This window comes from Salvia miltiorrhiza, chromosome 1 (assembly GCF_028751815.1).
Source record: "Salvia miltiorrhiza cultivar Shanhuang (shh) chromosome 1, IMPLAD_Smil_shh, whole genome shotgun sequence".
Lineage (NCBI taxonomy): Eukaryota > Viridiplantae > Streptophyta > Magnoliopsida > Lamiales > Lamiaceae > Salvia > Salvia miltiorrhiza.
In genome coordinates, this window is record NC_080387.1 from 29330435 (window position 1) to 29388226 (window position 57792).

General features: G+C 39.0%; 3 protein-coding genes and 1 long non-coding RNA gene across 4 annotated transcripts; all 4 read right to left on the reverse strand.

Moving 5' to 3' along the window:
- Nucleotides 1-10093: 10093 nt before the first annotated feature.
- On the reverse strand, nucleotides 10094-10518 carry LOC131018714 (uncharacterized). The gene is made up of 2 exons (XR_009100090.1): nucleotides 10358-10518; nucleotides 10094-10286 (listed from the first exon to the last, which is right to left on the reverse strand). It is a non-coding gene; the product is annotated as an uncharacterized LOC131018714 (long non-coding RNA).
- Nucleotides 10519-15038: 4520 nt separating this feature from the next.
- LOC131018719 (partner of Y14 and mago-like) lies at nucleotides 15039-18148 on the reverse strand. Its single transcript, XM_057947428.1, has 4 exons — nucleotides 17845-18148; nucleotides 17611-17730; nucleotides 15540-15749; nucleotides 15039-15448 (listed from the first exon to the last, which is right to left on the reverse strand). Exons 1-4 carry the CDS (start codon nucleotides 18019-18021, stop codon nucleotides 15299-15301), a joined length of 657 nt encoding a protein of 218 aa, XP_057803411.1. The 5' UTR covers nucleotides 18022-18148; the 3' UTR covers nucleotides 15039-15298.
- Nucleotides 18149-39978: 21830 nt separating this feature from the next.
- On the reverse strand, nucleotides 39979-43197 carry LOC131018724 (uncharacterized). The gene is made up of 5 exons (XM_057947435.1): nucleotides 42809-43197; nucleotides 41399-42338; nucleotides 41172-41267; nucleotides 40697-40833; nucleotides 39979-40525 (listed from the first exon to the last, which is right to left on the reverse strand). The coding sequence occupies exons 1-5, from the start codon at nucleotides 43021-43023 to the stop codon at nucleotides 40366-40368; spliced, it is 1548 nt and encodes a 515-aa protein (XP_057803418.1). The 5' UTR covers nucleotides 43024-43197; the 3' UTR covers nucleotides 39979-40365.
- Nucleotides 43198-47575: 4378 nt separating this feature from the next.
- On the reverse strand, nucleotides 47576-48997 carry LOC131005893 (uncharacterized). Its single transcript, XM_057933014.1, has one exon. The coding sequence runs from the start codon at nucleotides 48995-48997 to the stop codon at nucleotides 47576-47578; it is 1422 nt and encodes a 473-aa protein (XP_057788997.1).
- Between the last annotated feature and the right edge of the window lie 8795 nt (nucleotides 48998-57792).

Below are 57792 nucleotides of genomic sequence, written 5' to 3' on the forward strand. Positions count from 1 at the left end.
TATGATTTTAGTCGCACCTCGATTATAGTTTATTCCTTCAAGAATTGGGGTGTGACAGAATGGTATCAGAGCATAAGTTTTCTTTCATGTCTCTGATAACCGTAAGCTTCTAATGTCGAGTCTAGAATAGTACCTCTAGGCTTCTAAGAAAATTTGTTGACCCTCAGCTCGCCGTCACACTGCCGCAACAAAAGGTACGACTTAAAAATTTCAATGATTTTAAATGCTTTCAAAGTTTTTAAGAAGTGCGCGCTTTCAATATATGATGTTATATGAATTGCTTATCGCTTTCATATTGTTATTTTGAGCCTTTGACTCATATAACCAATGTATGTATGTATGTCGTGTTTGGGACTACTCGAGCCCTTAACGAATCAATGAATTTATGGTCGAGTTAGATTTCATTAATCTTTCCGGCTTAAGAAAAATTTTATGAAAGGGGCATTTATTGTCCATATGTTTAAAGGTTTCAAAAGAAACAAATGATTAAATGAATGAAAAGTTTTATGTTATCGTGTTAGGTCCACTGCCTGTACGATATGAATGATGAGTCTCTTACAAACCGTTTGAGTACTACCAAAGGATACTTTAGAAATGTTAGTCGTGAAAGCTCCGCTTGATCGATTTAAGTAAGGAATGATAAGATAGCAACGTTTAACATAGATATGTTACAACGTAGAAGAAATGTCATGAGATTAAGGTTTCACTTAAGTTATTCCACTTAAGTTTAGATTAGTTTCCACGTAGAACTAGTCTTTCACATGGTTACACTATAGAAGCGATATATCTCGTGTATATCTATATATGTATGTATGTATGCCGAATGAGTCTCTTCGTCTGATTCTCGTCCGTCAATCAGAATGGAAGGTGCACCAAGAGGACGCGGTGGAGGTCGCGGACGTGGCCGTGGGCGCGGTAGGGGATTTGTACCCGAAGAGCCTATTCCACAAGTAGCACCAAATCGCACAGCCGAGGAAAAGTTTCGCAAGGAAAAACCTCCAACGTTTGATGGATTGGGCGAACCTGCGGATGCCGAGAAATGGGTTAGGGCAATAGAACGGATCTTCAACTACATACGTTGTGACGATGAGTACAAAGTGGCATGCGCAACTTATCAGACGAAGCTGACTTTTGGTGGGAGTCAGTTAGGCGGACCATGACTGACGAACAGTGGGAGAATTTCACATGGGAAGAGTTCAAGGCTGAATTGTATGAGAAGTATATACCGGGATGTTACCGACAGAAGAAACAGAATGAGTTTTGGAATCTGAGACAGAAAACGGGAACTGTGACTGAGTACGACAGGGCATTCAATCAGCTATCAAGATATGCTCCGACGTTGGTGGACAGCGATGAGAAACGCGCAGAGAATTTCAGAAACGGACTGCGTCACGAGATAGCGATTTCCCTAGCAAGTCAAGGGGGTCTCACCTACGCGCAGACATTGAGCAGAGCCCTCACTATTGAGTCATTGTTGCCAAGGGAGAAAGGAAAATCCCCCGAACAGTTTGGATTCGTACCATCTCAAGATGGTAGTAAGGGAAAGCGGAAATGGAATGAAGGAACTGGTGGAAACATTGGAAATGGGAAGAAACCATGGGTGGCGAATCAAAATCAGAACCAACATCAGAATCCACAACCTCAAGCAATGGTTCAAACTCCTCGCCCAAAATGTCAAAAACTCCATCCGGGAGAATGTCTGAAAGGAATGAACGTCTGCTATAACTGCGGAGAGGCCGGGCATTATGTCTCGACTTGCCCAAAGAAGGGAGGAGGACCACCCCAACAACAAAATCCCGGGAACCAACAGCGACAAAACCAAGGTCCTAGAGGAAATCAGGGGCAACCACAATACGCTAGGGCCTATGCCATTAACCAACACCAAGCGGCAGGAGATCACGGAAACCTGGCAGGTACGATTAATATTTTCGATATGTCGATTATAGCTCTATTCAATACTGGAGTATCCTATTCTTTCATTTCATATGCTGCTCGTAAGATATTAGAATTGACGCCACAATCGTCCGTAACTACGTTAGAAGTTAGTACAACTGACGATGAAAGACTGCTACTAAGGACGTCACCGCGAACTCAGAGCTCGATATAGGCGCCGAAACATTTACACATACTTACATGTTATTCCTATGATAGAATTTGACGCAATCCTCAAATTGGTTGGCTTACTCAAGTCAGCGCCACAATACTTTTTAACAAGAGAAAGATCCCTCTTCAATCTTCAGGAGAGGACGAGACAAGTTTCCATGAGGTACCAGATTTTGAGGAAAATTTTCTAGTTCGAAGAACAATGTCGCACTATTAGAAAAGCTAAGACCGTATATGATTTAGTGCCGCATAAGAGTTGAGTGGAATGAAAGTCTAGTATCCAAACTAGATGACCCAGATATGCAATTTCGAGGACGAAATTTTTATAAGGAGGGAGGGATGTAACACCCCGCCCATTTACATTAAGTTTAGAATTTATTTTAAGCTTAGATTAAATGATTTATGCCGGAAAATAAAAATAAATTTATTTTAATTCCAACAAAAATGATTTACAAAAGCATTTGTAAATTTAGTTATTAAATTTATATACATTGCATATTTATTTAATTTAGCATTCAAGCATTTTTCACGAGCTTTTAATTAGCAAACCCTGAAGCATTAGTACAGTCTCGACGATTTTATCCTGAGTGATTTTGGAGTGTCCAATTATCACTCATAACCTATGCCTTTTACAGCCACCCTACCCGCCACCCTACTCTCTGCGGCAGCCTCCAATCTCAGACCCCAAAGGTCAAATATTTCAGCCATGCTTTTGCAGGCAAATCTCATCCCCAATCCTCTGCCACTTTAATTATACAAAAGTCAAATATTTCAACCATGCCACTACAATTCAGCTGCCCTATTCACCAACCCATGCTGCTACACTACTCATCAATCCATTCAACTGTTAACTCATTTTTCTTTAAATGATCTTTCCTCATTCACAATTCATCTTTACCCAGCTGCAAGAATTCATACGGTAAAGTTCCCTCTTCAACTCATTTTTCCCTCAACTATGTAAACTCAAACTCAAGACTATTTCCTCTGCATTTCATTTCCTTGCAGAACCAGCTTCATCCCAGAACAAATCCTAAAGGTTTTACCTTTTAAACTCCAACTTATTCCCTCTGCATAAATGACAATACAATGCATCCTATCTATGTATGCTGTTTTACTTCTACAACTTATCAAACCAACAAAGCATGAGAATAAACTGCATAACTTGGATACTACTACACATTTGTGCTTTTACAATGTTATACATTCAAAAGATGATAAAACAAGATCGATAAATTGAAAAGAAAAATTCAAACTTGAGTCTTGGTCTTGGCTGTTGAATGTTGAGTGTGTTTTGCTGTGAGAGTCGAGTCTTGAACTGATTCTTGCTTGAGTCGGTGGTTTTGTTGGATGGTTGCCGTCTGTCGAGTCTGAATGGGGGAAGAAGGAGGTGGTGGAGAGAGAATGAAGGGTGAGAGGGAGAACAGAAGGGGGCTGGGACGGCGATGGCGGCTCTTGCTGCTCGCCGGAATCGAAAGGGTGGCGCCTGGATCTGGAGGATTAGGGCTCGGAGGCGACGGCTCGGTCGTCGATCCGTTAGGAGGGAGGAGAGGGGAGGCAGAAATGAGAGAGAGCGGGCGGCGGTCGGCGGTGGTTCGGCGCCACTGTTGTCGTCGGCCGGAGTGAGTAGCGGAGAGAGTGAGACAGAGACGTGGTGAGGGGGGAAGGCGGCGATTTCAGATCTAGGGCTGGAGGCGGTGGTGGCCGGCTCTTTGCTGCTGCTGCCGGAGTCGAGGAAAGGGAATGGGCGACGGCTTCCAGTTCGTGTGGGTGAGTGAGCTGTCGTGAGAGAGGGAGACAGAAGGAGATAGAGGTCAGGGGCGGCGGCGGCAGCGGCCGGAGGCCGGCTGTTGTCGTTCGCCGGATGAGGGAAAGGGGGGGAAGCTGGGAAGTGGTGTGTGTGTGTGCGTGTGTTTCTGTGTGTGGGTGTGTGTGCGTGTAAAAGAAGAGGGAGGAAGAATTTTGGGCCATTGGGCCTCCTTAAATTATTTTACAAATGGGCCGTTTTAATTAAAATCTGGGCTGAAATTTTAGTTTAAATGTGGACTGTTATTTATTTTATTTGAGCTGCGAATTTTTCAAATAAAATATGGCTTTCATTTAATTGTTGGACTTGTTTAATTGATTTATTAATTTGACTCTTTATTTGAGTTTAATTAATTATTTTTGAAAAAAATTTGAATAATAGTTTTTCTTATTATGTGCAGATGTTAAATATAATTATTTAATTATGTGAGTTAAAGCATGAATTAATTTTGCATTATACATTTTGCAAATAAAATCATTTTGATTAAATTGGTTCTTATTTATGAGTTCAATTATTTATGAAAATCGAGTAAGGGTATTGTTGGTGTCCTTAACTCAAGAATTTTTATTTTCAATTATTTAAATATTTATTAAATTTTGAAAACCCGGCTAAATGAATCATAGGATGATAAGCACTACACCATGACTTAAGATTAGATTCAGGAGACCTATTAAGATTATAGATTTCTTGTAGGCTTTGTGGATCGTGAGGATTAGCAATGCTATACCGATTCAGAGTTAAGAATAAACGACAGGCATTGCCTAATCAGGTGGGCTTATTTTCCAAATGTATGGTTTAGCTATTGACCTTAAATGTTTCAATGAAATGAAAACTGTTTATCCGATAAAATATTTTGTGCACTCTGCTCTGTTTAAGGCTCGCATAAGTTAATCGATCGAGGTTCTCTCTTGACCTAACACGTTATTTGAGAATTGTGTACACCTATTAGCTGACCTGGTGGGTTGATCTCCATCGGGCACTAATCATGTATGAGGCGTTATAAGGGTGCTCGACGGGATGTGTTCCGGAGCATTGGGTCCCAAATGGGAACTTGGCTGAGTTACGCCCTCAGTTCAAGTAAGCAGGAGTAATGGATCCGTCGGTGGCTAAAAGGTCCGGGATCACAGCGAGTAACGGAAAGGGAGTGTGACAATTGCGCGCAATATAATAAAATGTTTTAACATGCTTAGAAGTTATTTCAATTTAAAACCTTCTAAGTCATGTCAAGTATAATTGGATAAACTGCTCTTATGATTATGAAATGTTTATAAAAATGCTAGCCCACTAAGTACATTAGTACTTAGCCCAAAATTACTTTCAAATGTTTTCAGGTTGATTGGTCGGTGCTGACAGGGCAGAGCTGAGGCTAGGGTTCAACTCCGTATTTTGTCTTCCGCTGTTGCATTAGCTCTTATTTGTCTTATGTTTCTCTATCTTAAGACCTTTATGTCAAATTCTGAATTATGTTTCTTATCGAGTGTAGACTCTCAACTTCTAGCTCTATGATATTTAATGTTGATTATCAGAAGCATGAAACCAAACTTGTGATCCTGAAGTTTAGAATGTTGTTGATTGATTAGTATCACTTGATTTCTATCCTTCTTCATTCAAAGGGCGTTGCCCAACCTTTTATCCTATTATCTGAATTTCACAAGGTTCTTCCCTTGTTTATTTCTATGATTTTAGTCGCACCTCGATTATAGTTTATTCCTTCAAGAATTGGGGTGTGACAAGAACTGTTCGAACTCAAGTGTTAGAGTTCTTTTTCTAGTTTAGTTGTTGTTCTGAAGACTGAAGACTGAAGAACGAAGGACTGAAGATTGAAGACTGAAGACACCGACTGATGTAACGATTAAGGCAAAGTCAAATACTGATATTTGACTTATCAGTCGAAGGATCAGTTTCGACTGATTACTTAATGCGCGCCACGTGGATTCAGCGGACTGATACTAAAAGTCAAGTATCAGTTAAACATTCTTCCTCGATTTGAATCTCATATGTTCAAAGGAAGCCACACACTCCAGAAGTACAGTCGCATTAAATGCAGAGATATCAGGATCGTCCTTTCTCTGCAGAGGCCATTCTTTTTTGGTGATTACCTTTCCAGAGATGTCACATCTCCTGCTCTTCAAAGTAGCCGTTCTCACCAAACAAGGAACCTCGAAGATTGAAGCCTCAGCCCAAGTTCAAATTACTATCTAACGGAAGAAATCTTGAAGACCATCTCCGCCAACGGATCTATTCAAGACGTCTCCTATAAATTGTGCTCAAGGATCACTTCAATCTTAACTAATTCAATAATATAAGCTGAAACGCTGCCGAATTCGTTACTCAGCAAAACCAAGCCTCCCCAAAGTTTGAATCGAAGAAGAGAATTACAAAGCCAAAAATCAATCACTGCTGATTACATACATTCTCTTAGAACTTAGGCAAATATTGTATATCTAAAGCCTAGGTAAAACTGACTGCAAAGAACTTGTTCTTTGTGGTTTAGTTGGCAAGTTTTCAAACCTCTTTTCAACGAACCGAATTGAGAGTTTGTGTCGAAAAGGAGTTCAGACCAGTGTTCTGTCTCCGTGAGATCTTAGTGCCCAGTGTGCGCTAGGAGTGAGAAATCCAACCCAATGTGTTGGTACTGAAGATAGGCTCTTCAGTTGTCTCGGTTTGTTGTGCACCCGGAAGCACACGTTCAGGTTTGCTGTGCACCCGTAAGCACATGCCCAGTGAAGTTGTTGGTCTGATCAACCGACCATGGATGTAGGAAGTGTTTTCCGAACCACGCAAAAATCTCTGTGTTATTTACAACTTTCAGTAGTTACCTTCTTACTTGTGTTTTTGCTTTCCTAAACTGAAAACTGATTAATTGCAAAGAGAAACTTAACTGCTAACAACGTGATTATAATCACAGGCTATTTCGAAACAAAAGTTTTCCACTGCGTGTGTTATTAGTCTAACTGATCTATCTTCTGATAGTCAGTAAGATTCATAACATCTCTCTGTTTATCAAACCCGATTGAAGCCTTACGTGTATCAGTTAAAGTCTTTGACTTAACTGATAGCTCTTTACTGAAGAGTGTTCAGTATCAGTCGTCAACCTTGTTTTGATAAAACTCTTTTTAATAAAAAGGTTGAGTCTGTTTGTATTTAAAGTTTCATTTTGAAAAATAGCCTATAGGTGTATTCCCCCCCCATAAACCTATTCGAGACCCTCCGGACCTAACAATTGGTATCAGAGCAGGTTGTTCGCAAGAATAATTTTGCTTTGATCAGGTTCTACTGAACTAGATCCTTTTCCTTAAAGGGTCTCGGAAACTTTCATTTTTCAAAAAGTGCTTACTGCTTTTCTTATCTGTTGTTTTCTGTTTTCTTTTTTTTTCTATGGAAACTAACCATAGCAGAGTATCCTCACTACCTATGTTTAGTATTAAAAAATACGACATATGGAAGTTTCGACTTGAAAGCTTTCTCACCGTCCAACATTGCCGAATGTGGGAAGTCATTACCAAAGGACCCATCATCATCACAGAGGTGATAAAAAGGGTTCCTCTAGACACAACCAGAGATCCTTTTGATGAAGTCCAGATTAAATCAAAGGCTGACTTCACCACAGAAGAAAGGAAATAAGATGAGCTCGACAACCTCGCCAAAAGCATCATCTCCGGCACAGTTCTAGACAAGCACGTCACCAAGATCATCAAGTGCAGAACTGCAAAGAAGATATGGGACATTCTAGAAGGAATATGCATCGGATCAGAGGAGATAAAGGAGAACAGGTTATCAATAGCTTGTCAAAAATTTGACTCATTCCTCATGCTAAAAAATGAATCTATCGACGAGATGGAACTCAGATTCAACTAGATCCTGAACGAAGTTCAATCCATCTCGAAGGACAAATACACTCAACGAGAGATCAATCTAAAGATTCTACGAGCACTTCCGCGAGGAGATTGGCAGATCTACGCAGTTGCTCATCAAAACAAGCCAGGATTCAACCAGCTCCCAATGAACAAGCTTTTCTCTGATCTCGTGGCAAATGAGTTCGACATCCAGAGAAATCTTGAAACAAAAAAAGTTGGAGGATCAGACGAAGATGCTCCATCAGCCTCAAAAGGAGCTGTGCTGAAAGTTTCAGCAAAGGAAAACAAGAAGCAGTCAAAGGAACCAACGGAACTCAAACCAGAAGACTTCTTCAGTCAATATGCCCTATTGACTGAAAGATTCAACAAGATGGAATCTAAATTTTGCAAATACAGGAAGTTCTACAAACAGCACTACAAAGGAAAAGAGAAAGAAAGCAAGTCCAGATATTCCACTGATAGAAGCGGAGAAAGGAAGTCAACTGCTATTGATCTAAAAGATGTGGAATGCTATGGATGCAAGAAGAAAGGGCACTATCGATCTGAATGCCCTGAATTGTCGCAGTCTGAGCGCAAAGAGATGAAAGCTAGGAGAGAACGCAAATATGCAAAAAGGAAAGCGATGGTTGCTGACGATGCAGGATCTTCCGAATATGCATCAGAATCATCTGCCTTCAACTCCACCAGCTCAGATGATGAAAGCCAAGCCCTCATGGCCAACGACACCGAAAGCGTGGCCGACAACAACTACGACAACGGAATGAATGGGCCAGAGGTAAACTCTTACTCAAAAACTCTTTATACTGATAACTCCTTGTTGTTTACAGGAGACTAGCTACTTAGAATTTGGAGATAGCTCAGACGACGAAACTGAAGTTTACGATCAGCTCATGACTGATCACTGTCAATTAAGGAAAATGTTCGAAGATCTTCTGATACAGAATCAGAAAATGAAAAAGAAGATCAATGAAGAATGAATCAATAATTAGACGATCATCGATAATGGATGGACATTAATTGCATAGGATAATTCACCAACCTCTTTCATTGTAGCAGATTGTCAACTCAGGATTTCGAACAATAACGCCAATGCTATCCACAATAGCTGGGGCAAGAGTCAAATCAGCTTCAGCTGCAGCCCGGAGGGCATCCCAGATCTCTGATGATTATCGATAAAAGAAAAACAAAAGTGAGAGGAAATGAAGCAGCAACAAATTCAGAAAGTAACAATTTTGAAAGGGAAAAGATTAATGAACCTCAATAGTGTGGTAAATTAGAAGAATTCTAAATATCTTAGAATTTAATCATAGCACCACGCAATAACTCGCATCATAAGATTTTGAAACTCTGATAAAATACTATTCCTAAAAAAATTAGATCTAAATAGCATATTTTTCTCAAGTAATTCCAGATTTATTCAAATACATTTGATCAAAAACCAAAATCCCTCGAAAATTATTACCTCTCCCCCCTCTCTCTCTCTCTCTCTCTCTCTCTCTCTCTCTCTCTCTCTCGTCAAGCAAAATCGTAATGCAGCTAAAAACTCACAAAATACCTACAAAATCAAGAGCACATCGAACCTCAGGCTTGTTAGAGGAGTAAAATGGCTGGTGGCGGACTCAGGTAGCGGAGATGCGCTAGCGTGAATAAGAAAGAAAGAGGATTTAATTTCGTTAGGAATTTCTAACGATGGATTAGTTCCGTAGTTAAATTTAAATTATTTAAGTAATTAATATCCTTTACTTTTAACGACTGAATAATTCTATCGTTAAATTTAAATTATTTAAATAATTAATATTCTTTATTTTTAACGACAGAAGTGTTCCGTAGTTAAATTTGAATTATTTAAATAATTAATATTCTTTATTTTTAACGACGAAATTGTTCTGTAGTTAAATTTAAATTATTTAATTATTTGATATTATTTATTTTTAACGATAGAATAATTTTGTCGTTAAATTTAAAATATTTAAATAATTTATATTCTTATTTTTAACGACGAAAATCTTTTGTCGTTAATTTTTAATTATTTAAATAATTAATTATTCTTGACTTTTAACGGTTTAGGGTTTAGGGTTTTAGGATTTAGGGTTAAGGGTTGAAGGTTGAGGGTTCGGGGTTGATGGTTCAAGGTTCAAGGTGGATCATCGCTGGATTATGGAGGGAGAGAAGCAGCTACATATGATAACAAATCACTAATGAGAGACAAACTTAAATAGTATGAAAAACCAAACCAAAGCATAAAAGCTAGAAAGCTTGTTGAAAGAGGATGGATTAATTCAATGCATTACACATCCAAATACCCAAAATGATAACTAAATCCATATTACTCCTCCATAAATAAATCACCAATTTCCAAAAATATAGATTATCTCTTGACAATAAAATCAAAAGCACTAACTCCATAATTTTCTACAAACTAAGCCAATTTACCAATATATTGCCTCTAATATCTCTTCAACTGTCACGAATCAGATTTGCAGGCTCACTCACAACATATTTGGGCAACTCATATTTGGCACCTGCAAATAACATCTTCCATTAAGGATGAAATATTGGATGGACATTGATTGCAGAGGATAATTTCACCAACCTTTTTCATCGTAGCAGATTGTCGAGTCAGGATTTTGAACAATAATGCCAGCACTATCCACAATAGCTTGGGCTACAGCACGAGAGCATCCCAGATCTCTGATGATTATCGATAAAAGGAAAAAGAAGTGAGAGAAAATGAAGGAGCAGCAAAGCACAAACCAAATGAAGCAGCAGCCGTAGGAAATTGGTTTTAAGTTGACCAGTATTTGACTAATTTTTTAGTATGAAAAATATTTAATTTAATAGAATTAAATGGCACATAATCGATCTACGTTTCGAGTAGATGATCGTAGTATATTTAATTACTCAAAACCGATTTCCGATGAGTGAGAAATAATTAATTAAAGTTTTGTACTTGAAATATGGAGTTGTAGGAAATTGATAAGCATTAAAGAGATATGAATGCTTATCCCACATTGATTTGTGGATAATAATCACTCCCTCCGTCCCATGAAGCATGACACACTTCTTTTCGATACGGGAATTAAGAAATTGATATTTTGTGTGTTAAGTGTGGTAGGTGGAAAAGTGAAAATGTGAATAAAGGGTAAATTTTTTACCATTTTTAGAAACGTGTCATGCTTCGTGGGACAGACTAAAAAAGAAACTGTGTCATGCTTCGTGGGACGGAGGGAGTATTACAGTATATAAGTTATTACATCACTACATGTAATAAAACTGTGTGCACAAGTGTTGGGTTGCAAAGCCCATACGCGCGCGTCGTCGCAGCTCGCCTGGCCCCGGCTCCCAACGTCCGACGTCTGATGCCCGATTTGGACGACCGATTTCTTGGCCCAAAGAACGAGGCCCAATCCGTTTGGGCCCACACGTGCACACGGGGATTACATGGCTGGATTCAAACAGCTTGCTGTTGCACCTGTAACTCCCTAGCAGTGGCGGAGCCACATTGGTGCAAATTTATTATATCTTTTTAATATATATATATATATAAAAGAACAAATATAATATATTCTATATTCATGTTAATTATTTAATATTTTATAGTGATTTGTTATATTAGTTTCTTAAATTTTTGTTATTTTTGACTCATTTTTATTTCTTAGTTAATTTTTAGTGTTGAATTTGAGTCAATGATCGAGTCAAAGTAAAATTATGAATTATTAATAATGAATTAGTTTATACTTTTAGAAGATGAAATAATTTTTCAAAAAAAAAATGCAGAAGTAGGTCTTTATATACTTTCAATGTTGAATAGAACTGCGAACAATTATTTATTATATTAAGTGGTTGATTCTAATTGTAATTTGTATGTTCAGTAAGATTATACATGAATATAAAAGAAAAATTGTACGGAATGTTTAAAAAAATTAGTTCGGGTGCTCCCGCCCTCGAACCCCATGCAAATATTTTCAGACATCATATACATTTAGTACCCCCAAATTACAAATCCTAGAACCGCCACTGCTCCCTAGCACCATTTGAATTCCCTTAATGGGAGTTAAGGCTGCAGGCTCCCCAATGGGTGGACTGTGCCTATAAATAGGACAGTCACTCTATGCATCCATCACACTTAGAATTTCTACATACAAGCTCACTCTGCACTCTCTGCATTCATATAGTCCAGAACTTTGTCTTCGCCTCGTTCCAGTTCGTTGGAGCTCGTTGGTCTGCGGCGTTGCTACCCACGAGACGAAGTCATTTCATCTTTGGAGACAACACGCCAAACCGTGAACACTACCGGGGCGTAGATCCTCCTCGACTCGGCCTTCTGTATTCTGGTTTCTTTCCGTGTAAGTTCAATATAGTTTATTTCCATGTAATTCTAATCTTCTACATTTCTATTTCATTGTAATCGCCCACAAGCTATATTTCCAACAACATCATATTTAGAAAATAACAATTTTGAAGGAGAAAAGATTAATGAACTAGTGTGGAAAATTAGAAGAATTCTAAATCTCTTAGAATTTAATCATAGCACCACGCAATAACTCGCATCATAAGATTTTGAAACTTAGATAAAGTAGTATTCCTAAAAAATTGGATCTAAATAGCATATTTTTGCGCTCTCTCTATCGCTTTCTCGACAAATAAAATCGTAATGCAACTAAAAACTCAGAAAATACCTACAAAATCAAGAGCACATCAAGCACTAGGCTTGTCGGAGGAGTAATGGAGGAGGGACAAATTCGTGTCGATGCATAAATGGCGGCACACCTTGTTCAACAACAATCCGATGAAGAAATTCCATCCACGTACCAAACGCAACATGACGTTGCCGATGCCATTGATTTGGAGGATGAGATGGACGAGTTTGGAGTTGGCCACCGGGCTAAACGATCAATGGCGGGGAAGAAGGAACGAGCTCCGCGTTCCAACATCTTTTTTTTCCAATTACAAGTTGTAAACTAAGTTGCCTTAATTTTATTCTAGAATCCAAAAGTTGTAATTTGTAAATTGTATTTATAAGAGTTGTAAGGTGTAACTTTGAATTATAAGTTCAATTTAAAAAATAAAGTAATTATGAAATTTATATTTTCTTGTGTCTTTTATTTTATTAAAGCAAATTTCATTAAATTTTACACAAAAATACATAAAACAATACAAATCACATAAAATAAAAAAAATAAAAAAAATCGGACGGTTCTAACGGTTCGAGAAGTAGGATCCTCACTTCCAACGTAGGTTGATTCATCGGGATCATCTCAAATAACAACACCACAGAGACGACAAGGGCCTCGTAATATATTTACAATGGTAGCGTCGTAGTCAATAAGATTTTTGCCCTTACCACTACGACCACCGGAATCGGAAGAAGCCATTTATAGTGAGGATGAAAAATAGGAGATGATATTAGAAGAAGAAGAAGAAGAAGAAGAAGAAGAAGAAGAAGAAGAAGAAGAATAGTAGAGAGAGCTTTATTGATGTGAGAAAGAGTGTAGAAAGAGCTTTAGTATTATAGAGAGAGCTTTAATATAGAGAGTAATAGAGAGAGAGCTTTAGCATAGAAAAATGCAAAAAAAGAGTAGAGAGATAATAGTTGTTGGTGTGAGAAAATGATGGGGATTGGGGGGTATTTTTAGGTCGAATTTGAGTGAATTTGGGAGGAGTGTTGAAATTCAAATTCAAATTCATTGCAGAGATTGCAATTGAAAGCTCTTATACAGGCATGTGAACTTCTGCAAAAATTTGCACAAAAGTGAAGCATGCATGCCACTCAATCAATTCTTGCAGACATGCCACTCAATGCGGTTCCATGGTTCCCGGTTCTAACCATGGAACCATCGGTTCACGGTTCCAAGGCAGTTTTGGTACGGTTCCAGCCTGGTTTTTGATTCCACGATTTGGTCTCAGTTTCAAACCGGGAACTGGCGGTTTGAGGAAATGGAAATCGTAATCGAACCGGCCGAGCACGATTTTGGTTTCGGTTCCAGAACTGTCCCGAACGGTTCGGTTCGGCAGTTCGGTTCCCGGTTCCAATTTTTTTGGGCAAGTCTACGCATAAACCCGAATCCGGTCCATCCTAATTAAGGGCTAAACAATCCTAAAACGTAAAAAAATTGCCAGATTTTGTGTTTCTCAAATCAATGGCCAAAATTTATGTTTCCTTCTTTAAAATGGTCACGCGGATATATTGCTTTCTAAATAATACTCCCTTCGTCCACGAAATGAGTACTCATATTCCTTTTTAGTCCGTCCACCAAATGAGTACCGATTTCCTTTTTTGATAAGTGTCCCCACACAATCCACGCACAATAAAAAGTGAGCCCCTTATTCCACTCACACACACTTAATCAATTTCTTAAAATCTGTGCCACCTTTAAATAGATACTCATTTCGTGGACGGAGAGAATAATAATAATAGTAATAATTTGTATTTTATAAAATAATACAAATAATATTAAACATATATAAGTAAGAATCCTGAGAATGAGGAAAAAGAATACCTATGAAAAGCCAGGAAATAAGAATCATGGAAAGTTGCACTATTTTCCTTATATTCAAAATTCTTATTACTTTCCCTATCTATTAAAAATTTAATCAATCACAGGAATTTAATATTTTGGAATTAGATTACTTTTCTTGGACATAATCTGTGTCAAACAAACAGGCCCTTAGGGTTTTTTGCACTTCCGTTGTATCCTCCGCTCCGCCACCGCTCATCGATATCTTTTTTTTTTTTGATGAAATTATATTATAAATAATACAAACCACACACACACCACCTAGTAGTTATTGTGGCCGAGAGTACTCGAACCTGTGACCTCTTGGACAACAGGCAACCACCCCAACCACTAGGCCATCCCAATGGGACTCTCATCGATATCTTTGATATGATTATTGCGGCCAACCGGCCTACCTAATTATTGATTACTGGTTTTACTACTCTGCTGTAAATAACACTAACTCAATTTAATTTTATTTCTACTAAACTTTTGATCATTATTTTTGGAAAGAGAACAAAAAAAAGAAAAACCTTTGAAGCTCAAAATGAATTTTAATTTTGAAATGTTAAATAATTAGGGTTTTCTAATATAACTAGCGCAATTTACTAATCGATATTTCTAAATTTTCTATAGATTCATACTATGAGGGTCTTGTTAGATTCATAGCTAATATGTGGAGTTATTTACAAGCAGGGGTGGCGTTCCAATTTTTGACATAATTATAATTTAGTTGAATTTTGACAAAATCAAATTGAATTTATTACAAATCCCCTCTGGAAAAAGAAGTGAACACCACTATTTGTTTTATGAATTGAGCATTACAAAGTCAATAAAACTTAGATTTGAATATGCATGCATACATAAATAAGTTAAAGTTATGACTCTAAACATTCATCATGAAACAAATGACTAAAATGAGAATTCTCAATAAAAAAAGAGAAAGGCAGTTGGGTAATTCAACATAAATGAGGCTCCTTTGAGAAAGCAAATGTTCAGGCTTTTGTGTTGAAGTAGGTAGGTAATGAAGAATCACATCATGAAATGGATGCTCTAAGTTGGGATTTCTTATCTTCTAAGAGCTTCAACTCGCTGCGCCAACCTTCTAACTTTGATAACTTCTCCAGCTGTTCCTGTTTCATGTATGCCTCCTGAGTTTTTTGCTGCTGAGCTTCAGTCAGACGAATCTAAGAACACAGTAAGTAGACAAGCATCACCACTCATTTCAATGTGTTAGAATAGCAGCATACACCTACTTGATTATAAAAAAAAAATTACCTTCTTTTTTAGTGCTCGAATCTTCTTATCAATATCTTGAACTTGATCTTCTGAATTTGAGTCTGTAGGTGGTGCAACCGCCAAGGCACTTTCGGAAACAGAGAGAGAGCTCATCTTTGATGAAGTCGACTCCACATTTTCTGGCAAATCGTTGGAATTAGCAGACAGATCATCATCTTGGTCTGAATCCTTATCCTTGTTAAGAGCAGCCTGTTACCACAAGTAAGAGATATTTATAAGTTCAAGTAGCATTCTCACCAAATCAACATACACTTTTCCACATAGAAGTGCATAAACTGAATAGCTTTAATGCTCATTTTATCAGGTCAATCGATCAAGCCTTATATGAGGTATCCAAGTCCAAAAAATAACAACACGTGATGAAGAAATATCTTGAACAAACTCTTCATAACTTTGGCCCAACATCAAAGAGCATAAAACGTATATCACTGTCACACAAATAAGCAAGAGCTGTCAGCTTAGGAATTAGCTGTAAGAATGACTGACATCCACCCTTGATAACTATCACTCCAAGTAAACACCGACAGTTTAAACAAGCACACTGATACATTTTGGTTTGGTAGAACAATACGTTGAAGAACTGATACCAATGTTCCATGAGACTTTAAGAAAACAAAACTCCACATGTCTTCTTAAATACACCTTTACCCAAATTGATCTATGGTAATGGAGAATGAGCATTCTTTTTAAAGGATGAGGGCATAGGGATATTTTGTTGAGAAATTAGTCCCAAAATGAAACATCAATGAGTCCCACATTACTATCTGCAGTGCATCTTCATATTCAGCAACTTGACTGCAAAGAGTCATCGGATTCAAGCTATGGTTTGGGTAATTCCGATCATAGCAGCTTGCATGCTCCTCATGAGCTTGACAACTAGTAGCACTATCTTTTTTCTCTAAATTAGCAGCTGACAGCATTATGTGATAATTCGAGATTTGGTGAAGTCAAATGCATATTGAAGTTTACATAATTGGTTGGTCATGACATAAATAACTTCAGATTATTAATTTGGTCAAGCAAGTAAAATGTGTTCTTGAATATTGCAAGTGCCATAATCAGAAAATTGCAATAAAAAAGTTCTGGAGGTTGGATGGAATTCAAATGATCTCTCCATAGACTTATTTATTGCCTAACTCTATGTCGTAAGGACTTGAAGTTCAACTGCAGGACAGACTTAAAAAAAACAACTCTCAACTAACAATTAGTTTTAGTTTTATCATTACGAGTTCATAAGGGAAACGTCAAGAAAATAACTCATATGATAGGTGCCTATCTAAATATATCTGACTCATTCATTTACTGAAGACTCCCCAAAATAATTTAGATACCTAGTAATAAGATCAATAAGAAATGCTCAGAACATCTTATTCCTTCCCAGTACGATTCATTGTTTTTTGCAACAAACTTGTTTGCAACTGTTGATTAAAAACAAAAGCATTCAGTCCAAGGAGAAATGGAATGATCTACGACAGATCTCATCCCCGCAATAGCATCAAACAAAAACTTTATTCTGAAATTGGCCGCCCAAAATGCAGACAATTATTGCGTATATTTTTCAGATCCTGATTGATTCGTCGCAAACCACCAGCTCCCCAGATATGAAATCAACAGCAATATGAGGCAAATCATGATGCTGTGATGAATTTCCAAAGGAGTAATATCTAAATACAACAATCATAATTGGCAGCAGAAAAGGGGAAAAGGGATAAATGTCTAACCATTCAAGAACCACCAGAACCAGTGAAAAACCATATATCATTGCCCAGATCACCAGAGAAGCCTAGAATACACTTTACTATAAACTTCGAGTACTTCCAAGTTAACCTCTTTTTAAATAAATCACCAACCTCGTTAACTAACCTACAGTCTTTTTCAACTGATCCCTAAAATTGGCTGAAAACTATTAACTATCAATCAATCCCACATTCAGTCGCCAAACTGTATAACAATTAGTCAATTCATGGAAGACGGGGGCATCTTACTACTTGAAAATCAAACCCTAAAAAAACAAAAAAACAAAAAAAAACATCTTTGTTCGCTTATTTACCTGCTGACGCTTTTCTTTCTTCCTCTCATTCCTCTTAGCTGATTTCGACTTGGGTTTCGGTTCCGCCACCGGATCATATCCCGGCGGCACCTCTTGCATCGTCGACATCTCCTTCTTCCACTGCCACAGCCGCCACCGTGACAGTCCATTTCAACATTCCTTAATATTAACGAAGAAAAAGGGGAAAAAAACACGCACAAACACAGTTCCAAATCCCTAGTGGCGAGCACTTACCATTGAACCTTTGGATTGATATTTAGGAACTTCATCCGGGGGCGTATAACCCGGGCGTATGCGAATAGGCTTGCGTAGGGTTCCGTCGGGGCGGCGCGTGGGCCCCAGAATCCTCTCCCCTTCTTTTAGGGTTTGGTGGTGCAACTCCGCCGCATCCTCAGCTCCTCCACCGTTCATCTCTATCTCAGATGGAAAACGAAAATGGCTTCGCAGTGGCGGCAGTCTCTGCAATTACATTTAACTCGTTTATGAATTTATTTTTTAGAGGGAAAACTTGATTATCATGTTTTTTGTTAACATTTTTTTAAGTATACGTTGTATACATAATTAATGTTATTTTATTTGATAATCCATTAATTTAGAAAGTTTATTAATTCAAAGTAATTAGATAATTTATTGAATATATATATTTATCTATAAGCCTTATCAATAGCTATAAATATATATCACATAGTAATATCTAATGAATTAATATATTTTTATAAATTTATAATATGTAAAATAACCTTAAAATAAAATATGTAATAGGAGTAAAATAAGCAATTCATAAGTTGTGTCTTAGATGTCTTAGGCTCTTTTTTTATTAGTATAGAATAGATTGCTATTTAGGACGTGTTTGATAGGTGTTATTAGGTGAGATAAATTATTTTCCTCCCCATTTCTGCCTGTTTGATAGGCTTCACCAATATTCTTCCAAGCCCGCATTAAATCATAAGCCCGCTCCAAAGTTACTTTTCCAGCTAGAAAACTCATCCACTGCTGACCCCAAGATCAATTATGCCTCCTTCAACAGTGACTTAGATTAATTTTTCCGTTTACGATTTTATCCCTCATTCTACTTCAAAATCGATAGCTTCGTCAATTCCCGCTCGCCATTTCTTTGACACAACGACCATGAGTTCTTCAAATGGCTCGTCGGCAGACACGCATTGAATTCATCGAAAGTGATATTTTGAAGCAGTAGAAGGTGAGATTTCTGGTGGTAGGTGCGATTAGGGTCTGCAAATTTGATTTTTTTTTCTTTGAAATCAGATTTGTGAAATTTCGAAATCCATTTGCGTATTTTTTGATTGATTCATCTGCGAAATCCCTCTAAGGTGCTGCGTGGTGAAATCAAATTCGAAGAGTTTGATTTTAGGGTTTTTTGTTTTCAAGCCCCCTTTTTTTTATCGACATGTTAATTGGATCCACAAATTTGCTTTTGGGGTTGAAAAAAATTGGTCTGGAAGCTTTCTTTTTCGCCTAGATTATTGCTTGCGATAGGAAGTCCAAAATGAGCTGCGTAAATATTGTCAATTATCATGAAATTGTGGTGTAGCTTATCATTTGGTCTAGCGTTTAGATTGAAATGACTTCTCTCTTGTAGTTTTTCTTAATTTTTTTTAAATTTTGACATCGAGAACAAACTGAATTGCCCTGCCTATTTTTACTTCATGGATTTTTAATCACTTCGATATTTTTTGATTACTTGCAGATCTAGTGTAGTGTTGTTCATCTGGTGCAGGCAGCTTTTCGTTGAGGGAGAGTTTCATCTTTATCGAAATCAAAAAAGGTATTTGCTCTAGATTTATATACAACGTTAGGGTAGGCTGCCTTAGTCTTGAAAAATAGCTCATACTATGAGATTAGTTGTGAATTATAATGGAAGATGGGCTTTGAAATATGATTTTGCTTTGGTTAATATCTGGAATGTTAGCTTTGAATGTTTGGCTATGGAATTGGTATTCCATTGTGATTTGCAGAATATCGTTACCAATTACTTGCTGTCACTTCTGTTTGTGTCCTTGTGAATTAACAAATATCATTTCATTTTTTTTGTTGGTTGATAAGCTATGAGTAATTTGAATCCGATATGGAATTTGTCTGCTCTTTTGAGATTTGGGAAATTACCCAATTTGTGAAATTTGATGGTTGTTTTCTGATTTTGGGTGTTCGAGAAGTGCTAAATATCTGAAATGTCTTCTGCCACTTTAATTATGTGTTATTCGTCTGAAGATTCACATATTGCTTTGGGATAATATTTTTAGTCGCTTGCAGACACGTATTTTGCATTTGTTGGTTGAGAATCAAAATGCCAACAGATGACGTTAATGCACTGTGCATATACTTGTTGATGGAAGAACAACTTTTCCATCAACGTTTGATTTTATTACTGGTAGCTTACCATATTATGGTTAGGATGGCATCACGTAAACGAAAAAGGGGTTCCAATAGGGCAGCTTTTGGTATGATTAAACGCATTCCTGATCAAGTTATGCATATGAATAGGCTTGTGGGTGTTAGTGATGTCGCTTGTCTAGCGAACTTACGCATGGACCGCAACACATTCGGTCGACTTTGCATTTTATTACGTGATTTAGGGGGGTTATCAGATGGGAGGTTCATTAAGGTGGAAGAACAAGTGGCAATGTTTTTGTCCATTTTAGCACACCACAAAAAAATAGGGTTGTGAGGTTCGATTTTTGGCGGCCCGGTCAAACTGTGTCAAAATTCGTGCACCTCGTCCTAAAGGCAATTCTAAAATTGCACATTGTTTTACTTGTCAAACCTGTCCCCGTTCCAGATGATTGTACGGACAACAGATGGCGATGGTTCAAGGTAACTCATTATTCATTTTTTGGTGTTTAGGCTGTGAATATTCTGAAAAAGTACTTATATTACATATTCAACTAATTTATTCTGTCCATCTTCATCTAAATTGCTGAAAATTCTGAAATTTCACTATGTAGGGTTGTTTGGGTGCTCTTGATGGCACATATATAAACGTACTGGTGAGCAATGCTGACAAGCCTAGGTACCGAACACGGAAAGGGCAGATATCTACTAACACACTCGCTGTTTGTGATTAAAATATGAAGTTCATCACGCGTTGCCTGGTTGGGAGGGTTCGGCGGCGGATTCAAGAATATTACGTGATGCCCTCATACGGGTGAATGGGTTAAGGGTGCCTAAAGGTACTTCTCTTGATTATCAAATGAAATTTCTGTACTTTAGTAATGAATTTTACTTGAAGCCTGACGGTGTAGAGTTTAATGAAACATGAAACTATTATCTATGCGACAACGGGTATGCCAATAGCGAGGGATTTCTTACTCCGTACAAGGGCATACGCTACCATCTAAAGGAATGGGGAGCGAACACAGCCCGACCGCAAAATGCAATGGAATTATTCAACCTACGCCATTCGAAGGCACGAAACGTTATTGAACGTGTTTTCGGAATTATGAAAATGCGTTGGGGTATCTTGAGAAGCACAACCTTTTATCCCGTGAAGACCCAAAACCGACTAATCATGTCGTGCTTCATTTTGAATAATTTCATTTGAGCGGAAATGGCCGACGATCCTATCGAGCAAGAATTTGATAATGCAACTACGAACGAGCAGGAGGATGCTGAGATTGAGGGTGAATTCATCGATGGAATAGAGTCACCCGTATGGAATGCGGAGCGAGATGCAATTGCCCAAGCCATGTGGCTCAATTATTTAAACAACATTTGAATTGCTTCACATTTGTAGATTTTCTAGTGAAACTTGGCTCGTTTTGTCTGCACACATTTGCTAGGGACTAAAGATTGCCTAACTGACCTTACTTTTAGTTGCAATTTCTTGCTTGGATTATGGTGGTGAATGTTTATAAAGCTTGTTTTATTGCGAGCATGTGGTTAACTTGCTGTTTTATTTTTTATTATGGTATGTCTATGTCGACTGTCTTGGATTAAGGATTTGTCTAGGATGGTGATTGTTCAAATGCTGATATGCTTGGGATATGTTATGTTTGGTTTTTATTATTTATGCTTATTTGTTTGATTTGGTTGCTGATTATGGATTTCTTACTTGTAGAGGGGTATCTAATATGTTGTCTATACTTGATGATAGATTTTACTTGATGATTGGTTTCATCAAGTAAAATCTATTGAAATTTCACGGTAAAATCTGTTGAAATTTTACTTGATGATTGGTTTCATCAAGTAAAATCTGTTGTCTTCCAGAGGGGTATCTAATATGTTGTCTATACTTGATGCTTATTTGTCTAGGATTGGTTTCTTACTTGATGTGGGATTATGCTTTCATTTTGTAATGGTTTAAAATCTGTTGAAATTTCAGATTCATGGAAGGGCAAATAGCACCTTCTTGCAGTTGCCGACGTGGAATGTTGCTAATGTGTGCCGGCCCGAAGGCTCAACACCCGGGGAGATGGTATTATACATGTCCTACAAGGAGAGGTCACGTAGGAGGCTTCATTTGGTACGACGAGTACCATCATTCGTGGCCAGAAATAGCACCCAATATGTGACGCCCGGGGACGAAGTGCAGAGTGATCGCCGGTGCAAAAGAGGCACGGACAAGGAGCGGCTCCGGTTAAGACTTCCAAGCGGAGGGGCACAGGGATGAACCGAAACACACCCGAACGAGAGGGATTCCAAGAATATGCAGGTATGGGACTGCATATTCGAGGAGAGCTTAAGTGATTTGATAGGTGCTACTCATATCAACAAGATGCATCTTCTTTTCTGGTGCCTATGCGAAAGAAACTCCAAGGTTAAGCGTGCTTGGCTTGGAGCAATTTCGGGATGGGTGACCCCCTAGGAAGTTTCTCAGGGAGCGTGCGAGTGAGAACAAAACACGCTAGAAAAGACTCGTGTTGGTCTGTGGGGACAACCGTCAATTCTGGAGCCGGGCTGTTAAAAGTGGTATCAGAGCAGGCCCTTTGCTCTGAGCCTAAATTATTTTGAGTTTAGTCTAGATTGTATCTCTAGACTACTAGAATATTAATGATGAATGCTCAGCACACCATCTCATCCAGCTTAATCAGGTATGAGTTTAAATTATTTCCATTCAAAAAAAAATTATTTTGATGTGATTTAAAGAGTTTGAGATTCTGATGAATGAAGTGATGGATATATTTATGAGATTAATTTTGGATTATTGTTTATTTTTAAACTTTTTATGATTTTGTAAGTGATTTAGATGAGTATTTAATTATTTAAGTATGTGTTATTTGAGTGAACTATTTCATTATTTGGGAGATTTATTAGGAGTTAGTTTTTATGAGTATTATGTTAAGCTAAGTTGTAAAGGTTATATTGGGCAGGATGGCTCGTACCCTACGTACCGCGAGGAAGAGAGTTAGTGCTAGAGCGACACAGGATGAGATCCGCTGGGAGTACCTCCACTATGGCATGTGCTGGAGAGACACATTGGGGGAATTTCTTGCCCACTTCCACGAGCACTGGTTGGCAGCTAGCATGTATGGGATCTCCTCGTATGATGGCATTATTCGACTGTTGACTCTACTTCCATCCGACTGGAAGGGTTGGGCGACCTCCATTGCCTCAGACTACTTATACCATTATGGTGAAGAGTACGACCTGTATGTAGATTTTCCAGGTTTCATGGCAGCGGTTAGTCATCAGTATTACCGTTATGGGGCAGCTCCTTATGGACCATACACGCTACCAGGAGATTACATCCAAGCTGGAGGAGGCATTGCTGATTTCCTACCACGAGATGACCCTGCCCCGTATGTGCCGCCCGAGCCAGTTCAGGTGGCCCCACTCCTTGAGTCTGATACTGATGACGAGATAGCTGCTCTACTTCGTTCTCCTACACCGATTTACATAGTGGTTTCCTCTGGTAGTGAGACAACTTCTCAACAAACACTCACGTCCGACTGTACCATCCTTGGAACCCGCACCCGCGACGAGTTTGAAGCTGGACCTTCCAGACCTCCTGGTGTACCTCGAGATCATGTGGATTCTCCTGGAATGCAGCCAACTGTTGGAACCATACGCCGAGAACCGATAGATCTAAATCAAGCGGATGTGGTAGTCGACTCGGATGATACACACGAGGCAGAGACACACAGTCAGACGATACGTGTGTTCTTGAGGAAGGATTCTGCAGGTAAGGGTGTGAGAGTTCACGAGGTTCCACAACATGAGGGCGAGACAGAGACGGAGCCTAGCGAGTCCAGTGCAGCATGAGCAGATGTTAGCTACTCTTTGATGATGGTTAGATAGGAGGTGTAGTAACTTTATGTATGTACATAGATGTATATAGCTATGTGTGGTGTGTAGATGTATATATATGTTTTGGTGATACGGATGCGGAGTCTAGTAGACCGCACCGTGGTATAGTACTAGTTGTGATATTTATATAGTAGAATATCAGGATTAGTACTAGGGATTTTTGTTGTACATATCCCTGCTATTTTGTAAAAGTCCTCCGAGGAGGCAGCTTTTACCTGATGATATATGATGATGACCTACGCGGTCGTTTAGCAAATTTCATGAGTTACTATTTGTTGAGTTAAATGTGAATTGCTTAAGTATGAGTTATTTTGCAATGATGATGTACTTAATATAGACTTTGTGCATTGAAAATAGAATGCCGCCTAAAAGAAGAAATCGAGAACTAGCAGGTGTATATGATCAGGAACCTACACCACCTCCATCTCCACCACCTGAAAGGAGAATAGAAGAACTTTTTCTTCGTCAGAACCCACTTACTTTTAGTGGGACAGGAAATCCGGTAGAAGCGGAAGAATGGATCCGATCTATGGAGCGAATCTTTCGTTTCCTAAGGTGTAATGATCAAGAACGTCTTTTATGCACATCGTTTCAACTAAAAGGCTCAGCTGACTACTGGTGGGAGGCTAGGCAAAAGACTTATACTCCGGAACAAATGGAGAATTTAACTTGGGAGCAATTCAAAACTGCTCTTGTTGACAAATATGTTCCCCGGAGTTATCGTAAGCAAAAGGAAATGGAATTTACTAATTTGAAGCAAGGAAAGAAGACTGTTGCAGAGTATGACCGTGAATTCTGCGACTTAGCTCGTTATGCTCCATATAAAGTAGACACAGATGAAAAGATGTCTGAACTTTTCTGTGCTGGACTGAGATAAGATATTCGAGTAATATTGGCAAGTCAAGATACTTTAACTTATGCCGAAGCTTTGAATAGGGCACTTGACATGGAATTAGCTATGCAGCCCGAGAAAGCATCTCAAGCACCAGAACCACCTCAGTACCAGGCGAAGCCACGAGCGCCTATGAATCCACCTTTTGCTAATCAAAATTCAACTCATAAAGGAAAAAGAAAGTGGGAATATCAAAATCAGCCCAACAAGAGGATATGGCAAGGACTAGGTCAGCAACAATTCTCTGGAAATGTCAAACCACCTCTGGGACAACAGGGAATTCCACCGTGTTTCAAATGCAATAAAATGCATACTGGAATTTGTAAGGCTGGTAGTAACAGCTGCTATACATGTGGACAAGCGGGGCATTTCTCGAACCAATGCCCAAATAAGCAACGAGGTAATAGAGGGGGAAGACCGTACCCCAACCCAACTCCAAATCTAAAGGCTATGGAGGGAAACTTTCCACCGCCACAACAACAACATCAACCACAACAACAGCAGCGACAACAACAGCAGCAGCAACAGCAGCAACAACAACCACCACAGAAGCAACCGTTGAATCAACAACAACACCAACGGATTTTTGCCCTAGAGCAGAAACCTTTTGAGAAGAACCAAGGTAATTTGGCAGGTATGGGTCAATTAAAGGGTGTGCCTATCATCGTGTTATTTGATACTGGTGCCTCGCATTCATTCATATCATATGCCTGCGTAGATACCTTTGAGCTTAATGTAGAACAAGATAAAAATAAAATGGGGGTAATGACTCCTCTAGGCAAGGGTATCACAACTAAGCACACCTGTCCTAACTTGGACTTTGAGTTAGGTCCCCTTAAGATGACAGCTAAATGTTTGCATTTAATGCCGATGTGGGACGTGGACATTATTCTTGGAATGAATTGGTTGACGGAAAATTATGCGACGATTCGATGCGAAATGAGGGAAATCTGTTTTCAACCACCAGGAAAAGAACCCACTTGCTTCTACGGCATGGAAAGGCAAAAGAGGAAAACACCTGTTGTATTATCAGCAATGCAAACCGTGAAGTTGTTACGGGATAGGAAGAATGTAGCATACTTGGTCTATTTGAATAAAGAAGTAAAATCAGAAATAAGCGTTGGTGATGTACCAGTAGTGCGGGAGTATAACGACGTTTTTCCAGAAGCTTTGCCGGGTTTGCCACCGGATAGACAAGTGGAATTTACTATTGATCTCGAACCTGGCGCTGCTCCAATATCCAAAGCACCGTACAGAATGGCTCCGAAAGAATTGCAAGAATTAAAAATTCAACTGCAAGAACTTCTTGATCTAGGATTCATTCGACCAAGCGTGTCTCCGTGGGGAGCACCAGTCCTGTTTGTCAAGAAAAAGGACGGTACATTGAGGATGTGTATCGATTACCGTGAGTTAAATAAACTCACGTTAAAGAACAAATACCCTCTGCCAAGAATAGACGACTTGTTTGATCAGCTTAGAGGAGCAAGTGTCTTTTCAAAAATGGATTTAAGATCTGGATATCACCAATTGAAGATACGACGAGACGATGTCCCTAAAACTGCTTTTCGAACAAGGTATGGGCACTATGAATTCGTAGTAATGCCTTTTGGGTTAACCAATGCCCCAGCAGTGTTCATGGACCTTATGAACCGTGTGTTTCACACATATTTGGATAAGTTTGTATTGGTCTTCATAGACGATATTCTTATCTACTCAAAGAGTGAAGAAGAACATGAAGAACATCTCAAGACTGTATTGGAGAAATTAAGAGCTGAAAAACTTTATGCCAAGTTCAGCAAATGCGAATTTTGGTTGAGAGAAGTAAATTTCTTGGGGCATATTGTCTCATCGGAAGGAATTAAGGTTGACCCTGCAAAAGTACAAGTTGTGCAAGAGTGGAAATCACCCACTACAGCTAACGAAATTCACAGTTTCTTAGGTCTCGCTGGGTACTATCGAAGGTTTATTGAAGGATTCTCTAAGATAACACGGCCGATGACCCAATTACTCAAGAAGAATACCAAATTTATATGGACGGAGGAATGTGAAAAGAGCTTCCAAGAACTCAAGAATAAGTTAACTACAGCCCCAGTATTGGCAGTGCCAGAAGCTGATAAAGAGTATGCAATTTACACTGATGCTTCAAAGATTGGACTAGGTTGTGTGTTGATGCAGAACGGCAAAGTCATTGCCTATGCATCACGACAACTACGACCACATGAATTTAATTATCCAACACACGACCTAGAACTAGCAGCTGTAGTCCATGCACTTAAAATTTGGAGACACCATCTCTATGGGGCTAGGTGCGAAATCTATACAGATCACAAAAGTCTCAAATATTTCTTTGAGCAGAAGGATCTGAATATGAGACAAAGACGATGGCTTGAATTAGTCAAAGACTACGACTGTGGAATCAATTATCATCCAGGAAAAGCTAATGTAGTAGCTGATGCTTTAAGTAGAAAGAGCCAATCCAAGCTAGGATTTCTCCTCACACAAAGAGAAGAACTCATCAAGGATTTTGAAAAATTGAAGCTAGAAGTGATTTTGCCACCGCAAACTATGGAGGGTATGATGGCAACCTTGACAATAACTCCTGATCTAAGAGCCAGGGTGGCCAATGCGCAGAGAAATAATGAGAAGTTAGAAGGGTTACGACTCAAAATCGGACAGAACAAGTTAGTGGATATAAAGAAGCAGCAAACAATGCAATTTTGTTCGAGGGAAGACTTGTTGTTCCGAATGATAAAAGCTTAAAGGACGAAATCATGAGTGAAGCTCATAAAACGCCATATACTGCTCACCTAGGAAGCACCAAAATGTATCAAGATCTTAAACAGAAATTCTGGTGGGAAGGAATGAAACGAGACATAGCTTCTTTTGTTGAACGATGCTTGGCTTGTCAACAGGTAAAGGCGTTACACCAACGACCTTATGGGAAGTTACAACCGTTGGAAGTTCCGGAATGGAAATGGGAGCATATAACAATGGATTTTGTAACCGGTCTGCCAAAGTCCAAAAGAGGAAATACGGCAATTTGGGTAATCGTAGACCGACTTACGAAGAGTGCTCATTTTATTCCAATCCCCATTACTTATGGCTCTGACAAATTGGCCCAATTGTATGTCCGAGAAATAGTACGATTACATGGAATACCAATAACTATTACGTCGGACCGAGATTCTAAGTTTACCTCACGATTTTGGATGAGCCTACAGAAAGAATTGGGCACCAAGCTGAATTTCAGTACAGCTTTTCATCCCCAAACTGATGGGCAATCTGAAAGGACCATTCAAACTTTAGAAGATATGGTCAGAACCATTGTATTGGATCAAAGCACGCAATGGGAACAAGCTCTACCCCTTATTGAGTTTGCTTATAATAATAGTTTTCAAGCAATGATCAACATGGCACCATACGAAGCTCTGTATGGGAGGAAGTGTCGATCTCCTCTTTATTGGGATGAAGTGGGTGAAAGAAGAGTCTTAGGACCCGATGTTGTGGAAGAAATGATTACAATTGTCCGACAGATCAAACAACGAATGAAAGAGTCACAGGATAGACAAAAATCTTATGCCGATAATCGACGAACCGGGCTGCGACAAAGTGGTATCAGAGCCGAACCTCTCCCAGTACGGTGTGGTTCGAGGACGAACCAAGCGGAAGCTGGTGGGCCTGTGACGCCCGGGGACGAAGTGCGGAGTGATCGCCGGTGCAAAAGAGGCACGGACAAGGAGCGGCTCCGGTTAAGACTTCCAAGCGGAGGGGCACAGGGATGAACCGAAACACACCCGAACGAGATGGATTCCAAGAATATGCAGGTATGGGACTGCATATTCGAGGAGAGCTTAAGTGATTTGATATGTGCTACTCATATCAACAAGATGCATCTTCTTTTCTGATGACTATGCGAAAGAAACTCCAAGGTTAAGCGTGCTTGGCTTGGAGCAATTTCGGGATGGGTGACCCCCTGGGAAGTTTCTCAGGGAGCGTGCGAGTGAGGACAAAACACGCTAGAAAAGACTCGTGTTGGTCTGTGGGGACAGCCGTCAACTCTGGAGCCGGGCTGTTACACAATACCAGCTTATATTCAGCGCCTAATTACCAGCCACTACACTCGGAGCACGCATCAACATCCGAAGTTGTAGATTCCCCACAGCCGAGCTCTAACACGCACGCTCGATTTACCCCCAGAGATGAAGTCCAAATCCCTCTCTTTTTTTGTTGGTTATCACGGTAGTGTGTGGGATTGTAATTGGGAAGTTGCTCTAGGCCTATCTTTGAACTTAGCTTGAAGTCAACTACTGAAATTTATATGTTTTTACTACTTCATTCCATTTTCCATAGCCCTTTTTGTTAAGATGTTGGTGATGTTTAGGGATTATTATATATGTTATGTGGGCGTGGAATGATCTAGGTTCTATGTTCTATGAAAACTCTGTTATGTTGGTGATTATAATATATGTTCTAACTTATGTTTTCATCGGAAATTGCCCATTTTTATTGAGTTATATTTCTCAGCTGAATCATTTCAGCAATGAGTGGCGCCTCCCGTCTGTATTTCAATGACTAGAGCATGCCTTCATAATAGCATTTTAAGATAATGCATTACTAGATTTATAATAGTCAAAAGATGATTTACAATATTCCCCCCATAGATTTAAATAGCCTTACAAGGGCAGGGGGAATGACAAAATAAAATGCCTTCATAATAGCCTTACATAGACTTCGAAACACCAAAGTTAACATAACTATAAACACCAACAAGCAAGCACTTAGGAAATGTTAAATAAGGCTTCAACTGCCTAGGGCCAAGGAGCCCAGGACGAAGCACAAGAAGCCTCCACAACAGCGTGAGATGCAGCATCACCAGAGTCTTCGCCTTTTCCATCGCGACCGAGATCCACCGACTCCCGAGCAACAGCATTCCCTCTGGGACAGCATTTTCCTCTGGGAATTGCAGCCTTTTCTCGATTGAAGGCCACTTACTAGTGCCTTCGATTTTGCCATCGAAAGACAATCGCCTCTGCGATCCGCAGACCGGGGGCGCAATGAATGGGGGAGAGGTCACCTCTCCTTCTGAGTATGGAGAATCGAGTGGAATGGTTGCACTCGGTGTAAACTTGGCAGTTGGTGAATCGCTGATGATGATCACATTGCGGCTACGTGATGGCTCCGCTTTCACAGTGTCTGGGTCGAAAAGCAAGCTTAGATTGCGCCATTCAGGTTCACCCTTCCAGAAATAAGCTTCGGCGAACTCATCGTCCTTAAAATAGAACAAAATCAGCAGATGTATAATAGAATCATAGCAGAGGTCTTAACACCAATATAGAAATTTTATTTGCTTACCTTGATGATTTTTTCCCAAACCACTTCCGATGCAATAACCATGTTCTTGTCGACGTCCCAATGTGTCCCATTCTGCTTGGATATGCGCTTGAAGGTCTTGTGGCGACCTTCGAGAAAAGCGAGTCTTTCTTCAATATCGGTGAGCCCAATGCTGGTGTCAAAGGCACGGTTGAAAGCATCCAACACGCACAACTTCGCGTGAAACGATTTGTGCGGCGGGACGGGACTGCATTCGTCCTTCTTCGCGAGCAAAGCCTCCAGTAGAAATGAGTCATGCTTGGCAGCCCATTGTTCGTCGTAGATATACAACGATTGCGCATCAATTTCAGTTAAGGACATCTTGTGGATATTACACGCAAGAACAAAATGGAGAAAGACTATCTGCATGAATGAGGAGTTGGGAGGTTTTATATTCATAAGTGATGGAGATCAAACGCATAGCTGAAGAATTAAAATGTGATTTGCTATACATCCACCCATTAAAGGAATATAAAAGGATTTGTGTGGTGGATTTTAATTATTGCACCCAAAATTTAATGATTATACTCTGCACCAATTGGTATATTAAACCTCCGTGCACAAGTTATATTTTAACACTTGCATGCAATTCTTATATAATGTGTTTCAAATTCTTTAAAATTTATCTACTTTGTACTACTTTATATTTGTGCTTACAGAATGTTGCCTTTTTTGCAAATTTATCATCTTAAATTACCCATTTTTGTACTTATTAAATGCTTACAAAATCATATATTTTAGCATCACAAAATCTTTCCTCATTTTTGCTTATTCGAGAATCACCTCTCCTTTGTAGTAGTTGGATAACATTTAATTAATTGAAATGATTCATTTTTTGCAGTGAGCTTTGAATAGATCATAACTTGTCTTGCATTTCTGTGAAATTGGTTGCGCAAGAGGATTAAAAATTAGAAGAAACATGTCATCTCAACTCAATTTTAAACTTTATTCAACCACCAACAGCCCACAATTAATGTTATTAAGCAACCTTCATTTTTTTTACACATTTTGGTCAAAGCTAAAACAGAGAATTACACCATTATATATGCTCATCCTTAGCAAAAATTAGCTACTTCAAGCAAGAATGAAACAATTTGGTGAGCCTTCACAAGATTGGTTTCTATACAATGGGAAATGGAACATTGCACTTGATTCTTACTTGATCAGGCGTCTTGTTGAGCGCGAAGAAGAATGTAAGCCAGTGCGTCCTGCCGATTCGCCACATGCATGTATATGTGCAATGGAAGCCTTGAACAAAGAAGTCAGCGCCGATGTCACATACCATGACGTATGCGATCGGGTGAAACCCCGGCAGCCCGGAAATTGAATTTCGAAGACGACGCAGAGTCTAGCGTCGGGCCCTCGGCAGGTAACACTTCTCACTTTCTCGATTGAACTCCATCACATCCTTTTGTTTTATTGTCGCCCAAAATTCTGCTTGAATGAATTTGGCCACAACTAGGTTGGAATGTTACTTGTTTTTTGGTGGTTTTATGATGAAGTAGGAAGTAGTTGGCCTAGTAAACTCCCCTCCCCATGCCACTACTTGTTTGAAATTAGTCTAAAAAATTAGCTCATGTGTTGTCTTTTGCAACTTGGCAGTTGTATTGAATGGTTAAGATGGAGTTCACTTTATTATGAAATATGAACTATGATGCATTAATATTAACAAGTGATTCACAGTCCAAGCGCACACAAATATCTGGAAAACTCTGTAAATAGACCATTTCAAACAACATGAATTATAATGCAGTATGGAATTTCAACCAAAGCTAAAGACACATACAAAAAACCAGCAAAATAGAGAACATATTTATATATAGGCATCACTTAGAACGTTTTTACAATCTACACAAAATATTTGGCAGCGTATTCGATACTAATTATCCCACATTTGCTGCATCTTACTATTGACATTTTCCATGCTTCAAAAAACTTACTAGAGCATCTCTGTGCTTCACAATATCACACCAAAATAGCTTAAACAAAACTAACAAGTCTAGAGTTTCTTATTCATGAGTATACGCAAGACATATTGTGGCTTTGCATCCTTAGGAAGTCCCATAAACAATTCAAGCCCTTGCCTGTCACCTGCCAAGATTTCGTGTGCGTCAAATTTTTCGTTCATGGTCAAAGTAGGCATGTTGCTCAATTGCTCAAAGACTTCTTTTCTAGCATGCCCCAAGTCTTGTTTATACCCTATACGCGATGATAACTTGTCCATTCTCTCATGGGACTCCTTGCTCATGTCGCTTATGATATTGCAAAGTCGGTCAAAGGCATCATCAGCTTTACGTTTTTTACTCGAGACTTTTACAGCAACTCCCACTTTCTCAGGCTGACACACATTGTCATCGCCTTCATCATTCTCTGCCACGGTATCAAAATGAGGATGGTAATCGCCCTGCATTCCATCGTTATCAAAGGCATCCACGTGCTGCATATCGTTAACTGCATCCACAACGTCTTCCGCTGCCAAACCAGTTGCACGGTCATTTCCGAATATCTCCTTCCAGTCTTCCAAATAGGGCCAACTCTTAGTACGCATGTTGCGTGCGTTGGGGTCGCCCTACACGAATGGAGACAGCAAGGGAATCAACACAATAAGCAATACAAAATACACTGTGAAAAATCTGCCAAAATCTTCTAAAATTCGGATTACCTGCATAATTTCAGCCCATTGGATGGAATCACAATCTATCATGTACTTCCCATCGACGTTGAAACCAACCCCGGTCTTCCCCAAGATGAACAACAGAGAATTATAGTTCTTTTTCCATGTTGAGATTTTCAAATGGATATGTGGTATGCCTTTGAGATCCGTCCCTGGAAACATGTTCTTTACCGACTCTTCTAACTTTGCAAGATATCCAGCTCGGAAGCCGTTATCCGACCTCCAACCCTGCACTACAAGTTCTTTCAAAGCAGCAAGTAGCGCCTCATCTTCTCTCATTGACCAACTACGTCGTGCCTTATCGGGTTTATTGGACTTACAATGTGCCATTTCATCACTCGCAGAGTCTGATGGTGCATAAATAAACCAAAGAATCATCACATAACCATGGATATGAAATCAAATGTAAACGGCCAAAATAGCATCAGAATAGCCTGACTTCATGACTCGCAACAAACACTTGCTATCTACAAATAAAATTTACACCTGGCTAAAGCCAAAGTGGTTCTAATTCACTAATATCCCGATTGTTATGAACATAAATTCGAAGTTACCACAACATATTATGGTCATATATGATTTAATGAATCAAAAATCTGAAAACAAAAATCATGAAATCAAAATCGATTCGCTTACATTGGAACGAGGAATCAATGGAAGCGGCGAATCAATGGAACAAAGAAAATGCAGATGGAAACGAAAATCAATGAACAATAACGAAAATACTCACTTTTTTGGCAGGTACTCATGGTGTTTCAATTTCTGTTGCGTCGAAGGGTTCAAGGACGCAAGGTGGTCTGAAAAATTCAGACCATTACAAATCTGCAATAGGTAAGGAGCGAGCGAAAATGAATCAAAGAAGAAGACACACTAGTGTTATAAACTTTTGGGGGGCTCCTTCGCGAATTGGCACCTTAATTTCTGAAAATGACGGTATTTTCATCTTCATTTCCCCCCAATTGTGTGAAGGGCTCAGCGGACATTTTCTGTCTTAAGTGGAGGGTACTATGGTCATTTCAACAGATATACTATCATTTTCATTATGGCATCAAACATCTGTACAGATTATATGCATTAAACTCACAGATTAATAGAATGTCTCAAACATCCAAAACAAGTTATACATAGATTATTTATTAGCTATCAAACAAAAGATATATAATTAAACTCACAAAATATAATTAATACATTCATTTCTATATCACGATATCAAACACGCCCTTAAGATCTAAATAATATTAGATCCATCATGTTGTAAAAATAAATTATGAGTATTTTGTAAATATTGGGTGTGAATCAGATTTAAAGTATACATGATGTCTTTAAAAAAGAAAAATACACAATCTTTGTTGACAGACGAAATAGTATTAGACACACAATCTTTGTGAGCGGAGGAAGATTCATGAAGAGTTGGGTTTAGAGTTCAAACTTCGTCATTTACCTTTCTTAAATTTAAAATATATATACATATATATATATATAATCTAAAAATAAAATAGTTACTAAATGGCAGCTTCAACATATGAAAAATTAATAATTAAAAGAATAAATGTAAGGAAGTTGAATTAAATACACAAAAATAAGTGAATTAGTGAAAAAGCATATTTATTACTTCATCCGTCCACTAATTCATGACCTATGGGAGGAAATATGAGTTTTAAGAAAAAAGTATATTTTTTATTAGTTGAGTGAAGAGAGGGACCCACAAAATGTATTGTTTATTACTCCCTCCGTCCGCCAAAAGTGGGACATTTTAGTCAGGCACGGGATTTAATAAAATTGGTGATGATTTTGATGTAGTGGAGAAATGGTCCCACCACTTTTTGAGATATGTGGTTGAGATTGAATTTGAAGTGGGTATTTTTGTAAATAAAGAGTGTTTGTAAGGTTAAAAGATTTAAGTGAATTGTGGTACCATTTCTTTAAAAGAAAAGTGGTACACTTTTTGCGGACGCCCGATATAGTAATTGTGCCCCGCTTTTGACGGACGAAGGGAGTAGTTGAGTAGAGAAAAAATATACTCCCCCCGTCCCATGAATCTTGAGTCAATTCTTTTCGGCACGAGAATTAAGAAAATGGTATTTAGTGTTTTAAGTGTGATATTTGAAAAAGTGAAAATGTGAATAAAGAGAATTTTTTTGTCATATAAGGAAATGACTCAAAATTCATGGGACGGCCGAAAAAGGAAAGTGATTCAAGATTCGTGGAACGGAGGGGGTTTTATTTATTACTAAGACCCACCAATTAAAAAATGTATAAATAATTACTAAAAATAGATATGACATAAATTGATGGACGGAACAAAAAGGAAAGTAAGACATGAATTAATGGACGGAGGGAATATAATATGGTAAAGCATAAAATCTTTGTAAATACTACTCCTATATTGTGTTTTGTGATCTACAATCTACTACATTCTCTAAACCACAAAAAATGACCGATAATTAGTTGCATACTTAAATAATAATTTTTTCATATGTGCCAAATGATATTTATTTTTTCTTCCAAATTAACACGTAACCACACAAGTAATTAGATCAAAAGATTTGCTCATATAATCACTTGCTGTGAAACGTTTATGATGAAACAAGAATCAACGAATGAAAGGAAAACGATAAGAACATAAGATTTACGTGCTTTGATTATGAGATCTACATTCACATGAGATTTTTGAAAATTTTCAATATATTTTGTTTGAGAGTTACATTTTACATGGTGAGTCCAAAATGAATGAGGAATCCCCTAAACTAATAATAAAACTTCTATTTATAAGCATCAAAGGAAATTTGGCCCATTTGACCCTAAAGCCTATTAATTCAGGTAGTTGGGCCTAAGTCTTTATTACATTAGTCTTTGTCTTGGAATGAATTGTCAGCGCTGGTGTTCGACACAGCCGAAATGTCGGGGTTAAGACAAAGTTGAGATGCCAAGGCGAGAATCGGGTTAAGCTGCTAAGATAATTTCAGATTGATAAAGTCAGATCTGTCAAGTCAGCGCTGCACCAAATATTCAAAACAACAGTAATAATGGCACTAATAATAATAATCGGGAGAAATATTCTAGCCCTGTTATTGCACAGCGCTGGTGCATATTTTAGTCCTCATCAACTACTCTCCCCTGGTCTGGTTGAACTATGTCCTCTTCGTGTTCAATCGACGAAGTTATGGCTAGAGCTAGCGCTGTGTTGTTATTCCAAATTGGCAACAAACAAGATTTCTCAGCCCTACAACTCATTTAAGACGAAAAGTTTTTACTCTGTAACATAACAAATGCAAAATACTTCCACCTTGCAACCATGTAACTCGTCAGAGATAAAAAAATGTCAACTTTGCAAAACAATAAAGACGGAATATTCCAGCACTGCAAATTGTCAACACGTAAGAATTTTCAGCGTTGCCAATAAACAAAGATAAGAATTTTTCCTTGATTTTAGAGTCGTGGTCGCAGACTTGATTTCCCTTTTGATTCTTGAATATTGTAAAAAATGATCAACTTTCATTTCTTTGAGTGCATTAGAAGGCCAGTGCTTGAGAATATCTCATTTTAAATATCTTGCAAAGATGAACAATATAAATATTTTGTGTTGGCGAATAAGAAGACCATCGCAAGAAGATACTGAAATAATATGTAATCTTGCAAGGCTGAGACCTGTGCTGAAACAGGTTTGCATCCGCAGAGCGGCTTAGACCTCTGTCGAAGCAGGTTTGCATCTGCAGAGCGGCTTAGACCCTACCGAAGCAGGTTTTTGCACAAGGCGGCTTAGACGTCTGCCGAAGTAAGTTTAATTATTTCTTCAAGTCGGCACTGTAAACCATCCCTGCTCTGAATTTTTTTCAAATGAATGCAAATAGGGGTATATACCCTACTTCCCCTCCTGGTAACATGTGCATGATCTGAATAAACATGTTATGTGTATGTGTGTGGTTGGTGTTAATATTTGTGATGGTTGTAGCAGAGCTGGCATAGCTATGATCACAATATAAGATAATTCAAATTGTGTTTCAAATCCCAGCACATATGCAGAAGGTGTACAACTTCGTATACTAGTAAATTCATACTTTAAATCTAAGCACATATGCAGAAGGTGTGCAACTTCCAAGACAACATTATAATTTCATAAATCCCATCAAAGATCATAATTTTGCCCAAGTGATAAAGTATAACATATCCCAATCATGTTATTTCCATTGATATAGTTCAGCGAAGCACCTGAATTACCACTTATTAGCAGGGATGTCCAGTTCGAACTGGGCCCGGCGGTTCTGGCCTGGACCGTTGACCACAAGCCTGAATCGGAACCAGAACCGGCAGAAGAGACGGGCCAGTTATGGGCCTAATTTTCTGGAACCGTGAACCGACGATTAATCGTCGGGCCGAAAACCGCCGGTTAATCGTCCAAAATTGGCGATTTTTCAATTTTTTAGTTCTTTTTTATTTTTTCTACATTCAATTTTTACATTAGTTATTTATTTGTATATGTAAATTATAATTTTTTTATTTTAAATTTAATAAATTATAATTTTTTTACTTTAAATTTAATAAAAATGCGAATTTTATTACATTTTGGGTGTTAATATGTTATAACTTTATTTCTTTTATAGTTTTTTCAACAATTTTGATACATGTAATGTATTAAATAATGTAATTTAATAAGAAAAAATATACACAATACATAAAAAAATAAAAAAATCGTCGGTTCGACCCTTGGACCGTTGGTTTTCGGCTTGACCCGAAACCGCTGGTTCAGGGTTGAAAACCGACCTGCCTGGAAGAAGACATGGGCCGGTTACGGTTCACCATTCCGGTGAACCGAAACCACTGATTCAGGGCCAGAACCAGCGATTTTCGGCCCGTGGACACCCGTACTTATTAGTGGGTTACCCTTTTCATATTAAGTTTTTTACCATATCTATTCTAATCTTTCCTCAAGTTTACTTACCTTGTGCTACAAGAACTCTTAAGCACATATATTAGTAAAAATATGAGAGCCCTTTAAGACAGGGTTGTAAACCCATTAATAGAAAAGGCATAGGCCTTACTTTCACCGACAAGAGAACTCATTTCTCAACATATTATTTGCTCAAGAAGTCATACTCGAGAGCAAGAAAATCATTTTATCAAATAGCAAATTTTGATTAAGCCCCACAACAAACATATGCAACTAAGGCTGTATTTGAAAACTTAGTTGAGATAAGCCCATTTACACAAACTCAATAAAACGTAACTTGGATTGGGCAAGCTACATTATGTAGGTTGTGCATTTGGTAGAACCTCTACAAAAGTGTGTGAATTGAAATCTAGTGTTTGATATCCACAAGACCACAACTAATATCAATTTAAAAGCATGAAATGACCAAAATATCCAGTGTTTACAGAGTTATTTTTTCCTCAAAAACGTGTTCAAGAATTAGCGACGTGTCACTGCAAATCTCACAAGAACTTGCAGTGTTCCCTTCTCTGTCTTAAATCTCACCATTGAAGAATTCCACCACAAATCTCACAAGAACTTGCAGTGTTCCCTTCTCTGGCTTAAATCTCACCATTGATGAATTCCACCATAAATCTCGCAAGAACTTGCAGTGTTCCCTTCTCTGGCCTAAATCTCGCCATTGATGAATTCAACTCCTTTTGTCGACACAGCTCTCTTCCCCAAATCTCGCCGTCGATGCTCCTCATTCGGCGAAGCGTCGCCCTTCTCTCTCACATTCTCTTCTCTCCACTCCATCTCTCTCTATCTCTACTGAACATTCACAGAAATTGAACCCTAGCTCTTCCTCTAAAACTGCCGACACAACCACCGCCGTCTCTGGAAGACCGGCGAGTGCCGCTGCCTTACTCCACCTCCTCTCATTCTCTTCCTCTGAACCCCTCTCTCAATTTCAGTGAACCACCAAATCGGGTCCTAGCCCCCCGTTCTCTTCGATTCCGACCTTCCTCACCTAAGATCAACAGCCGCCCTTTTTGTACCATAATCGCCGCTGGCGAAAGAGCTAGTAAAGTTTCAAGCGAATGTTAACCACCTTAGGTCGAAAAGGAGTTACCTTGTCAGGTGATTATACATATGCAGAGGACATGCCGAGAGCATCTTCAAGCACAGAAGTACTTAGAGGAAGAGGAACCAGCTTGAAGAGCTCAACCATGACTAATGCTCAAGTGACTTCAATTTGATTTGAGGGGCAAACTTGTGATAAAATTTAAACCAGATCTACTGTGCTCTCAAGCTTCCCTAACCGAGGGTCTCCCTCAGTTACAGATCGAGGATGAAACAATGTTTTAGGCCCGGGCCGATCATCTAACTCGAGCTTCTCATGGTCCGTTGGTTGGATATCAAACACAAATATAACACCAGTTAATGAGCTAATATAGCTTTAACTAGGCTATCAAACTGGCCCTAAGTTTCCCACGTTCTTACCACCACTTATAGTCCATTCCAACATCAAAAGAAGGGGAATCGAAACAGGTACAAAAAATAAGTTATTAGCACATCCAATCAATAGATCACTCAAATAAATTAGGAATCACTCAACAAAACTCGTTAGCCTAAAAACACAAACACACTGTGAATATTCATCTTACCCATAGGTTATAACTAATTCACCGAACATGAAAACAATTGAAATAGTGTGTAGGATTGTCCCTGTTAACTTGTTCAAACCTGGTTCGCATCCTCGCCAACCTCATGAGAAGCCTCTTTTACAGCGGTGAGCCCGTCAGCGCTGAAATCCTCTAGTCTAATCTCGATTTTCCCCGCATCAATAGACAGCGCTGAATACTATAATGAAATTAATTTTTGCAGCGCATAATCTGCAAAAGCAATTGCACCACATATATTCCCCAAGTAGTTTGTAAGGGACAAGCCAGAATATTCACCTCCACACATTATGAAAACTAATTCATCAATTCACCGAGATCACTGCTTGAATACTAAGATCAACATTAGAGAGTGTAATCATGGTCAACTTGTTCGCTAATTTCTTAACACACCGCAAGTGCACAGGTGCAATTATGTATAATAGCAAGCAAGGTCATATTCTACAGAGATTGATTATGATTAATTACTACCCTAAAATGTCTTTCCGTATCTGAAAAACAAATGAAGATTGGTTTGGTTTGAGCAATGGAAAATAAATAAACTGGAAAGAAAATAAATCAAGCTGACAGAGATGCATTGTTAAATGTATTGTTAATATTCACTTTCATCAACTACAAAAAAGAAAAAGACATCACTTCTACATACAGGTAACAGGTACAAATGTAGAGAAATTCCATGGTTTGTTAGTGTCATTATACTACACAACAATACTACAAAAAGGAGCTCGTAACACCTGACTGACTAGCAATTGTCTCAGAAAACCTGAATCCCATAAACAATATCGATACAATACACTCATAGAAATAAGTGAATTTCTGCAATGGATCAATGCTTCACTTTTGGCCTATACACTTTGACAAAATAATATTGAATATGCTTATCGTTATAAGTCTACATGAACATCCAAATCAGTTTGTTCTCTCTTAGTACTGCAGCCATTGTTCATCATCATTCACATAGCAGCTATTCCGTCTTACCTTCTTCAGCCTCTTCTTGATCAGAAGTTTCGTCATCCTTCCTGTCTTGCTTCACTAAACTGATACTGCCTTTAGGTGTTTCTTTACATAACGATTCTGTTTCTTCTTCGTCTGTGTCTCCTTCGTTATTGTCCATGTATGCATACCTGACAAAGTTATGAAAAGATGATGCAAAATTGAAGGAGAGTAAGCTGGAGAAAGCCTAACAAAGATTGTGCTCGATATCTTTTTGTACATATTCATGAATTGGACAGTATTCCATTACAGGATTCACCTAAAGGGAATGGTGTTCATTCAGCTAAAATTGTAACACATACCTTTGGCAACTCTGCGATGGAGCCCAAAGATAGCAGATTACACAGAGCAAGGCAAATGCAAGAATATCCCAGAAAGCTGTGACAATCCAAGCATTCTGCCACCTTTCATTGAAGGGATCTGTTGCTTTGAAATAAACCTGCAGGAATCAGATAGCTCATACGTGACAAAGTGTTCTTATATAATACAATGTCTTTAAAACATAACTAATCACAGAGCATCATCTATGATATTTTCCACCTTCTGAAAAATCTTCTACACAGGCAGTACAGATACTGGGAGTAAGCTGGTTGTATAAGTTATGTCTCACAAAGAAATACTCGGAGTTTCAGAGATGAGTTCAACTAAGTTCACAGCATCCAATGGTTAAACTGTGTTTTAACATTATTTAAGGGGTGTCCATTCTCAAACTCATTTATTTTGCATTCCCACAGAGGAAAAAAAAGGATGGCAAGAGCCAAAGGTGAAGGCATGTACCTCATATCCTATCCACACGACTGAAGCAATAACAGTAACTGCTAGAGCGTTCGAGAATTTTCTGTATATCTCCAATTTAATAGAACTTCTTTTAGCCTGACAAAGGAGAACAGAGCCATAGTCAGCACATGGTATAAGCTAACAGGCATGGATAAAACTCAAGGAAAAGGCACAACTCAATCACAGAGTGAGAGTAACAAAAAAGTTCAATCAATAGGGATGTATACCTGTAGTTGCTCTAATGTTTTTGAAAGAGAAGTGAAAATCCACGAAATCAAAAATGCATCCAAAAATGCAACTGGAAGGACAAAAAACACTCTAACTCGTCCTGCTATGTCATTTATGCTTCCCACATACTCTGCAACGTTAAGCATTTCTGATGCCAAGAAGTAGGTGACTCCAACTAGAAGCACCTTTGTTGTTAGACCGCCAAGGGTTGGACGCACAACACCATAGCCCATAGCAACAGAAAGAATAAGAATGCGTGAAATAGTTCTCCTTATCGCTCCAATTGTCACAACCCAGGTTGTGATTCCAGCCGGCCTAGTTCCAGAGCTATTGAAGTATGCATAGTCAAAATACCAGAATGTCATCTCCAACAACCCAAGAGCAATAACAGAAGTGATGCAGTGTTGCAGCAGTAAAACGTCGTTCCAATGTCTAACATACTGGAAAACCCAGATGCCACAAAGTATCGCATAAGCAAGAGACATAAATACATAGAACTTCATCAGAGGGGCCATCCTACCAGGTAAAAAGCCAGTAGGGTTTCTCCACACTGTCCTTCCTGTTACCCTCAGTCCTTTAAGCTTTGGATCACACGTTATGAAGAATAAGTTGTACATTCCGGTGCTCTTTATGTTGACTTCTTTGTTCTTTTTCATATGTGCGGATAACATGTTTCCTCTAAAATACACACTGATAACAACCGGCCAGTTCCTATCAGCTGCTGACGGTGTTCTTATTACTTCTCCTTGTTTGCACCCTTCCAATTTGGCAAGATCCGGGGTACAACAGATCGATCTCTGCCCACCATAAGGAGATCCGCCAATATTATCGCGATCAGCTGCCTCAAAAATAACAACCTGAACCAACCCACCATTGTAGGCCAGAGCTGGGCGATGCTCAGCAGCTTCTTTACTCCTCCAGAAAGTTATGTTCTCGAATCTAAGTTTATATTCAAATTTCAATTAGAACAGAGTAACATTGCGTGTATCAGTATCACCACAAAGATCTGGTTAGAATTAGAAGATAACTGAAGCATTAGCAATTCCTCCACCTAAAAATTGAATGAGTTTAAAAGGAAAAGACCTAAATTAAGCGAATCAAAGATGCAGACGTATTGATATACACTTGGCAAGTTTGCTAAACGAATGAACTATCACTCAAGCATATACGATCAACATAAGCACACATGACATACGATTGAAACAAAATCAAGCCATTCTCCTACCGATTGTAGCTCAGCAACATAACTCAATTCTCACACACATTGCCCCAATGCATCACGTATAAACAGTACCAATGATAAAGATACAACAACTCCAATTTTCGTTTTCGTTCTTCAACACTACAACGTCATAGATTGAATGCCGACAAATGGCATAGATCTGATTGGGGATTCGAGTAAAGATTACCGGATGTAAGAGCGGGCGTGCTGGGCGGCGGAGGCGGCGATGCCTTCGCTGCCGCCGGAGAGGAGATAAGCGGTGCCGACTTCTCGGAATGGATCTCGGTGGTAGATGTGAATCGAGGCTTCAGTGAATCCAACGGCTGATATTAGTACAAAGAATACGAAAGATTTGAGAATGGCGGCGCAGCATTGATCCGAAGGGCTGCTGGCGAGGCCCATGGGGGAGAGATACAGGGGAGGAATACCCGGGGATTGTAGAGAGAGAAAGAGGGGAGATGGGGAGAGATCGGCGGGGAGAATTTGGTGGCTAGGTGGAGTGGTGATGCAGCAAGTAAGACTTCAGTATCAGTGTAGGCGTGCGTGCCACGCGCATGCTACGCACGTGAGGATCTTCGTTCGGTTTGGACAGGAAGGTTTTGTGAAAGATATGGAAGACCTAATGCTAATGTTTTTTTGAAGTGAACCTAATGTTAATGTTGATTAATTTCTCCTTAAAAAAATGTTAATTTTGAAGTTTATTAAAACGATATTACAGTTTTTTTTTATATAAAAAAAATTGAGAAATGAAAAAGGGTAGATTTGAATTCAATGAAAAACGATAGATTTAAACTATAAACCTAACTATTTACATAATGAAATTCCGTCTCTTGGGAAGCGGTGGGATTTACAAGGAGATATCTATAATTTAAAGTAGATGTCTAAACAATTGTAGAAATTTTATAATTATAATTTATGCTAAGTTTTGCTTAATACGCATCGACTACAGATTTAGACATGTGGCATCGATCGCAATGTAATATTGTAACCAAAATAAAAAATTTGTTAGTTTTGGTTCTATTCTCTTTATCTGTTTAGACAATAATATGTTACAATTACTTTTTTTTTTTTTACTGTGAGGGAAGGGGGAGCGATGGAGTTTGATCCTTAGATCTCATTGTTTATAGACAGGAGTTTGTACCGCTTCGTGTTCCATTGGGGACATATAACAATTAATTATAATTAACTGATCTCTATTTTTTGTGTCTTCCTTGCTACCATTACAACTTATTGATTCCACCGGTCGAGAATTATCGACGCCGCTCCTCCAAAAAAATCAAATAAAAATAAAGGCTCGTAATATAATTTATTTTTTGTGAGTTAATAACTAGTATATAAATTAATTAAAGCTAGCAAGAGTAGCATGCAATACAGTAACATTTTGTGACACAAGTGCAAAAATCGTTTTATTATGATCCCATAAATTTTATTTTGTGAGCGATAACGTTTACAAGCAGACATAAAATTAGAAAAAAAAACACAATTTGAAGTTGATATATGCATCGATGAAACTACGCCTGAGGTTGAAAAATTAAGCAGAAGAAGGGTCCTCTTTGATGATGAGAAACGACGGCGTTTGTAGGGATGAATCGTAAAGTGGCGGTGACAGTAACTCAGCTCCAAGGCCTATCTCGTTTTCTGGTACGTACAGATGACATGATCTTTCATAGATTAAGACATCATCGTACTTGGGTGGTGTGAGGCGGCGGCGGCGACGGCGACGGCGGTAGCACGAGGCTTGTTGGAGCTGGTTGATGAATCTGGCAAGTGGTGAGAGAGTGTACTGAGGCAGCTTTGATCTCTTCTTCTTTTGAACTTTGTTGCTGTCCCATATATCTTCTGCTTCTCTCTCCTCGCTCTCTGCATGCATCTCCTATTCTATTATTGGATCATTATTATGAAGCACTAGCTATATTTTCTCGACAAAAAGTAAACGTATTCTATATTTTATACAGCTGCATGATTACTAAAACTGGAAAATTAAAAGAGGGACCGAATACTCCCTCTTACCACTAGTTAATACTGCCATTTGTTGCATAAAAATATGCACGTTTTGCTCATATATACGCAGTAGGCTGATTGAAATATGGATAGTGATTAAGAAAATCATTTATAACATAAATTTAACAAGCAAATTAAATTCGTAAAATGCTCATATTTATTCTTTGACAATATTAAATTAATGTTAGACTTAATCAAAAGGGTTAAATAGGAGTATATTAATAAATAAGTTTAAAAAATCTTACTTGTATAGAACTACTATATATACATATATATGATACATTATTTTGTACATCTATCACCAACACTCTCTTTTTATAAAACTTGAAATTATAATGACTCGCGTTCCATCTACACAACAAACACACGTCAAATTTTACCTCATTTTTAGAATCAATTAATCCAGGACACATTAATTCATAAAACATAACCTCGAAAAATGAAAGCTTAATTAATAAACTCAAATTATACATAAAGAAAGAAAGAAAAAAAGAAAGAAACTTTTACCACCAGCTTCTTGCTTTATCTGGATGGTGGTGGAATTAATTGAGGGTTTGAAGCTGTCCCCACAGTAAAAATGATCTCCAACTTGAGTTGCACAATCATCACCAACAGTAACAACTTCCGATTTTACCTGTGGCTCTACCGATTTACCACGACTAATTACTGGGATAGCTAAAGCTGGCTCAAAGGTCAAATTTCCAAAAATCATCCCAATTTGACTAACTGAAAATGGCACAGTTTCATGCGCAATTGAGCTTGAAGATGAACTTCCCATAAATGGATTACTTTTTGCCTCCTCATTCACTGATTGCTCACGACAATTTTCATCTAAATCAACCTTTGATCTGCATGAGTTGCAAATTATCAGTTTTGAAGGGCTCAGATCCCGCCACGTCGACGACCCTATTTCATCATCAACCGTCAGTAATCATCCTTGAATTCATCGAAAAATAATCAATCATCTGCAGCATATATACTAATTCTAGCTCGAATTATATCTTGAAATCAATTAAGTTTAAATTTGAATGGAAAACATATTTAATTATTAGATGATTCGTACAGCAGATTAAATTGATGCTATATAATTACTAAAAATCACACATGCATAATAAAATGTACCGAAATTCAGAACCATGATAAACATTTTTTAAAATGACCATGAAGCAAAATTTCTTTCATTTTTTTTGCAGAGTGAAATTTTCAAATTGAAATATAGATGATATGTAAACAGATCTTGAATAGTTTCACTTACTAAAACAAGATGAATTTGTCTTAAGATTTATAAACGATTACCAGTAATAGCTAATTAGATATTCCTGAATGAAAAAAAATTGAAAAAAATGAAGGGAACTCACATGCAAATCCACATTTGGAACATGGCCGTTGCTTTCTCATGATTTTTGCTTTCAATTTGGAGTGAAGATATAATTTAATGGTTGTTTATTTTCTCCTAAATGAGAAAAATGGTTGAATTTGAAAGGTCACAACTGCAAGATCGTCATATATATAAAAGCATGAGATAAAATGTTATAATAAGAGTAAAAACTGGAGGTTACAACTCAGCATGTGAGTGGCTCACATATGAAATCCTCTAATTCGCTTATTACGTGGGATTTTTGTCTAATTTAACAACAAAATGAAGTAATTTTGCTAAAAATAAATTTAATTATAGTTTTAAGAGTCGAGCAAACGACAAAATGAAAGAAGTACTCCCTCCGTCCCACTATAAGTGGCTCAAAACTTTTCAGCGCGAGAATTAAGGAAAAAGTGTAAATTGGTTAAAAATGATAGGACCTACACTTTTTTTAAGTGTTAAATTTTTCAATGGGCATCAATTAATATCTGATATGAGCTGCCTGACCTTGCAGATTAATTGCTTTATGTGATGCAAAATCAGCATTTGAATATTATTGCTTTTGGATGCCTATAGATTTAGCTATATATATTTATAACTTCATGAAAAGTTTTAAATTAAAGACCATTTTTATATTAGGGCGCGTTTATTTTGATTGTAAAATTTTTATTGGAAAATAATAGATAAGAAAAAATGAGAAAATATTATATTTTTCTTCTGTTTTTATCATAGGTTTACTAGAGATGAAAAGATGAGAAAATATTGAAAAAGATTTTCAAACTCCTACCCTATGATAATATTATTCAACATTAGAGAAAATGAGTGAAAATAAGTTATTCAATAGAATATTTCACCTTGTCCGAAGAAATTTTTTTCCATCAAAGTAAATATGGGAAGAAAAAAAAACTCTCTTTTCTTTCTATCTTTTTTTTTTTGGTCTTCTAATAACGTTTGCCTCAAGTGCCTTACGATGGTGAGAGTGGAACTAAAATTCTTAAAATTCAAAATTTTCTAACTCGAATAAATTAACACAGAAAGAATAAGCTAGGAAGAAGAGAAGGCGAAGACTGCAGAAAAAGGAGGAAGAAAGCACGTGAATCAGTCCTTAATTTTATTAATTGAAAGGAAATAATTTGGTGAAGGAAGTAAAATAGAGATAAAACAAAATGTATTGTGAATTAAATATTGGAGGTGAATGCCAAATAAGAATAAATATGGTGTGAATTGCATGTAACCACCACTTATCCGCAATGTGTCATTTTCTATCCGCACACGAGATCCATAATCTTTGAATTCTGGCTTCATTCCATTTAATTACTACACTCGTAATCTCATTTTTACATGTACGATGCTCTCTAATTATGAGCCCTAAAGCTCAAAATTAGGTTACAGGTGGTTATACATTCTACCACACTATAATCAATTATAATATTGTAACTAAAAATATATCGCTATTTAATTCCATCTCTAAGTTTATTAAATTGTGGTTGTATATATAAAAAAGAAGGAAAAAGAACCTAAAATCATTTTTTTTTTTGAGAAGAAGGAGAGATATATTAATCATCAACACCAGAGTTCAAAACAACCGGAAACACCTCAGAAAAAGGTGAAGCTAGCAACATGAAAAGAAACAGCAAACTTAGCAAGCTTATCCGCCATGGCATTTCCTTCTCGTCGAGTCCAACTAAACGCACAATGCCTGAAATGGTTAGCTAAAGAAAGGATCTTTGTCGTTATGTCGCCAATATATGAGGGGTCCTTGTCTTGGTTGATGAGGCGCCAATAAAGCAGTTGGCGGCTGTCCGTTTCGAGAACCACATCGGGGACTCCCCTGTCCGCGCACATTTGTAGACCGCGAAGACCAGCTAAAGCTTCACCTTCCTCAGCTGTAACTGATCCAGTCATAAAATCATAGCAGCAGCCCCGGAAAGTGTCGTCCTTATCAGAGATAACAGCCCCAAAACCAGCTCCTGATCCATTCACAATCGCTGCATCGCATGACACTTTGACTTGAAGATCCCTGGTGCACTCCACAGATGTCGCCATTGTTGAGCTTTGAAAAGGAACTAGCAACTTTGGGCACAGCGCCCTCCTGGCAATAAGGAAACAGTCCTGGTGCGTCACCTCCTTGTTTTGAAACAGTAGCAAGTTCCTACCATACCACACCACCCACGCCACCGTAGCGAACAGATTGTGAGTTTCTCGATCTGGATTGCTGCGAATGCGCTCGAACCAGCATGAAATAGGAAGCACCTCTCCATTGCCGTGAGTTGGCAGTCGAAGGGGGGAAGTAGCCCATAAAAAAACCGCCCAATGACAATCCCTCAAAGCATGTTCAAGGTTCTCCTCATGGGCACCACATCTTCTACATTTTGGATCCACTTCAATCGATCTTCCCCTTAGTGCCATGGCCGTGGGAATCGCCCCCGCAAGACCACGCCACATAAACAGCTTAACTTTGGGTATAACTTCTAAACCCCATATCCAATGCCACAGAGAACAAGAGGAAGAGGAAGAGGACGCCACATTCCGCTTTGCAATATCACATGCCAATAAGTAACCAGATTTCACCGAATACGTGTTAAACTTACCGGTTGGCCAAAAAGGGGTGTCGTCATTGGCCATGGGGCGCACGAACTGTGGTAAACACGCTAACTCCCCATCCTGTACCATATTTGCCCATTTCTCCCAATCCCACTCATAATCATCAGCCAACATAACTTCTGATAAGGTTGAATCCTGCCAACCATCATTCACCCTCGCTGCACGATAATTACCAAAACCATTCGGTAACCAACGATCGATCCCCAAGCGAATTCTGCTCCCGTTGCCGACCTTCCAAGCAATACCTTCCAATAAGAGATCTCGACCTACTAACAAACTTTTCCGTGTAAAAGATGGGTTGTGCGGTTTGCTAGCTAGGAGGACATCGGTTCTAGGAAAATATCGAGCTTTGAGTGAACGACACAAGAGAGAATCACCACCGTGGAGGATGCGCCATGCTTGCTTAGCCAACATGGCTTGGTTAAACAAACTAATGTCACGGAACCCCAAGCCTCCTTCGCCCTTTGGTTGACACAATTTTTTCCAACTCTTCCAATGAATACGACGCTCATCCAATTTTTGCCCCCAAAAGAAACTCGCAGCAATACTGTTCAACCTTTGACAAATTTACTCGGGTAAAGCAAAGCAGCTCATAAAATAGATAGGAATCGACTGGAGTACAGACTTTATGAGAACAATTTTGCCAGCTCCCGACAAGAAACGCCTTTTCCAGTCCTTTGATTTTTTTCTTGTTCTGTCCACCAACAGCTGGAAGATTTCGGCCTTCGATCTACCCACCGTGCTTGGTATGCCCAGATATTTGCCATGTTGTGTCACACTCGTCACCCCAAGTTGTCTAGCCAAAGTTTCTCTCTTATTAGCGTCGACCCCTCCACTGAAATTGATCGCCGATTTCTCAAGACTAATCTTTTGACCAGAGACACCCTCGTACCTCCATAGAACTTCTTTGACAGTTGCTATCTCCGCTTGGTTAGCCTTCCCAAAGATGATGCAATCATCCGCAAAGAGCAGATGACTCACCCTAGGCGCAGAGCGACACATTCTCGCACCATGAATCAGATTGCTCGTCTCAGCCTGGCGCAGGAGCCCAGACAACGCTTCAGCACAAAAGAGGAACAGAAAATGGGAGGGCGGATCACCTTGCCTCAAACCTCGGCTAGGCTCAAAAGAGTCACCTGGAAATCCATTAACAAGAACGCGAAAAGGAACAGTGGTAACACATCTCATGATAAGGTTCACAAAGTTATTATTAAAGCCCAACCGACGCAACATAAGATCAAGAAAGCTCCATTCTACCCTGTCATAAGCTTTGGCCATATCCAATTTAAAAGCAAAGACGCCACTATCACGAGCCTTATTCAACTTCATCATATGAAAATTTTCAAAAGCCAGTAAAGCATTATCGGTAATTTGACGACCCGGGACAAAAGCAGATTGACTCTCATGGATAATATCAGTAAGAATAAATTTGAGGCGATTGGTAATAACTTTGTACACAAGCTTATAAACAACATTGCATAAACTAATGGGGCGGAAATCAGAAGGGACAGAGCATTTTTTCTTTTTAGGGATCAAACAAATAAAGGTGGAATTAATCGACGCCGGACAAGCGCCATTATTGAGCACACTCAGGACAAGAGGCACAACATCCTTCTTAGCCCGCGACCAACAAGAAGTATAGAAAATAACAAGCATACCATCCGGCCCGGGGGCTTTGAGAGGGGCCATCTGTTTTAACGCCTGAGCAACCTCCTCTTGTGTGAACGCGGTGGAAAGGCTGTTGTTCATATCTTCTGTGACAACAGGTTGGATGGAATCGAGGACAGACGTGGGATCATGGGCAGTCCCGACCTTGAAGAGCTCGCTGAAATGAGACTTGAAGACATCTTCCAAATCCTTAGACTTTCGAACGATAACCCCATCTGGTCTCATGATATCACGAATGTGATTGCACCTTTTCCGCCCTTCCGCTATCTTGTGAAAAAACCCGGTATTTCTGTCGCCTTCAGCGAGCCAATCAGCTCTTGATCTCTAGCGCCACATAACTTCTTCTTTTTTCAGTAAATCATCAATCTCTTCTTCAACAGCACGTTGTTGATCCTTTGTGGCTGCCTCCACCTGAGGTTTCTGAAGTTGTGCCAACTCCTTTCTTAACTCCACACATCTCTGCCGAACCCGCCCAAACTCCTTTTTTTCCCAATTTTTGAGCTCAATTCCCATAGCGGTAATTTTCCCATGATAATCATCAGTCGTCATCACCATATTGCCCGAATCCCAAAGTTTCTCACAAAGCTCCTTGCATCTAGGATCGCGCAACCACATCGCCTCAAACCTGAAAGGTTTCTGCCGAAAATGATCGTCATCCTCCTCACCATGATCAAGGGATAGAAGAATGGGACAATGATCGCTTGATTTTCGCAGTAAATGGGTCACCATGAAACCTGGGAAGACATCCATCCATGCAGCATTGCCGAAAACACGGTCCAAACGTTCTTGGATGTTGTCGTCCCCACTCTGATTATTGCTCCAGGTAAAGGGATCACCTTTGTAGCGCAGGTCAGATAAACCACACTCTTCCACCACCTCGCGGAAAGCAGTAATGCGATTATCCGGTTTAGCATTGCCACCCTTTTTTCAAAATGGAACAACGTCTCATTAAAATCACCCCCGCAAATCCTCCTATCATCCATCTGAGCAGCTAACATGCGCATGAGATCCCAAGAAAGTCCATGTTCAGCCATATTACTCCACCCATAAAACCCACAACAATCCCAAGAGGGGCGAATGCCATCTTTCACCGAGGCCAAGATATGATGGCTGGACTTTGATTTAATATCAATCAAACAGTTATCTGACCACAAAAGACACAGGCCGCCGCGACGTCCACCAGTCGACATCTCACAGCCCACAACAGCAAAATTATTCAAGCCAATAGAAGCAAGTACCTCAGACCATTCATTTTCACACAACTTGGTCTCCATAAGGAAAACCAACTCGGGGCACTTATGTTTGATAAGCCAAACAAGCTGCCGAATTGTCGATTGGTTCCCAAGCCCTCGACAATTCCAGAAGAGGTAATTCATTGTGCGCGGCGGGATTGCTCCGAAGCAATCTCCGCCGATGATGCAGTTGAGGGGAACACGGTGGCAACCAAGCTCTCCTTGTGACGTTTCTGGTCATTTTTGGAAGAGTCAGAGTTGCCCGGAAGGACGACATTCACCACCTCGCTGAAGTGTCGTTTTCCTGAAGACAAGGTTGAAAGGCTGTTATTGGGGCTTGGTGTTTTAGGTGTTGAGAGGGAAGATGACAGTGGGTTGCGGGAAAGACGGGTCCATTTTTTCTTTTGGATTGGGGATAATTTTCCAGATTTTTGATCTGGGGGTTGTATATGGAGGAGCTTTAGAAGGTCTTGTGTTGGAGTGAAGGGAGCGCTGGCTTGATCCATTATGAAGGTGGAACTAGAAGTTGAGTGATCTGTGGGAATGTTGGTTTTGGAGGAAGGTTCGTTAGACTTGGGAAGAGAGGGGTTGTTTTTTTGGTTTGAGATATTGATATTTCTCTGGTCTGGCAGAAAGTTTTCAGCTGTAGTAGTAGTCGGGTGGGGGATATTAAGGTTTAAGGTGGCTATTTGTGGTTGTGGTAAAGGATTTCCTGAGTACATGGGCTTTTTTCCAGGGTCAGTAGTGTTACTGTGGGTTTTGTTAGGTGGCGAGGGATTAAAGGAGAGGGGGGGTGGGCATGGACGTCGAGTGTTGGGTATGTTTGGCCAGTGTGCCTCCGAGTTTGGGTGTGAGTGAGTTGGCTGGGTTTGGTTATTATGGGGAAGAGAGCTTTCAATGACAGGAGGGCGGATGCGTTTGAGAGGGGAGGCTTTGAGGATAGGGCCATAGAGAAGATCATCAAATTGCTTTTCCAGATCATCATTATCTGTTTCCTTCTCACACACTCTAGTATGGTGTCCCATGATCCCACACTTGTAGCAAAAGATCGGTAGATTTTCATATTTGAGTGGAATCCATAGGTTTTTACCACCAAAGTAGATGGTGATACCACGTAACAGCGGAAGGGTGATGTCCAAGCAAACCTTGAAACGAGCAAAGCAACCGGCATAATTTGCTTCCGTGTCAATTTCATCTACTACTCCAATCTGTGCAGCTATATTTCTGAGAATAACCGGATTTAGGCAGCGCATAGGGAGATCATACGCCCTCACCCAAAAACTACATTTAGTAATTTGGATGTGTGAAGGTTGTTCCGATCCATCAAGAGGAGCAATAGCAAACAAATAACCATCAAAGTGCCACGGCTGCCTTTGAATAACCCAATTCCGATCTTCATGAGTTGCAAAGGAAAACACAAACAGATTTTTGCGCCATTCTCTGGCTGTGAACTCCCCCTTAGTTTTCCACGATTTCTTCATAATCTCAAGTAAGTGAAATCCATTCGAGGGTTTGGGACATATAAGGCGCCCCACCAAATTGTATTCAGCCACATCAGATTGACCTTCATCGGAATTCAAATCCATGCCTCTTTCTCAGTTCGCTCTTCTGCCTCTTTCTCAGTTCGCTCTTCAGGCCCCGAACCAAACCCATGATCCCTCGATGAACCTCCAAATTCCATACCTGCAAAAACACAGAAAAGAGAAAAACAAAACCCTACCAAAACACAGATCCACAAGCGAAAGGTTCAAAAGAAAAAACAGCGGATGGGCTAGAAAACGGGAAAAGATGATGACAAGAGACCGGAAACCCAGACGAGAAGGGCGACAGAAAATGCAAAGGAGAAACCTAAACGAATACTCAAGACGAGTGACAAACCCTAGAAGACTAGAGAACGGAAACCCTAGACGCCCTAGGGAACTTTTTCGTGAATACCTAAAATCATTGAAGGAACAGAAAAACCAACTATCTAATACTCCCTCCGTCCACGAAATGTGGTTCTAATTTGCCATTTTGATACGCCCATAAAAAGTTATTTTAATTTATTTTTAGTCTAATTTATGGATTTCCTTTTTCACTCACTAACATGTGGGATCCATTCTCCACTCACTAAATTTTTTTGTTTCCACTTTTCTTCATTTGTGAGCTTATTTCTCCACTCAATATATAAAAAGAATACAATTTTTTTAAAAGCTTGTGTCTCCCTCCCTTAGGACAACATTTTGTGGACGGGAGTGAGTATTACCGTCTAGTTTAGTATATGATCTATCACTATTCATATAAAAGTTTATTTTAATTATATTTAGTTTTTATGATTGATAAAATACATAACTAAATAACAGACACCACAAGAAAACAGAGATGGTGGGAGTAATGCAATCACTCCAAATATCAGCAAATAAGGTCTGCTTGGGCAGCCGTCTCCGGACAAGATCCCAAGCAGAGGAAGTCGAAAACTCACCGTGGCTCCTCAAATCCCAGTGCAGCGTCAATCAAATCAACAGAAATATCATGCAAATCATATAAATCATGCAAGCGAGTATCATCCCAAGCAAAGTTATGCTAGAAATCACAAACACGAGGAAAAGTGTGACCATCGGGATAACTATATGAGCTTAGGGGGTGATCCCCGAATCATATGTCATTTTTATACACTAACTTTAGTATGTGTTCAATTTTTGCACCGATTTCCGTTTTTCCCTAATTCGATCCTACGTGTCATTGACGTGAAATGTCGGCACAAGCTTCAGTATTTTTCGGTCGACGAGCAAAACATTGTGTTTTATTACAAGCTTTCCCTCTCTCACATTTGATTATTTACCTACTGCAGCCTCCCCACCTCATTTCTCACCACAATCATTACCTCATTCTCTCATTTTGATGAGGATGGAAACAAGAGAAATGGATGAAATAAGATAGTATGCCTAATTCGACTTCTAAGTTGAAAAGAACAAGAAATTGAGAACTCTATTATCAAACTTTATATAATCAAATTATCATCAACTCAAGTCTACATTTCTCTCCCTAAGATAGACTATTTATAGGCCCTAATACAAAGAAATCTTAATGCAAGAAATAAATAAAGAAGTCTCTAGAAATCACCAACATTAAAGAAAAGACTCTTCAATTTTTGTACTTATTGAAACGTCCATAACTTTTCGGATACTTGGAATTTGAAGCTCCACAATATCTTGATGGAAAGGTATTTGAACTGGCTTTCCCACAATTGACCGTTAATTATTTGGAGTTAAATTGAAGAAGTTATGATCAAAACATTGAAGGGTGGTCAAGCTGGCAGATTCTACGAATTTTGACCTCATCACATTTCTCTCCCACCTCCATCATCTGCCACTCCCGCTCGTCGCCGCCTTCTTCACCTCCTCAAACATTGCGGTGCCTCGACCCCCACCTCTCCCTCTCGCGGCCATCAGTCGCCGTCTCCGCCATCTGCAAAACCCCCTTCCTAGTTTTAAAATCTTCTACAATCTTCATCAGGCTCATAGCAGGGGCACAACAACTTTGATTTGATTTTCGCCAGGCTTATAGGATGCCATCCTACACCAAATTTGATTTTTTGGTTAATGTATTTGGGGATCTAGTGATTTTTATGGTTTGCTCTGTGTGTGCGTTGGTGGCCGGAGATGAAGGGAAGTCGATGACTGCAGGAGATGAGTTTAGCAATGGATGAAGTATAGGTCGCCGGAGATGAGTTTAGCATGTTTTTGTCTGTGTGTAAATTGATTTGGAAGACATGTCATTGCCACGTTGTTTTTTTAACATCACCGGAGAACAAATCAGTGCAAAAATTGAACACGAACTAAAGTTTGTGTATAAAAATGAAATTTTTTAAGTTCGTGCTAGATTTGGGGTAGTGGTGTGAAAATATTTTTCAACATTTTCTCATTTGTTCATCTTTTTTAAATACTCCCTCCGTCCCACTATAAGTGGCTCAAAACTTTTCGGCACGGGAATTAAGGAGAATGTGTAAATGTGTTAAAAGTGGTATGGTCCATATTTTTTTAAAGAGTTAAACTTTGTCATTTGTGGAAATAGGTCACTTATAGTAGGATGGCCCAAAATGGAATACAGACCACTTTTAGTGGGACGGAGGAAGTATATGATAAAAAAAAAGATAATATTTTCTCATCTTTTCTTATCTATCATTTTTCAATTAAATTTTTTTACAACCAAAGTAAACACACCCTAAGAGTTTATAAGTAGTTAAAGTGTTTGGATAATTAACTTTATAAATTAGAGAAAGAAAATCTTTGTTAGAGAAAGAAAATCGAAGAGAGGTGAACTTGAACTTGAACTTGAACTTGAACTTGAGAGGGTAAAATCAAATAGGCAGAATACTAACTGTCGAACAGACAAATAAACCAAATCGTCTTGTCCTAAACAAGAATTAAGCAATAAAACATACTCCCTCCGTCCGCCAAGATTATGTCACAATTACTATATCGGGCGTCCGCCAAGATTATGTCACTTTCCTTTTATGGCAATGGTCCCACCACCCTCTTTAATATTTTATCCTTACTAACACTCTTTATTTACAAAAAAACCACTCAAAATTCAATCTCAACCACTCATCTCATAAAGTGGTGGGACCCTTTCTCCACTACATCAAAATCATCACCAATTTTATTAAATCACGTGCCCAAGCAAATTGCCATAATCTTGGCGGACGGAGGGAGTAATGTAAAATTGTTTTGGTACACAATCTCGGATACTCTCGTAAATCGTGCTCACTAAAAAAATAAAGTGAAAGAAACTATTTATAGGGAAAATTAGTGCGTGGACCGCAGGCCAACATGCGGCTGGGTTCAGATTCCTCCTTAGAGTGGAGTATCCAGATTCACTCTTGAATAAGCCTTCTTGCACCAGGACTCTTTCTTCTGATCAGCTGCGCATTTCCCTCAAGACCTCAGTATTGCCCGAAGCAACGCCAAAGCCTTCAGATAGGTGTTGTGCATTCCCCTTGCAGTGTTGCCTGTAGCAATACTGAAAGCCTTTGTGTTAGTTCTGACAATGCCCTTGCATTGCTCACCGCTGCCCGGAGCAATGCCAAAAGCCTTCGGGTTAGTTCTTGGTATGCCTTCGCATTGCCCAGCGCTGCTTAGAGCAAGGCTAAAAGCTTTCAGGTTTGTCCTGGGCATTTCCTCTCACTACCTAGTGTTGTTCGAAAAAATGCCAAAAGCCCTCAGGTTAGTTCAGGGCAGGCCCTTGTATTTCAAAAAGTCTTCGAGTTAGCCTTGCATATTTTCCTTTGCATTGTCCAACGCTGCCCGAAACATTTTAAAAGAGAATGCGAGTTAACAAGGAAAGTTGAAAAAATAACCTAAAAAGTCGAGTTGATAGAACTTCTGCTGACAATAAGCTTTATCTTTAAAAATAAGTATGTGTGCGTGTTTTGGCTAAGCTGTAAGGAGTTAATGCCTAAGGCAAAAGATTTTGGGTTCGAGTCTCCTTTGGTGTGGCCTTTAAATTTCTTTATTTAATAATGTTAATTTATCAAAAAAAAAATTATGACCAAGTTGTGCAAAATATGGGATTTGACGTCAGAAAACTACTATAGATGACAACACCAAAAAGTAGTCATCTAAAATGGGGGAAGTTGTTGTAGTGGAGTAAAAGATATAGTCCCCATTTCAGGCGGGAAATGATAGGAAGAAAACTCATCAATTAAAGATGGTTGTTGAACACACCCCTATGGTTTAGCACTGACCCATTGCAAAGGCATGACATTGAACTGATCAGACTCTCACTAGGGTCTAACTCAAACTGGAGTACACTCTGAGACCGAATAACTCCAATAAACCCTATGCACATAATATAGGTGAGACTAACACCCACCCTTCCACGAGATGAAACAGAACAAATCCCCAAGGACTAAGACAAAGTGTAGTTATACTATTTAATCTCACTCAACTTCTTTAATCTCACTCAATTTTCTTAATCTAGGACTAAGACCTAAATATTACTAAATATGGGGACCATGGACACATGGCACTCCCACAAAAATATGCTAACTAGTTACATGGAAAATAATACTCTATAAAAGGTAGAACAAAAGACATCTCTTCAGTTTCATTGACACTACTATGGCAGTTGTCATTTTCCTACACTCTCTCTCATCTTTTGTGCTCTCTCGTCATAACAAACACATGCATGCAACACCAAAAAAATCTATCTCTCTCTCTTAACAACCCACGGTTTTTTCCATCTTGCACCTAGGTACAATGTACCTAGGTGCCCGATGCGCGACACGTGGCGATTCATCCATTTTCATTTTCTTTTTGTTTTTCCTCC

Excerpts from the sequence above, each read along its gene's own strand:
- LOC131018719 (XM_057947428.1), bottom strand. The coding sequence starts at position 18,021 with ATGAACGGTGGAGGAGCTGAGGATGCGGCGGAGTTGCACCACCAAACC. Across the intron at positions 17,731-17,844 it reads ATCAATCCAAAGGTTCAATG|TGGAAGAAGGAGATGTCGAC; the intron begins GTAAGTGCTCGC and ends CGGCTGTGGCAG. Across the intron at positions 15,750-17,610 it reads AGAAAGAAAAGCGTCAGCAG|GCTGCTCTTAACAAGGATAA; the intron begins GTAAATAAGCGA and ends TTGTGGTAACAG.
- LOC131018724 (XM_057947435.1), bottom strand. The coding sequence starts at position 43,023 with ATGGGCCTCGCCAGCAGCCCTTCGGATCAATGCTGCGCCGCCATTCTC. Across the intron at positions 42,339-42,808 it reads CACGCCCGCTCTTACATCCG|ATTCGAGAACATAACTTTCT; the intron begins GTAATCTTTACT and ends ATATAAACTTAG. Across the intron at positions 41,268-41,398 it reads AAACATTAGAGCAACTACAG|GCTAAAAGAAGTTCTATTAA; the intron begins GTATACATCCCT and ends CTCCTTTGTCAG.
- LOC131005893 (XM_057933014.1), bottom strand. The coding sequence starts at position 48,997 with ATGTTGGCTAAGCAAGCATGGCGCATCCTCCACGGTGGTGATTCTCTC.